Source organism: Schistocerca cancellata, chromosome 4 (genome assembly GCF_023864275.1).
Source record: "Schistocerca cancellata isolate TAMUIC-IGC-003103 chromosome 4, iqSchCanc2.1, whole genome shotgun sequence".
Classification (NCBI taxonomy): Eukaryota; Metazoa; Arthropoda; class Insecta; order Orthoptera; family Acrididae; genus Schistocerca; species Schistocerca cancellata.
This window is the reverse complement of record NC_064629.1, coordinates 542790333-542862421: the sequence shown is the minus strand read 5'-3', so window position 1 is coordinate 542862421 and position 72089 is coordinate 542790333.

Below are 72089 nucleotides of genomic sequence, written 5' to 3'. Positions count from 1 at the left end.
AACAATAGATTGGCTGGGTGAGATTAAGATATGTGAACACAAAATAAGCAGTCTTGCATATGCGGATGACTTAGTTGTGATGGCAGATTCGATTGAAAGTTTGCAAAGTAATATTTCAGAGCTAGATCAGAAATGTAAGGACTATGGTATGAAGATTAGCATCTCCAAAACGAAAGTAATGTCAGTGGGAAAGAAATATAAACGGATTGAGTGCCAAATAGGAGGAACAAAGTTAGAACAGGTGGACGATTTCAAGTACTTAGGATGCATATTCTCACAGGATGGCAACATAGTGAAAGAACTGGAAGCGAGGTGTAGCAAAGCTAATGCAGTGAGCGCTCAGCTACGATCTACTCTCTTCTGCAAGAAGGAAGTCAGTACCAAGACTAAGTTATCTGTGCACCAATCAATCTTTCGACCAACTTTGTTGTATGGGAGCGAAAGCTGAGTGGATTCAGGCTACCTTATCAACAAGGTTGGGGTTACGGATATGAAAGTAGCTAGGATGATTGCAGGTACTAGTAGATGGGAACAATGGCAGGAGAGTGTCCACAATGAGAAAATCAAAGAAAAACTGGGAATGAACTCTACAGATGTAGCAGTCAGGGCGAACAGGCTTAGATGGTGGGGTCATGTTACACGCATGGGAGAAGCAAGATTACCCAAGAGACTCATGGATTCAGCAGTAGAGGGTAGGAGGAGTCGGGGCAGACCGAGGAGAAGATACCTGGATTCGGTTAAGAATGATTTTGAAGTAATAGGTTTAACATCAGAAGAGGCACCAAAGTTAGCACTGAATAGGGGATCATGGAGGAACTGTATAAGGGGGGCTATGCTCCAGACTGAACGCTGAAAGGCATAATCAGTCTTAAATGATGATGATGATGATGATGTTCGATAATACAGTGACAACAGAGTCTTTAGTTTCATGCAGTTTTTTTAAACATTCATCTAGCTAGCCTTGTTTTATTATGTCTAACACTTTCGTTTCTTAATGTTGTAACACTTTTGAAACTAAAAATACAGGACGAGGCAGTCGAGCGGGAAGATTTGAGGACTGACTGGTTGCCGAGGTGAGGGATTATGGGATTTGGGCTCCTACAGGAGGCATATAGACAGTGTTTTCTTCTCTTCCTGCATTTGTGAGAGGAAAAGGAAAGTGAATAACTAGTAGTGCTACACGACACACTCCGGCATGTCTATTTTCATTATGTGTTGCTGTTTTCGTGAAGTCGTCTTCTGAAGCCCTAGAAGTGCTTGTGGACGACCTTGCATATCGAGAAAATCAGAGGTGCTTTTACGCTTGCTTGAGACACACAGTTGTTAGTTTCGTTTCTTGGGATATTTGGCGTCCATAACAATGTACTATTTGTATGAGTCAAATATTCATTGAGCTGTCAAATATTTGCGAAAATAAACTCTGTATGATCGGGTCTTGATAAATATTCAAGAATGTGGTAGAAAACTTCATGCTGGTTTCGGTACGTGTATGATACTTTCGTTATATGGCCTCACGAAGAAAAAGACCTCCCTAATTCTAAATCTTCTGAATAATATGAATTCTAATACACACACCAAAAAAAGTTTTGCATCACCTCGGTTCCGAGAGTTCCGGAACCTGTACAGAAAAAAGGAATAGACATCAACATAAAAATTATTTCCGTCCTTTTTATTGCTCATGAAAACCACACATCGCATGTTGTATCATCACACAGCGAGACCTTCAGAGGTGGTGGTCCAGATTGCTCTACACACCGGTACTTCTAACACCTAGTAGTACGTCCTCTTGCGTTGATCGCCTGTATTCGTAGTGGCATGCTATCCACAAGTTCATCAAGGCACTGCTGGTCCAGATTGTCCCACTCCTCAACGATGATTTGGAGTAGATCCCTCCAAGTGGTTGGTGGGTCACGTCGTCCATAAACGGTCTGTCTATCCCAGTCATGTTCGAAAGGGTTCGTGTCTGGAGAACATGCTGTTCACTCTAGTCGAGTGGTGTCGTTATCCTGAAGGAAGTCATTCACAAGATGTGTACGAGGGGAGCGGAATTGTAGTCCATGAAGACGAATGCCTCGCCAATATGCTGCCGAAATGGTTGCACTATCGGTCGGGCGATGGTATTCACATGCCGTAAAGCCGTTACGTCGCCTTCCATGACCACCAGAGGCGTACGTCGGCCCCATGTAATGCCACCCCGTAACATCAGGGAGCCTCCACCTTGCTGCACTCGCCGGACAGTGTGTCTAACGCGTTCAGCCTGACTGGTTTGCCTCCAAACACGTCTCCGACAATTGTCTGATTGAAGGCATATGTGACACTCATCGGTGAAGTGAACTTGATGCTAATCCTGAGCGCTCCATTCGGCATGTTGTTGGGCCCATCTGTACCGCGCTGCATGATGTCGTTGTTGCAAAGATGGACCTCGCCATGGACGTCGGGAGTGAAGTTGTGCATCATGCAGCCTATTGCGCAGTAATAGTAACACGACATCCTGTGGTTGCAGGAAAAGCATTATTCAACATGGTGGCGTTGCTGTTAGGGTTCCTCCGAGCCATAATCCATAGGTAGCGGTCATCCGCTGCAGTAGTAGCCCTTGGGTGGCCTGAGCGAGGCATGTCATCGACATTTCCTGTCCCTCTGTGTCTCCTCCATGTCCGAACATGGCATGTCATCAACATTTCCTGTCTCTCTGTGTCTCCTTTATGTCCGAACAACATCGCTTTGGTTCACGCCTGCACACTTCTCTTGTTGAGAGCCCTTCCCGCCACAAAGTAAAAATGTGGACGCGATCGAACCGCGGTATTGACCGTCTAGACATGGTTGAACTACAGACAATACGAGCCGAGTACGTACTTCCTGGCGGAATGACTGGAACTGATCGTCTGTCGGACCCCCTCCGTCTAAAAGGCGCTGCTCATGCATGGTTGTTTACATATTTGGGCGGGTTTAGTGACTTCTCTGAACAGTGAGAGGGACTGTTTCTGTGAGACGATATCCACAGTCAATGTCTATCTTCAGAAGTTCTGGGAATCGGGATGATGCAAAACTTTTTTTGATGTGTGTGTAAAGTTTAGAATGAAGAAAGAGTAAGAAGATCAAATTTTTGCATGTACAGGTACTCAGAAAACTTGAAGGAGTTTTAGGACGTAACTCATAGATATCCCCCTCACACGGATAGATTATCTTCACGGAAATTCCATTCATCATCCCAAGCAGAAAAGGAGGATGATCAAATGGGCTGAGCTAAAAAATTACGAACCACAGTAGTTGGAAAACGAACTCAATGCCTAAAGAACGACCTTCAGATGAAACGGCTGCTCTGACAAAGAAACAAATAGGGCACTACATCCTAAAAGATCTAGAAATTCTAATGAAGAAAGGAACAACTAAAAGGAAAGTTTTCCTTCCATTTGTACGAACCGTCACGGATCACATAAACAAAGTACTCAGAAAATACGATAAAGGTACGGTGTTTAAACCAACGGGAAAGGTGCGCCAATATTTAAATTCTACAAGGGACCTACACCCGCCGCTTGCCATAGCAGGAGTATATAAAAGTCTGCGTACTTGGGGCCAAGAGTACATTGTAATTTAACGCCTGACTGACAGAACTTAATTGCAACTGTCACCTGGGCAAAACGGATAAATCAGCAGTCACAGATCATGCACAAGCACCAGGAAGCCACCAAATTCATTTCACGGAAACTGCGGGTTTAAAAAAAAATCTTTATTCGTGACAATGTTAATGATACAATAATATCCCATCACCTAACAGATTAGTGGGTCCTACAACGTACAATATTGTTCAACATGAAGCTAATATCTGGTAGTGTTGTTACAGTTGAAACTGTAGGTTTAGAAAGATCTAATAATTACTATGCCACAATGTGCGGAGCGGACATAGAAATACGAGGGCTATTCGGAAAGTAACGTCCGATCGATCGCGAAAGAGAAACCGGTGTGAAAATCAAAAATATTTTATTTGCAACAGTTAGCTACACTCTCCAGCTGATTCTCTATACAATCGCCGCTCCGATTTAGACGTTTGTCGTATAATTGTACCAACTTTTCAATACCCTCCTCATAGGAGATAGCCACCTGTGCTTTCCGCCAATTCTCTATTCCGGTCATTAGCTCGTTGTCTATGCCAAAATATAGTCTGCACAGCCAGCGGTTCATGTCAGGAGAGATGAAACTCAGGGGGAGCCAAGTACAGGCTGTATTGCGGGTGATCAGACAGCTACAATCGTAAACGCTGCAGGAGCAACGTAGACAGTCGTGTTATGTGGGCTGCATGACAGCAGGCGAAATGTCTCACCAAGCCCTCACTCTTGGCGGGAGACACTATTTTCTAGGCATTTTTATGTGCTCACTGTGCACTGAGAACTGAAGAGAGCGACGTGATGTGATCGAAGGGCAACACCTCTCTGCAAAGCTTCATCGGATTTTCACTGTGGTTTCTATTTCACGTCCGATTGGACCTTTCCGAATAGCCCTCATGCAAAAGCGCAGAAACAATTTCAACAGAAAAGAAGGAGGATTGAAATTAGACAAGTTGTGGGCCTTAAATGAAACAAAGGACTCCAACTCTTTCCCGCTACAAACACCATAGCATATGTGTATCCGTGATCTTAGACAGCAGTCTAAATACGTCACGAACGGACTGTTGCTTGGACAAGAATGGAAAATTCGGCTTGCTGAACTTGTTTGAACCTGTAATTGCTTTCTGTGTCTTTGTCGCCTCTGATGATGTCTCCAGCACGGGAAGACTAAACATTAGGCAGAGAATTATGCTTGAACCACGGTCTGCTGTCCATAACAGAAATATCAGTAGTGTGGTGCGGTTTTGAAAGCCTTTCAGGAGTCTAGGAAAACGGAACAGCTTGTTCATCTGCATCTATTGTTTACTAGAAGTCGTGTACAAATAAAGCAAGGAGTGTTTCACAACAACGGTTTTTCCTGAATCCGTGCTGATTCTTTATGAGAAGCTTATTTTCCTCTAAGAATGTCTTGATGTTTCAGCTTAGAATATGCTAGTTAGGTAGTTAGTTAGTTAGTAACGTGTTCCATTGATCAATCTCATGGTTAACGTGATGATGTGGAACGTGTCAAGTGCATAATAAATACACACATGATTAAGTTTTATTTTAAGCTTAAAATTTTTTATTACCTATCCCATTCCCTTAAATCGCAAAAAATGCATATATTATACCTACAGATTTATTTATTCCTATTCAAGAATTCATCTGTGGTATAGAAGGAGTTGCCACGGAGATGTGATTTCAATTTATTTTTAAAACTGTTACTGCTATCTGTCAGACATTATATTTCATCTGCTAATTTATCGAAAAGTTTTACAGCAGCAAATTTTATCCCCTTCTGTGCCAAAGATAGGTTAAGTAGAGGATAGGGTAAGTCTTTCTTCATTCTGGTATTATAATCATCAATGTCACTGTTGTTTTTAAACTGGTCCATGTTGTTGAGAACAAATTTCATTACTGAGTAAATGTATTGTGAGGCTTTTGTAACAATTCCTCACCTTTTAAAGAGATGCCTACAAGATGTGCGACTAAAAGCCCCACACGTTATTCTAACCGCCTACTTTTGAGCAGTGAATACTTTTTGCCTAAGCAATTATTCTGATTGTAAAAGTAGCTGAAACTAGTCGCTTTAGGAGATCCAAAATATGAATTTTCCAATTAAGGTTCTCATCTATATGTACACCCCAAAATTTATTATCCTCCTTTTGAGCAGTGAATACTTTCTGCCTAAGTGCTGAGTTACCCCAAAACACTATTCCGTATAACATCAGAGGGTGAAAGTATGCGAACTATGTTAGCTTGCTAATTTCTATATCCTCAAAATTAGCAATTATTCTGATTGTAAAAGTAGCTGAACCTAGTCGCTTTAGGAGATCCAAAATATGAATTTTCCAATTAAGGTTCTCATCTATACGTACACACCAAAATTTATTATTCTCTACCCTGGCTACTCACTTCTGTTGATGCGTTATATTTATTGAAGGAACTGTACCCCTTGCAGTAGAAAATTGGATGTACTGTTTTTTTTTCCAAAGTCCAGAGCAAACCCATTTGCAGAAAACCAATCAATCAATTTTCCAAAGACATTACTTGTATCATTTTCTATTGGAGTTTCTTTTACTGGATTAATAATGATGCTTGTTTCATCAGCAAACACTGTCAGTTTAGCTTCTTGTATCAGATAAGAAGAGAAGTCATTCATATACATCAAGAACATAAGGGGACCCATGATCGAGCTCTGTGGAACACCTAGTGTAATTTCACCCCAGTTAGATGAAGTGGGAAACTTCCTTAAATCACTTAAACCATATAAAGAAACTTTTTGCTTCTTGGTGTGTAGGTATGACTTAAACCACTCATATGCTGTTCCATTTATACCATAGAATTGTAATTTCTGTAACACAATGTCATGGTTCACATAATCAAATGCTTTGGATAAGTCACAGGAAACTCTTATTGGTGACATTTTACTATTTAAAGACTCTAGTATGTGGTCAATGAAATTGTATATTGCTGTCTCTGTGGAACAGCTCTAGGATCTTTCAACAGACGGCGTCAGTGTTATTGGTCTATAATTATGTGCTTTCGATCATTTTCGTATAAACAGGAGAGATCTACGCTCTTTTCCAGTCACAAGGGAGTGTGTATAAATCAACAATATCAGAAGCCTTGCCCCAAAAACAAACGACGTTACTATTTTAGACAGTGTGCCATATACGATCTTGCTCGGATGTTGCGGGCACGTACTGGCTGCCTTTGTTCTGACTCGGACTGAGGACACGTGCTGGTGTATGTCGTAGTGCTGCTGCTGTTACGTGACCACCCGTTGCCCTCCCACATGTTGGGGCTGCATTCCACTCAACTGACTCCTTTAGTACTTCAGGGAAAAAGTTAACCTGGTCGTCCGGCCTCGCTAGAGCAGACGGGCAGACCGGTCGTGACAAGTTCACCAGATGCTGTACCCCCGCTTTAGCATTCAACTGCGCCTCAGACAGCACTGATTTTTCGGGACGGGCGTGATTTGGCACCTCCCATTCCGTGGAATCAGCACTTCTTTTGTATCTCGCGCTGCTGTACCGCACTCGGGAGCCGTGCACCCGTAATTCTGTATCTCCATATACCGGGAGAGCCAATCTTCGCGCACTCGGTCGCCACAGAACGATTCTTTGTATACTAACAGCACAAATATGTATTTAGCAAACTTTTTCCCCTTGAATATTTTCGGCAGAAAATGGACCTCAAAGAAAATCAATTTGGTGACACTGTAATCACATTTAGGACAACTATCTTCATCAGTGCACTGCAGCTGCGGTGTCCAGTCGTTGCAAGGGATAGAAATTTGCATTAGTTCTCTAGTTAGAGAGTTCTATTCCAGATCTAGGTGTAATTTTTATTTTTATTTTCTACTGTTGGGCAGAAGTTGTGTCTCCGACATGATGGTCCACCTGCCCACATTTTTATGTGCTACAGAACCTTTGCTGGGAAACGGATTGGTGGTGGTAGTTCTGTTTTATGGCCTCTGCATTCGCCTGGCCTGAATCTCTTGGATTTGTTCCTATCGGTACACTTGAAGGAGCAAGTTTATACCACTCCAGCAATGAATGTGGAAGAACTGGTAATGTTCATCATGGATGACACAAAGAAAATTCATCAACTGTTCATTAGCAAACGACATCTGAAGGTTTTAGTTTTTATCCCCCTTCAGAGACTACTCCCGAGTTGCCACTTGCCAAGCAAGACAGCAGCTGGTCCGTGACAAAGAGTACATCACAAGGACATAGCAGACTCTCTGTCGCTCTGGCCATCTAACCTCATAACCTCATACCAGTCTAGTGCACTGCCTCATAACTATTAGTTTGAAGTATAAGTTCGTGGCGTTTTTCTGTATCTACATCTACATCCATACTCCGCAAGGCAACTGACGGTGTGTGGCGGGGGGTACTTTGAGTACCTCTATCGGTTCTCCCTTCTATTCCAGTCTCGTATTGTTCGTGGAAAGAAAGACTGTCGGTATGCCTCTGTGTGGGCTCTAATCTCTTTGATTTTATCCTCATGGTCTGTTCGCGAAATATACGTAGGAGGGAGCAATATACTGCTTGACTCCTCGCTGAAGGTATGTTCTCGAAACTTCAACAAAAGCCCGTACCGAGCTAAGCTACTGAGCGTCTCTCTTGCAGAGCTTTCCACTGGAGTTTATCTATCATCTCCGTAACGCTTTCGCGATTACTAAATGATCCTGTAACGAAGCGCGCTGCTCTCCGTTGGATCTTCTCTATCTCTTTTATCAACCCTATCTGGTATGGATCCCGCACCGGTGAGCAATATTCAAGCAGTGGGCGAACAAGTGTACTGTAACCTGCTTCCTTTGTTTTCGGATTGCATTTCCTTAGGATTCTTCCAATGAATCTCAGTCTGGCATCTGCTTTACCGATCTTCCAGTTGCTGACCTGCTATATTGTAGCTAAATGATAAGGTATCTTTATTTCTGTGTGTTCGCAGCACATTGCACTTGTCTACATTGAGATTCAATTGCCATTCCCTGCACCATGCGTCAATTCGCTGCAGATCCTCCTGCATTTCAGTACAATTTTCCATTGTTACAATATCGATACTACCGCATCATCCGCAAAAAGCCTCAGTGAACTTCCTATGTTATCCACAAGGTCATGTATATATACTGTGAATAGCAACGGTCCTACGACACTTCCCTGCGGCACACCTGAAATCACTCTTACTTCGGAAGACTTCTTTCCATTGAGAATGACATGCTGCGTTCTGTTATCTAGGCACTCTTCAATCCCGCTTTCCCGTAAGTTCGAAACACGCAACAGATGCACATAACGGAAACTTTAGTCATCAATAATATATTCTCCTTTGCTGTTTACAACAGTCTGCCAATGCTGGGGTAATTTTTCGATTTCGCGACTGTAGAACTCTCGTGGTTTTGAGGCGAATAGCTCGTCGAGGCATATTCGAAACGCATTTTCATCCGGAAAGGAAGTTCCTTGAAGGATGTTCGATAGAGAACGGGAAAGGTGAAAATCCGAGGCAATAACATCAGGTTAATAAGGTGAGTGCGGAATAACTTCCCAACCCGACTCCTGTACAGTGTTTTTTGTGTCTGGAAGAACGCGCGCGGTCATTATCGTGGAGTAACATTACTTCACCCAGTGTTCCTGGTCTTTGTTCTTGGACTGCATCTGCAAGACTTCTCAGTTGCTAGGAATAAATGTCAGCATTGACGGCTACACCTCGGGGAAGCAGTTAGTAGTACACCACATTGCCGCTGTTCCACCAGATGCATAGTACTTCTGTGAATGAAAAATGGTTCAAATGGCTCTAAGCACTATGGGACTTAACATCTGAGGTCATCAGTCCCCTAGAACTTAGAACTACTTAAACCTAACTAACCTAAGGACATCACACACATCCATGCCCGAGGCAGGATTCGAACCTGCAAAAGTAGCAGCAGCGCGATTCCGGACTGAAGCGCCTAGAACCTCTCGGCCACAGCGGCCGGCTTGGTCGGTGTTGTTCACGAGGAGATTGATGACGAGCAAGCAGAAATGCACATAATGCCACCCGCTGATATTAGAGATTTTGACTTAGAATTTGCGGCCAGGTGGCACCAATACACCTGATATTTCACCACTGCAAGCAAATGTAGCACAATGGTGGAATGATCACAGTTCATAACATTTGACAGTCCTCGAATACATTGACGTGGATCATTGTGGATTAATGCGTTTAAACGATCCTTGTCAAAGCCCGAGCGTCTTCCTGAACGTGGAGAGTGAGTCATGTCAAAACGATTCTCCTTGAAACGAGAAAACCATTTTCTTGCCATGCTCTGTCCAATGCCATTATCCCCACACACGGCTCAAGTGTTGCCTATGGCTCCGCTGTTGTCAAGTCCTCTACTGAACTCGAACAGAAGAATATGTCGGAAATGTTCGGCACCCCATTTTCTAGCGTCCACAGCTCCACTCACTATCTCCAAATGACAAAATGACAATACTTAAACTCAAATACCAGCAGTGAACAACAAATAAAGACATGACAGTCGATAAATAAACCCATAGCAACCGGAATACCAACATGCAAAAGAAAAACGCTACGAACTTTTGTACCATTCTAATGAATTATTCGCGTTGCACACATAGTTTTGATTTCTCACACGTAATCTAGACAGTATGATTAATTCATGTTAAGACAGCATTCACGCCGACTAAGCACAAACATTTATAACAGGCAAAATCAAATTTATTATGCATCATGGATATGGAACTTTACAACTGTGATGAATAAAGGTTTTCCGTTATGGCAGCAAACAGTCGCCTTTTGTGGTGGAAGAATTTTCGTTTTCCCATTGCCGGTTTCGAGTCACCTGGTTGGCCATAATCAGATTGTACGGTTCTTGGTAGTCGTTCATAGCATTGTTGGGGACGTTGTGTTACTGTGCCAACGCAGAAAAAGATCAAAACAAGCAAGCACTGAATGTGGCGAGATATCTGGGGGTATTTACATAATACTATCTTAAGTCATACATCTATTTGATTCCGTAACATTATTCCTTCTGCACGAATCAGTTTGGAAAACACTGTTTCTATTCTCCGATTACATTAATTACACACCGCTAAGTACACAAGTAACACCCACGCACTTAGCTGGATAGAAACAAACCAAGGAGTCTTAGTTAACTGTTTCGTTATCAGTTTGTGTTTCAGAGTGCAAGCTATTATTGTATGGTTATTTTAATTGATGTCGAAGTCAGAAATAATAGTATGAAAAAATATATCCCGCCATTTCGATTTCCACTGCTGGGTGAGGTGGGACATACAGAGTTATTCATCTGTACCCCAAGGATTTCAGAAGACCACTGTGCGAAACTGCAAAACATCCAGAAAACAGACACACAACAGAGGATAGAGAACCTCTCCAAGTTCGTATCTGACATTACAGTTGCTCAACATGGGCACCGTTTGTGACGCGGCAAACGTCAATACGCGCGTACACTTCATTGACACAAACTGCCAGGGAAGGTGCGACAGCAGCCCGCTTTGCAAATCTGGTCATTGGGTTGCCCTTCTGCAGGCGCAGATTGATTCAGTGGGACACGGTGAAGCAGAGGATTAACAATACAACAATAAGGCAGCACAACGTACCGGTGAAATTTGTAATAATAAGAATTCTGCAGATAGTTAGCAGATTTCCCTTTACCAGTCGGACTCTTATACATAGCGATGACGTGCAGGAAATTCCCAATAGTTCTCTGATAACCTGTCGTGACTTCGAAGTTCAGTTCAGGTGCACACTAACTTCTAAAAGAAATAAAAAAAAAAGAAATGAAACTGTCGTTAGAAGTTTATGTCTAAAAAATAACAAAATTAGCTCAGAGTCCACAGCACTACTGAGCAGATAATCATTGAATCAATGTTCCAGCTAGTAGCACTCTACCTAGGGCCACAGTGAATGGTTGGATTCGTATATATAATTTGGCTTTGTTTCAGTCTAGTGGTCAACCAGTCACTCACCGCATTCGCCCTAAAATCCTCAACACAAAAAAGGAAGCTTTCAATTAAATTTAGGCAGGAATCTGCGAAAAGAGAGTTCTCTATACTCACAGATGAAAGTTCATAAAAAATGGATTCATTTTCTGTTTTTCTCACAGCAACAAGTTTATGAATTGCCAATACTGATCGATATTACGTCAGTGCGAGAACGTAAATAAACCTAGGAAGTATTTCTCGTTCTCCAAAATCTCGCAACAATTCTATGTCCCATTCGCTTAAAATCTGAGCTAAAGTTCATCAGTTGCGAACTGGCAAAATTACAAGTTCCAAAAACAACTCGCTAAAGTTGGTGGTGAAATTTCAAAGCTTGGAATCGTTCCCTGACGAAAAATATTCAAAGTTCACAGTTCAAAAGTATTTGTAAGTGCTTGCTAGCGACACACAAGTAAATTTTATAAGTCCAAATTTAGACAATTAAGAAAATCTCAACACTTTAACAAAGCCGCACATACAAATGGTTCAAATGGCTCTAAGCTTTATGGGACTTAACATCTGAGGTCATCAGTCCCCTAGACTTTAGAACTACTTAAACCTAAGGACATCACACACATTCATGCCCGAGGCAGGATTCGAACCGGTAACCGTAGCAGCCGCGTGGTTCCGGACTGAAGTGCCTAGAACCGCTCGGCCACAACGGCCGGCCGCCCATACAAAATTCACCACAATCACTGCCTGCGAATGCTGCCAGAATCAGACTATTCTCCTCCTAGCGCCGCCAAAATCAAACTGTCCTCGCCAAGACGGCTGCCGGGCATTTATATCCTCGCATTGTAACATGGGTCAAAACATATACTTTTTTCCTTCGGAACATATAAAAATTCTAAATATATCGTTGCACATATGTATTACACATTAATTTTTTCTCGGCTTTTCATTGCTGCCTCCAGTTTTTCATTACATTCACTATTTTTCTCGTAAATTCTAATTCTATCATATAAAAACGTTATTTGTTGTTATACTGTCGTTAATAGATATAAACAACTAACATTAAGCATACTCATACTTCGCTAAATATGTTTATTTTACATTACTGCCACTACTGTCAACATATTAATTAATGTTATGGCTAAAAGTCACTGGTTTCCCGCGCAGAATAAAAATCTTAGCCGTTATTTCGAAACTGGTAATGTTTGTAACAATTCTGTTTTGATTCTGTGGTATATCTGTACGTGACCTATTTATAGACACTTCATTTATAAAAATCGGTAAAGGCGTCGTCAAGTTATTAACTTTTAAAATTTATACTGTTCACAAAATGTTTAACATAAAATAATTTAGAAACTATACATCGTACGGAGGGCGTGTCTGAACCCTCGCACTCGTCATAATTTTCTCCATTTATTTGTGATACTGACTTTCCAGTGTCTTAATCGGTTCGCTTTTTATTGAGATATCTTATATTCAGCATTTTAGATGGTCCTTCTGGCCACTCACGGTGGCCGTTTCCTCTATTCTTTGCCCCCAACGGCCAGAGTAGGGAAAATTACGACCACGTGTTTTCAGAGCATCCTGAACGTCTGCTATTCACCAGGATTTTCATACTTCCAGAACGACCCAATAGCTGAGGTTCAAAGAGCGGCGACATCTAGTGGTGGAACTTCAAAGCTGGTGCCGCTGTTGGCTGTGGCTCCCACGTGGCTCGTTTCCACCGCTCTTTTCCAGTGAAACGCGCGCGCGCGTCTACGTCTGTCATTCAACCCACATCAAACCATGAATCATCTGAGTAAAAATGACAGCTCCGACAGTGCACTGGCCATTTATATCTTATGTACGTGATACTACCGCCATCTTTATATGTGAATGTCGCTATCCCATGACTTCCGTCAACTCAGTGAAATATGGCCTGCTGTTCTGCCTTTTACCTGTAAGCGTATCGTCTTCTTTTCATCAGCCCACATTGTGTGTGCGTGTGTTTGTTTGTTTGTTATCACGGTTCGATCCATCGATCCGACACGTCATCGGTTAGTAATTATGAGGGGAGGGGTTTGCTGGTACGTAGTTTACGCCCAGTACCTCGGCAGTCACTCCCAGAGCGCACCCTGCCAGAAGAGTCACATTTCCTACTTTGTCCGGCTCCTGTTGGTATCCTCTCCCCCGTGGGAACACATGCCCATACTACCGGCCACATCCTTCCGCACTGTCAGCCTTTCATCTTCCGCTCAAATTGACAATTGTTTGGGGCTTTTCCCCTATTCTGATTTCTGTTTAGCTTCACAGACCGCAACTATCCGATCTAAGTTAGTGACTACTACCCTTTACAAAGGTAAGCATGTACACAATTACACACAATAAACTAACAAGGAAAAACTTGCTACTCTTACACCGTACAACTAACAAATAATTCCCTCCCTCCCAGTGGCAAAAAAACACCGAACCAGGTGCTAGTCAACACCACACAACTCTTAATGACTATACGAGAACACAAGACATGAAGAAAATTGGGGAGGGCTGAATGAAGAAACGGCTTTATATTTGCTATGTTCTGTATTCCTTTCAGCCCGTTCGTTCCGAGATCCACTACTGCATAAGAGCAGTAAGGACTTTTTCACTTTGAAAGGGCCGTCATGTAGCATGTAAAACTTGAATATCTTTTTCCCGACCTGGTCTGATAGTAGGTGGTTGCGAACTAAGACTAAATCTCCTTCCTTTTTTGAGGGTTTTTTTGCAGTGCCGTGTCTTTCCTTTCTGAAAACTTCCTTTCTCCCAATCCTTCTCAGTGCAGTTGCAATTTTTCTTATAATTCCACGACAGGTGGAGGGGATAGTTTTCACCCTTGTTGTATACCAATTTATTTATTATATCCTCAAACTGCGGTGCAGTTTCTTGTGCGTTTCTACCTAACAGTGAATTCTGGCGAGTCTGTCCACCTCACGAAAGCACTGCTCAACAGGGATTGCTACACGACGAAGGGTTGTAGGATTAGTCTTCCGGCATGGTTACAGCTATCGTAACCGGTTCCGCGTGTATTTTCTCCTGCGTGTTGTGGAGGATCGCGCCACCAATGATTCCGCTTTCGCTTCCTCCCTCTCGTACTTTCGACCTGGACAAACATCACATTCCTATCTCGTGGTGCATTTTGACGGAAGTTACCTCCAATATTCCCCCTATCTGATTACTCGCTCGTTCTGAGCAGCCGTGATAAACGTTTTCAAAGGGTTGTGGCCTTTCCCCACCGCGGCTTTTACCCCCGCTGATGGCGAGGTGGCTGTTGCTCTCTTCCTAGAAATCATCTAACGGTGTTAATAATTCAAACGATTGTTCTACACTAACAACGGGTACCGTTAGAAGTTGTCGTCTCGCCCACTCGGGCAAGCGCTGATAGAGCAATTCCTCTATTTCCATGGATGGGTCTAGGTGACGTACTGCTGACATTTCACACAAGAAAAACTCGTACTAAGTTGTCCCACTGGTTCTGTACGCGGGCCTGATCAGCAGTGAACGTCTTAAGCCTCTTTTACACTATCGACGTTTTTGTCTCAATCGACTAATTGAGACAAGTGCGTCTACTGCAGCGTCCCTGGCCTTTTATTCCCGTCCTGAGCGTTGAGTGTTTTAAGTGGTCATTTTCGTTTACACGTCAGCGCAAAAATTGCCGGTGTTATGTGAACTGTCTGTTGTGCAGTTTGGCATCTGAATGGTGAAAGTGAGATAACGAGAGACTTTCCTTTTTACCGAAGAATCGAAATATAGTAACAAAATGAAGGAACAAGCAATGACAACAGAGTTTATTAATGACCGATGCAGAATTCATGGTGGAAGTTCTTGTCAAATGTCGTGTCTGAAACAATGGGAAAAGTGTCATCCAAACATTTCAGAACATATACACTTACTTTCTCGCGAAAATATATGCTTACAAACACATTAGACAATATGTAGAACACAGTAAATAGCCCCTTTTCGCTTTATCTTTCGTATGTTGTTTTCTTACGAATTGCTAAATAATGCGATTTTATTTTTTCTCGTCAAATAATTACGAATTTTCCAATGTTAAAATAATTTTCATTGAACACTTTTATACATTTAAATTCTTAATTATACGTAGTTAGGCCTTATTATCTGTAAAACGTAAATATCTTTTGCTTTCAGATATTTCGTTTCTCTTGCGGACTAGTAGAATACTTGTAGTAAAAAGTAACAGGATCTTGTGTAACTTTTCGGTTGCCACGAAAACAAAGCAAACAACATGATAGAGATCAAAAAGGCCGAAAGCACAAAATCCATTTCTGTTATAGGAGTGAAGTCGCCCAGTATAGATTATAACTTCCAATGTTAACAGACAGCACTATAGTTCCTTGTCTCTGCGTATGTGCAGTGTGCAGCGTAGTCAGAAATTTAGAATTCCACACTCGACACAATATATAGATCATTGACGTCATAGACACACTCGTGACGTGGTTGGTTGCAGATTTACACGTAGACACGAAAGGTGCTCACACTTCGAGTAGTCGATTTTGACCAGGAAGTCGGTCGTGAGAACCGGCTTTGCTCTCTGCTGTCTGGCCAGGTTCCAGTACTGGGCGAGGAAGTCGCGGCTTAATTATGCGAAATCAGACCAGAGCCACTCAGTGATTTACTACCACAGGCCCGCTTCGAAAGTCAAATGTTGACCGAAAAAGATTATTCGCTGCTCGTGGCTAACCCGTATTGTGTAGTACCAAAGTTTTGCAAAAAATCGACTGGATGGATACGGGAGGTCATTCAACTAAATTTTTTCCTAATTAGAAAGGGATATCTGGTTGGATGCGAAACACAAACGAAGATCATTGCTCTCTCTTACGGGTGGCAGGTCACCGCGCTCCAGGAGTTGTGTGTTCGGATCTGCAGGGAGCGTAGAGGCTCTTTTTGTCAGTGTGAATGAATCTGCGCGCAAAGTTGTTTCATTCACAGGGATTATTACCACCGTAGAGGGGCGTCTCTATCAGGTAGAACGACTGCAGCTGGCGGCGCCGGCCCAGTGTCCGACGCAGAGGCAGATCGGGAACCATGGGGAGGGATGGGAAAAACCGACCTATTAAAACCGATACAAGTGTTTTAGTTCAGGATAACCGATATTTTTCGGTATTTGTTTCGTCTCGGATCCAACAGGTGTTTTTTTTTATTTTTTACTAATAAGCGAGTTAAAACTAGAAATACACTACTGCCATTAAAATTGCTACACCACGAAGGTGACGTGCTACAGACGCCAAATTTAACCGACAGGAAGAAGATGCTGTGATATGCAAATGATAAGCTTTTCAGAGCATTCACACAAGGTTGGCACCGGTGGCGACACCTACATCCTGCTGACATGAGGAAAGTTTCCAACCGATTTCTCATACACAAACAGCAGTTGACCGGCGTTGCCTGGTGAAAAGTTGTTGTGATGCCTCGTGTAAGGAGGAGAAATGCGTACCACCACGTTTCCGACTTTGATAAAGGTCAGATTGTAGCCTAGCGCGATCGCGGTTTATCGTATCGCGACATTGCTGATCGCGTTGGTCGAGATCCAATGACTGTTAGCAGAATATGGAATCGGTAGGCTCAGGAAGGTAATACGGAACGCCGTGCTGGATCCCAACGGCCTCGTATCACTAGCAGTCGAGATGACAGGCATCTTTTCCGCATGGCTGTAACGGATCGTACAGCCATTTCTCGATCCCTGAGTCAACAGATGGGGTCGTTTGCAAGACAAAAACCATCTGCATGAACAGTTCGACGACGTTCTCAGCAGCATCGGCTATCAGCTCGGCGACCATAGCTGCTGTTACTCTTGGCGCTGCACGAATGGCAAAACGTCATTTTTTCGGATGAATCGAGGTTCTGTTTACAGCATCATGATGGTCGCATCCCTGTTTGGCGACATCGCGATGAACGCACATTGGCAGCGTGTATTCGTCATCGCCATACTGGCGTATCACCCGCCGTGATAGTGTGGGGTGCCATTGGTTACACGTCTCGGTCACCTCTTGTTCGCAATGACGGCACTTTGAACAGTGGACGTTACATTTCAGATGTATTACCACCCGTGGCTCTACCCTTCATTACCGGCCACGGTGGTCATGCGGTTCTAGGCGCTTCAGTTCGGAACCGCGTGACTGCTACGGTCGCAGTTTCGAATCCTGCCTCGGGCATGGACGTGTGTGATGTCCTTAGGTTAGTTAGGTTTAAGTAGTTCTAAGTTCTAGGGGACTGATGACCTCAGACGTTAAGTCCCATAGTACTCAGAGCCATTTGAACCATTTTTTTGAAAACGTCTGGTGAATGGTGGACGAGGAACTGGCTCGTCCCAATACGCCAGTCACTACTCTTGATGAACTGTGGTATCGTGTTGAAGCTGCATGTGCAGCGATACCTGTACACGCCATCTAAGCTCTGTTTGACTCAATGCCCAGGCGTATCAGGGCCGTTATTACGGCCAGAGGTGGTTGTTCTGGGTACTTACTTCTCAGGATCTATGCACTCAAATTGCGTGAAAATGTAATCACATGTTAGTTCTAGTATAATATATTTGACCAATGAATACCCATTTATCATCTGCGTTTCTTCTTGGTGTAGCAATTTTAATGGCCAGTAGTGTATCAATTACCCATAGTAACAGTGCTATGATTTTATGTTTTGAATAAACCTTTTATTAAAAAAAGTAGTAATTTGTATTCGTAAAATCTGCGTCGGTTTGAAATATTGTCAGAAACAGACAAACACAAAGATACGTCTGCCATTTCTACGAGGAAGGAAACAGCAGTAAATTAAAAACTTTTTGACAGTTCGTTCATAGTACACAATAAACATAGAAAATTGTTGATCTGTTGCCTATATATATATATAATATGACTTTATCTACTTGTAGTCCTTGAAACCGAACAAATTAACACGAAATATAGAGTTCTTCAGCCTCAGTTTTCATTCTTCAGCCGGCTGCTGTGGCCGGGATGTTAGTTAGGTTTAAGTAGTTCTAAGTTCGGGGGGGGACTGATGACCTCAGATGGTAAGCCCCATAGTGCTTAGAGCCAATTGGACCATTTTTCGTCATTTAACACTGACTATTCGAAACGCCCGAACAATGACTTTATCGTCGATTATAACACGATTTTTGAGGAGGGTTTGAAAAAATTAGAATCAATAGGAGAATACTGGTGACTTATTTATTAGTAGTCACCCACTTATCACTTTTCGAAAAAAGAGCGAGCCGTGGACGGTACAAGTTTTCTTTTATTTGCCTATTTAAAAAATGGTTCCAATGGCGCTGAACACTATGGGACTTAACATCTGATGTCATCAGTCCCCTAGAACTTAGAACTACTTAAATCCAACTAACCGAAGGACATCACACACATCCATGCCCGAGGCAGGATTCGAATCTGCGAGCGTAGCGGTCGCGAGGTTCCAGACTGGAGCGCCTAGAACCGCAGGGTCACATCGGCCTGCTTGCCTATTTAATTTAATATTTTGATTCTATGTAGCTTGAAACTCAACGAGTCAAAATTGTACAACTCTCGTTTATTACAGGGAATAATATGAATAAAAAAACCGAAAATTTGTTATTTTAGAAAGTTATTTTGAGCAGCTTTAACAGTCAGGTTAAACTGGCGTGGGGAAAAACCGATACAACCGAAAACCAGCTGTTTCAGCGGTAACCGCAATCCCTACTATGGGGAGGGGCTGCTATCGCTAATCCACTGCTAATCCCACTTGGCAGCAAGCGGCGGTCTCTCCCACTGGCAGAGGACAAAGTTCTCCGATGTGTACATGTTGGCTCTATCACTTCTATCATCAAATGTAAAGAGCTTGCTTGGAATGGAAAAAATCTCCGTTCTCTGTTATTTTCATTAGAAATCTCTTCTTAAAAGTAGCTGATAGTTTTGTTTGACAAGCAAGCTGTCACGCATACCCATTCAAAGAATACCAAAATTCATGAGGCGTTATGGAGTAGAAATAATATTATTGGGAAAAGTGGTGGCAGATGAAGGCTCAAGAAAATCAACAAGAAACTACTAACTATATACTTGAGTGTGCCTTAGTGCATGTGGTTCTCATGTAAAAACTCAATAGCAAAGTTTGAGGACAACGTTCACACAATAGATTTTACATAACCTAATTTACATTTTTTTTTTTTTGGGTCAATGAAGATGAACATACTAACTGGCTATGCAACAAATCTAAAAATGTAATGCAGGAATTATTCTTCAAGAATGAAGGAAATTCTTTAAAAGAAGTGTATGCAATCTGCGGCTACGCTATATGAATAAGTTTTAGTTATTTATTTTTTCCTGAATGGAATTTATTGTCTGCTTTCTAGATACTATGGTAGGCTGTACATTCCACAAGTGAGACACAATCATACATTCAGTAAGAACATTATAAGCAATCATGACAAGCAGTCAGAATCGGAATATACAATGTAGTTTGAATGTAAGATAACAACATGAATACCAACAACTCTGCTTCTGTATTAAGTAGCATATTACTATTTAACATAAGGAATATGCTGATTAGACGACCGTTGTGACCACCTTGGTCCGTCTGTGGATCGCAATACGGCAGCGATTCTGCGTGGCATGGATTTGACAAGGTCGTGGTATGTTTCCAGAGGTATGTGGCACCACATGTCTGTGCAGAAGTCGTACCTGTAAATTATGGGCCGACAGTTTATGGGCGCTGGGATGGGGCCCGATAGCGTCCCATATGTGTGTTTCCGGGTTCAGAAATGGCGAATATGGTGGCCACGACATCAACGTGAGTTCAGTATCAAGTTCATCAGACTATTCTAGCACGATCCGGGCCATGTGACGCGGACAGTTATCCTGATTCAAGCTGGCATCGCCGTCGGGGAAGGCATCAAGCATTGAGGGGTACAGGTGATTCGCAGTAATGATCACGTAGGCATTAGCGATCATGATGCCTACGATTATTATCATAGGTCCCATGGAAGCCGAAGTGAATGGAGCAAATACTGCCCTCACAGGGCTGCGTCCGTGGAGCGGCATTGTTTCGAGAAGCCGTTCGTCTGGATGATGGCGTATTCGGACACGGCCATCGACCTGCTGTAATAAGCAACCTCATTCATCCGATCAGACGACATGTTTCCATTACAACTGCACTGTCAAAGAGGACATTTACTGCATGTGCGTACCTCACTCTTCACGTGTAACATTTACTATGTGCACGTACGCTCTGTAATCAAAAGTATCCGAATACCCCCAAAAACATACGTTTTGCATATTAGGTGCATTGTGCTGTCACCTACTGCCAGGTACTCCACATCAGCGACCTCAGTAGTCATTAGATATCGTGAGAGAGCAGAATGGGGGCGCCCATCGGAACTCGCGGACTTCGAACGTGGTCAGGTGATTGGGTGTCACTTGTGTCATACGTCTGTACGCGATGTTTCCACGCTCCTAAACATCCCTACATACACTGTTTCCCATGTGACAGTGAAGTGGAAACGTGAAGGGTCACGTACAGCACCAAAGCGTACAGGCCAAACTCGCCTGTTGACTGACAGAGATCGCCGACAGTTGGAGAGGGTCGTAATGTGTAATAGGCAGACATCTATAAAAACCATCACACCGCAATTCCAAACTGCATCAGAATCCACTGCAAGTACTATGACAGTTAGGTGGGAGGTGAAGAAACTTGGATTTCATGGTCGAGCGGCTGCTCGTAAGCCACACATCACACCGGTAAGTGCCAAACGACAACTCGCTTGGTGTAAGGAGCATAAACATTGGACGACTGAACAGTGAAAAAACGTTGTGTCGAGTGCCGAATCACGGTACACAATGTGGCGATCCGATGGCAGGGTACGGGTATGGCGAATGCCCGGTGAACGTCATCTGCCAGCGTGTGTAGGCCAACAGTAAAATTCGGTATGGTGTGGTCGTGGTTTTCATGGAGGGGGCTTGCACCCCTTGTTGTTTTGCGTGGCACTATCACAGCACATGCCTAAATTGACGTTCTAAGCACCTTCTGGCTTCCCACAGTTGAAGAGTAATTCGGGGATGGCGATTGCATCTTTCACCACGCTCGAGCACCTGTTCGTAATGCACGGCCTGTGGCGATATGGTTACACGACAATAACATCCATGTAATGGACTGTCCTGCATAGAATCCTGGCCTGAATCCTATAGAACACCTTTGCGATGTTTTGGAACGCCGACTTCGTGCCAGGCCTCACCGACCGACATCGATACCTCTCCTCAGTGCAGCACTCCGTGAAGAATGGTCTTCCATTCCCCAAGAAACCTTCCAGCACCTGATGAACGTATGCCTGCGAGATTGGAATCTGTCGTCAAGACTAAGGGTGGACCAAAACCATATTGAATTCCAGAATTACCGATCGAAGGGACCACGAACTTTTAGGTCATCTTCAGCCAGGTGTCCGGATGCTTTTGATCACATAGTATACTTCAATCTTCATGTGTTTGGTTTGCGGGGCGCTCAACTGTGCGGTCATCAGTGCCCGTAGGATGTCCCAGTTTCTTTCACACTCCAATTTTTTAAATAGTCCAATCTAGCCACTGTCACGAATGATGATGACGGTGATGATGAAATGATGAGAACAACACAAACACCCAGTTCCCGGGCGGAGAAAATCCCCAACCCGGCCGGGAATCGAACCCGGGACCCCGTGATCCAGCGGCAGCAACGCTATCCACTTTTTTTTTTAAATTGAACAACTGAAATTAAAAAAAAACATCGTTCGAGAGTTGAACCAGTGAACAGCGAACTGTAGTTAGCTATCACTCTACTACACTACCGATACAGCCATTTTTTCTCCTTAAAAAGCACTTATTTAAAGCAATCAATTAAAAATAAAACAAACGAAGACATTTCGACAAAAACAAAAGGGTTAAATCAGAAAAATGTATATGAAGGAATATGGCATTAATTTTAACGTGCCCACACCTTTTTTCCTCCGTCACTTCTACATCGTGTAACATTTAAATCCAAACCATAGTGTGCACAAAAAAGGGGGATTTCAACTCATCCAACACCTTGTCGATGAAAAACAAGATACAGCATATTTGAAAAAAGCTCTCGATAACGTGGCATCCTGAGCCACGTCCATGGGTTGTGGCCATATATTGGGAAAAGGCACTCGGATCTGCTTCATATTCACTCACCATCATGTAGTGGACATAATGTCGAACAAGCCACATGATGGCATTTTTCTTCGATAGGGGAAAGAAAGTTGAAGCGGGACGCACGAGATCTCTTCCGAGATCAACCGGTGATATAATGTATCAGTTTCATGGCAACGATTGCAGCGATCCGTCACACTGAGGCCAATACGAAAGAGTCGCACGTTGGCAGGTACAGTATTTACATCTACGTCGATACTGTGCAAATCATATTTAATTGCCTGGTAGAGGGTTCATCGAACCACCTTCACAATTCTCTATTATTCTAATTTTGTATAGCGCGCAGAAAGAACGAACACCTACATCTTTCAGTACGAGCTCTGATTTCCCTTATTTTATCGTGGTGGTCGTTTCTCCCTACGTAGGTCGGTGTCAACAAAATACTTTCGCCTTCAGAGGAGAAAGTTGGTGATTGTATTTCGTGAGAAGATTTCGTAGCAACGAAAAAGCCTTTCTTTTAATGATGTCCAGCCCAAATCCTGTATCATTTCTGTTATACTCTTTCCCATATTTCGAGATAATAGAAAGCGTGCTGGCCTTCTTTGAACTTTTTCGATGTACTCCGTCAGTCCCATCTGGTAAGGATCCCACACAGAGCAGCAGTATTCTAAAAGAGGACGGACAAGAGATAGTGTAGGCAGTCTCCTTAGAAGATCTGTTACATTTTCTAAGTGTCCTGCCAATAAAAGGCAAACTTTGGTTAGCCTTCTCCACAACATTTTCTATGTGTTCCTTCCAATTTAAGCTGTTCGTAATTGAAATACCTAGGTATTTAGTTGAATTTATGGCTTCTAGATTAGACTGATTTATCGTGTAACCGAAGTTAACGAATTCCTTTTAGTAATCATGTGGATGACCTCACTTTTCGTTATTTATGGTCAACTGCCAATTTTCGCACCATTCATATATCTCTTCTAAATCTTTTTGCAATTTGTTTTGATCTTCTGATGACTTTATTAGTCGAAACACGACAGCACCATCTGCAAACAACATAAGACGCCTGCTCATATTGTCTCCCAAATAGTTTATATAGATAAGGGACAGCAAAGGGCCTATAACACTACCTTGGGGAACGCCAGAAATCACTTCTGTTTTACTCGATGACTTTCCGTCAATTACTACGAAGTGTGACCTCTCTGACAGTCACATAACTGAGACGATATTCCATAAGCACGCAATTTCACTACAAGCCGCTTGTGTGGTACAGTGTCAAAAAGCATTCCGAAAATCCAACAATACGAAATCGATCTGAAATCCCTTGTCAATAGCACTCAACACTTCATGTGAATAAAGAGCTAGCTGTGCTTCACAGGAACGATGTTTTCTAAGCCCATGTTGACTGTGTGTCAGTAGACAGTTTTCTTCGAGGTAATTCATAATGTTTGAGCACAATATACGAGGGCTGTTCAGAAAGTAAGCTCCGATTGATCGCGAAATGGAAACAACTATGATAATCCGATAAAGCTTTGCACAGATGTGTTGGGCAGTGTCTCTAGTATGACCCTAGATAGCATCACGTCACTCCTCTCATTTCTGAGCTCACAGTGATCGCGTAAAGTTGTCTAGAGAATAGTGTCTCCCGCCAAGTACGAGGACCTGGTGAGAAATTTCGCCTGAAGCTATGCAGCCAACATTACATAACTGTCGTGCAGTTTCTTCTACAAGGCAATATTCTCAGCCGCATTCTGAAGGGGCAATGAAGATGCTCCTGCATCGTTTTCAATTGGAAATGTTTGACTACCCACAATACAGCCCGTAATTGACTCCCCCTGCGTTTCATTTCTGCTCACATGAACCGCTGGCTATGAATACAACATTTTGGCACAGAAAACGAGCTGTAGGCCAGCGTAGAGAATTGGCGGAAAGCACTGGCGGCTGTCTTTTATGATGAGGGTATTGGAAAGTTGGTACAACGCTACGACAAATGTGTTAGTCAGAACGGCAACTACGTAGAGAAGTAGCTGGATGGTGTAGCTAACTGTTAAAAATAAAACATTTCTAATTTTCACTGTGGTTCCCATTTCGCGATCAATCGGAGCTTACTTTCTGAACAGCCCTCGTATGTTCCAAAATCCTGCTGCATATCGACGTTAACGATATGGGCCTGTGATTTAGTGGATTACTCCTACTACCTGATTTAAGTTGCTTCACTACCCCGAGGATATTTACTTCTAAGTTACTCATGTTGGCAACTGTTCTCGATTAGAATTCTGGAATATTTGCTTCGTCTTCTTTTGTAAAGGCATTTCGGAAGGCTGTGTTTAGTAAATCTGCTTTGGCAGCACTGTCTTCGATAGTATCTCCATTGCTATCGCGCAGAGAAGACATTGATTGTTTCTTGCCGCTAACATCACATACGACCAGAATCTCTTTGGATCTTCTGCCAGGTTTCGAGACAAAGTTTCGTTGTGGAAACTGTTATAAGTATCTCGCATTGAAGTCCACGCTAAATTTAGAGATTCTGCAAAAGATCGCCAATCTTGAAGATTTTGCATGTTTAAATTTGGCATGTTTGTTTCGTTGTTTCTGCAACAGTGTTCTAACCCGTTTTGAGTACTAAGGAGGATCAGCTCCTTCGTTTGTTAATGTATTTGGTATAAATCTTTCAATTGCTGTCGGTAATATTTCTTTGAATTCAAGCCACATCTGGTCTACACTTATATTATCAATTTGGAATGAGTGGAGATTGTCTCTCAGGAAGGCGTCAAGTGAATTTGTATCTGCTTTTTCGAATAGGTATATTTTTCGCTTATTTTTGGAGGATTTGGGGATTACAATAGTCAATCTCGCTACGACAACCCTGTGTTCACTAATCCCTGTATCGGTTTTGATGCTCGTTATTAACTCAGGATTATTTGCTGCTAAGAGGTAAAGTGTGTTTTCACAACCGTTTGTTATACGCGTGGACTCATGAACTAACTGCTCGAAATTATTTTCAGGGTATACGTTTAGCACAATTTCGGATGATATTTTATGCGTACCTCCGGAATTAAACATGTATTTTCGCCAACATATCGAGGGTAAATTAAAGTCACCACCAACTATTATGAGTCGGGTACGTGTTTGAAATCGAACGCAAGTTTTCTTTGAACGGCTCTGAGCAATATGGGACTTAACATCTATGGTCATCAGTGCCCTAGAACTTAGAACTACTTAAACCTAACTAACCTAAGGACAGCACACAACACCCAGCCATCACGAGGCAGAGAAATTCCCTGACCCCGCCGGGAATCGAACCCGGGAACCCGAGCGTGGGAAGAGAGAACGCTACCGCACGACCACGAGATGCGGGCTTTCTTTGAACCTTTCAGCAACTGTATCATCTAAATTGGGAGGTTGGTAAAAGGATCCAATTATTATTTAATTCCGGTTACTAGCAATGACCTCTGCCCATACTGACTCACAGGAAGTATCTACTTCAATTTCGCGACAAGTTAAACAATTTATGACAGCAACAAACACGCCACCGCCAACCGTGTTTAGCCTATCCTTTCGGAACACCGTTAGGTTCTTCGCAAAAATTTCGGCTGAGCTTATATCCGGCCTTAGCCAGCTTTCAGTGCCTATAACGATTTGAGCATCAGTGCTTTCTATTAGCGCTTGGAGCTCTGGTACTTTCCTAACACAGCTACGACAATTTACAACTGTTATACCAATGGTTCCTGTATCTTCGTTCTTCCTGTGTTCAGCCTGCATCCTTTGTGTCTGAAACCCTTCTTGTGTTTTCCCGAGACCCTCTAACCTAAAGAAACCGCCCAGTCCACGCCACACAGCCCCTGCTACCCGTGTAGCCGCCTGCTGCGTATAGTGGACACCTGTCCTATTCAGCGGAACCCGGAACCCAACAACCCTTGGGCTCAAGTCGAGGAATCTGCAGCCTACACGCTCGCAGAACCGTCTGAGCCACTGATTTAGACCCTCCACTCGGCTCTGTACCTGAGGTCCGCAATCAGTCCTGTCGACTATGCTGCAAATGGTCAGCTCTGCTTTCATCTTGCAAGCAAGACTGACAGCCTTTACCACTTCTGTTAGCCGCTCTAACACACATCATTGGTACCGACGTGAGCAACCACCTACAGTTAGCTGCACCCTGTGCTCTTCATGGTATCCGGGAGGACCCTTTATCTGGAATGACTCCACCCGTTAGGCACACGGAGTGCACATTGGTTTTCTTTCCCTTCTTCTCAGCCAAGTCCCTAAGGGCGTCCAGAACGTGCCTAACTTTGGAGCTCCCAACTACCAATAATCGCACCCTCTGTGATTGCCCGGATCTTGCAGGGTGAGTGGTTTCCTCTGAAACAGGACAGGCGACAGCATCTGACTCAGCGACAGTGTCAGCCACAGACAGCACCTGGAACTTGTTTGTAAGACAAACCGGGGAGGCCCTACGTGCGGCCGCCAGGGAAGTCTTTCGCCGCCTGCTTCGCCCCAGGGCGACCTCCCACTCGACCACAGTTGAGGGTTCAACCTCAGTGCGAGCAGTAACTGAGTTGGCCACCGGTGAGGACAGATCGGAGGACTCTGACGTGCTGGACGTCTTCTGGATCCCCACGGCCGGCCCACAACAGTGGTGCCCATACACTGCAGCCTCAAGCTGTGTAACTGAAGCCATCACAGCCTGAAGCTGAGAGCGAAGTGTCACCAACTCGGCTCGCATCTGCACACAACAATCTCAGTCCCTATCCATACTAAAGACCGTGGAAAACTAAACTATGCAGATAAACGGACTATCGGCATGTGCTGCGCAACTCTACTGTAGACCCTAACGAAAACGCACGAACTGTGTCTAGTAATACGCCGCTATTCAAAAACCTAACTACCAAAGCACTCAGGTGAAACTAAATAATTTGCCCTTGATTAGGAACTTGTAATATGACACAAAATCGGTTTACTTTCCGACGCAAACGAAAACGCGAGAAGTGTGGCTATTAGGTATTAAATTTATACGCAGGAGCTCAAGAAACTAAACTATTAAAGCATACAGATGATATAATACATACCGCTGCTGGTTAGGAACTCGTAAATGTCACAAAAGCGGTTAATTCCCTGTTGCTGCGTCTGTCTGGGTCGGCTTACTACTGCCTGACAACATGGTACCACGAGGACGCCACTTCCATCGGGAAAATCGTGAGGCTAACGTTAGACCAAATAATCTTCCAATTCGTTCCTGGCGACAAGGTTTTCGCAAAGTCAATGCTATGAGGAATTGGCTAGCGGCATGACAGCATTTTTAGAGAGAGATTCGCTTGGGAAAAGATATTTACTCCTAAATAACTAACTGAAGAAAAACTTCCTTAACGTGCCTTAGTTTATAACAAACTATTGGAGGTGTTAAACTTGCCGGTCGGATACAGTCATGAAGGCGAGCTGTAAGTGACTGGTGGGCGTGTAGACATGTTAAAACGGAGCGACGGATGAATAAGGCAGAAGCCTTAATTCGAATGTCAAGGAGGCCCAAACCTCCCAGCAGACCGGGGTGCTCCATTATCCCATAACGCAAGCGAAATATAGAGTTGCGCCAGATAGACCTGCCAGTTAAACTTTGCAACTTGACGTACATCATAGCAGGATGTGGAAAGATTTGTGCAATAAAATAAGCCTTACTTGACACATACGTTTCCATGGACCGGTCCTTATGAAGAAGTGAGAGAGAGCGACGCTCGTGTTCAATGATTGCTCCCTGAATCTTATCCGTGACAGACTTCCAGTTTATCGCAGCCATCTGTAGCGGACAACTGTCAACTATAACACCTAACGATCGATATCGGGTGACCTTCAAAGCCCATGGAATTTCAACAGCGTCAATTCCTCGCAAACTGAGTAAGCGACATTTCTGGTCATTAACCCAAGCTCCCGTAAGACGACAAAAAGCATCCAAACGTCCTTCAGCAGCGGTATATCATCACGTGTACGGAGAAGAACCATAACGTCATGAGAATATGCACGAACGGTAAACCTTTCTCACAACAGCGACCAGCCACCCAAACGAGCAGCTATAGATTGCAATAAGGGTTCCAGAAACAGAACGTGGAGCGACATAGATAAGACGCCCAGACGCACCGCGATGGGGGTAGTAAGACGGCCATTTACGTCAGTGGACGCCCGAATACCAGTAATTAGAGAGCTAAACAACCGTCGTGCAGAACCGTTAAAACCAACAGTCGTCAATACCCGCATGAGAAATCCATGATTAACGCGGTCGAACGCATGGTGAAAATTAATGAAAAGCAAAGCGCTTGGCACGGGAATGGTGGAAGCAATCGAAATTAGATCACGACATTCAGCAACGGGAGTCAGGAGAGCACGACCCGGAAGACAACTTTGATGGCTCGCGATGATGGTAGCCAGCAACACCGACAGTCTGCTATTTACCGCTCGCGCCACTATTTTATAATCACAGTTGACGAGGGTTATCGGGCGGACCTGATCCACACGCAAACGTCCCGGCTTCTTGGGGATCAGGACAATTTTAGCAACCTTAAAGCTGGGCGGGATAAGGCCTCCGTGGAATACTTCATTCACCATAGAAGTTATCGTATCTCCTATCAGGGGCAAAAATCGAATATAAAATCTTCTGGGAAGGCCATCGAAGCCAGGCGATTTGTGGGAGGGAGAACGAGCTACAGTATCAAGTCTATCATCGCGATGGAATACAGAAAAAAACTCTTCCTGGAGAGCTGGCGTAACAACACTATCAACGAGGGAGGTAAAATCAACAGTCGGTAGACCGTCTGAATCCACTTCAGTATAAAGTTCGGAAAATTACTGTAAAAGTTCACGCATGATATCAGATTGGGAGGACCACTCACGCCCATCTAGAGAACGAATAGTAGTAAGACACGTCCTTTGAGGTCGTTTGTGAAGCCGAAGAATATGATAGAGAGAGGCCAACCCATCCTGTACGACTGAACGACGCTGGGAACGCAAGCGGACACCATCCATTTGCCTACGTTCGAGTTGGAGAAGTTTTGCCTTCACACTGTGGACGTCTGCGACTCTCAAGGGGGCATCATGAGCATTATCGTAAAGATCGCGAAGGACGCATAATAAAATTCCCTACTTCGCCTTATTTCAGCCGCTTTTTCAGCCCTAAAATGCTTTAGTGTGTTTCGAATCCGAGGTTTAGCAAAGGTAACCCACCATTTTAGAATTGGGGGATAACGCGTCTGGGACTGGATTGTCCGCCGCCATACATCTACGATGATACCTTCGAGGGGTCCGTGAGATGTAGAGCGTTTAGCTTCCATAAAGGGCGCGAAAGATGGACCCGATGCGGGACGTGGTTAAAATTCATTGAAACAACACAGTGATCAGTGAAACTGGCAGGAATTACATCAATCGATAGAAGCTGACTACATATGGGGGCAGATAAATAAAAGCGGTCCAGTCGGCTACTTGAAGTAGCTGTAAAAAACGTAAACCGCACCAATGTAGGATATCTGCAAACCCAAGCATCTTGGAAATGCAAAGACGTCACCGTATCATTAAGTTCACGGCAATATGTATAATTGGGGGTCTGGTCTACACGACGTAAGACGCAGTTAAAATCCCCCACCAAGAAAACCTTGCGCGGGTTCCGGCGGAGTACATAAACAACTTCTTTCTTATAAAACCGCGCGCGGTCGGATGAACGACCGCATCCAGACGGAGCGTAAAGGAAAATTAAGGTGAGGTCATAAAAACTACAGCCTATACCGTGACCATCATCTAGCGTTTCTAAGTCCGTCAGCGGGATTTTCCATCTCGATAAAGCAAAGCCGTACAGGTAGAATTTTCAGGCATGACATTGAAAAACAGAGTATCCAGGAAGACGAAACACATCAAATAATACCTCTTGTAAACACACGATATGAGCTTGGGAATCGTAAATAAACTGGCGTAACGCAGCAAGCCGTAATTGGGAACATATGCTGTTAACATTGAGGGTTGGAAATGTATATGCCTGCATCCGTCAGCACATGTAAGGTCAATGAAACAACATGATGGAAAATGCACTCATCACGTCCTTCGCTCCTAAACGTCCAGAGGCCGTGGAAAGAAAGTATAATTCTAATCCTCCCCACCGGAAGCCGAGGAATCCTCGTTTTTCTTTCTACGACGTGCCGCTGCACGTGCAGGTTGAAAACGCTGTTTCCCACCACTCCGTGAAAACATACACTCTTGATGTGGAAGGGTTGGAGGCACGTCAAGCTCCGATTTGATAGAGGAGCCATCTCCACTGCACTCATCGGAAATCGGGGAGCACAACTCAGAACGACTTACAGCAACATCAGGTACAGAAGAGACAGGTAATGCAGTGCCGGTGTCGGATTGCATCACCATACCTGATCATCAGGATGTGAACCCGTAGAATCCCGTTGTCCCACTGTCTCAGAGTGGACGAGGGGTGGTATTTCACTGGAACACTGTAAGGATTGGCCAGCAGGCAACGTCTCTGCAGGAACATCTGAACTACCGTAGCGGTCGCGGGGTTCCAGACTGTAGCGCCTAGAACCGCTCGGCCACCCTGACCGGCGATACAACACACATTTCAACATGAACAGGAGCAACTACATCATCTCTGGTAATACTGGAATCACAATTAATGTCAGTAGACAACTCAGTACCGCCAGAAGGTGCACCCTCTGTCAACGTCGTATCAGAATTACGAGACTGGAGAGGGACGCTCTCGAAATCTGTACCGTCCTCAATCCGCCAGCGTTTGACTTGCGCTGCACGAACCGTCGTCCCCTCATGGACAGAGGCCGCACCTGGATGCGCCGGTAACGGCGGAAATTCGCGAGGAGTAGGGGGTAATGTTGCCCCAACATTCGTTACACAGCAAACAGGTTCCTTCTTGCCGTGCATGCGTAACATGAATCCGGTAACAACAAACAGTTAAGTGGGAAGGACTATTCTTTTTAACGCACATGTCCACAGTTCGGATACCATTATAACACTGGAAGCGATGTTGTGCTGACCAGCGTTCCCATTGGATATGCCGTATTACTCCAAACGGAAGCAACGCTGATTTAAGATATGAATCGCCCACTTCAGGAGGAAGGTTATAAACTCTAACCGGAGTATACTCGAAAGCCGTATTTTCAAGGACTTGACTAACAGAACCATCTCGATGTGTAAACAACACTTTAGAACTGATCCGATAGAGAAGCCGTTCTACTTGAATGGGATCATAAAACTTCACAAAGAATGCATACAAATCAGAATCAAAGTAAGCAGTATCTACCTGATCAGGTGTAACACTGATAACATCAGCCAACCAATCGTGAATTTCTAAAGAGCCGGTTGAACACGACGCGTGCTCTTGTCAAAACTGAAAGTAGCTCGACGAGGAACAGACTTAAGAGACTCGACAGACACCATGGCGCGGGCAGAAAACAACGCCGCCAAGAGAAAAACGACAACAAACTCCGCTACGAAACTACGATGTGACTGCAGCCGATACACCAACAAGACTGAGTAGCTTCGACACAAGCGGCGCTGCGGCAAAGGCGTAAGTTAACTATGACCTGCTCGCTCGACGCGCAAGGCGACTAGAGGCCGTCAACAGTCGCCGCATTCCCGCTCGTTCTCGTAAGCGAGACTGAGCAGCGAGAATGCTGCCTGCGAGATTATCGTGTTCCGAGAGCGCGGTCTCGATGACGAGGCGACCCGACACTCTCGGCTGGCCACCCCGCAGCGCCGCCGATCGCATGGGACCGTTCCGAACGCGGATAGTGCTGTGTGCGGCTACCCGAGTTACAAGTATACTAGTAATGAACATGCACGTGTGACATGTCACAGTTGTGCTGGTATGTATGAATGCATTTTGGTAGATTTAAGACACATTTCGGTCGAACGAATCAAAACTGAGACATTCGAACAAATCCAGTCCACGTAATTACAGAAATAGAGCTGCCAAAGCTGACTGAAAATATACAAACCACAGCAACAGACATAAGAAAAACTACAAAAAGCCGGATCCACCTATTGCTAAAGCTGAAAGAACCTTAAGATTACGATGTTTGAACTCAACAAAGAGAAATGCGTTACGGAATGATGTAACTCATCACTTAGAAAGAAAATACTGATTGCACAATAGAGAGCAGTAAAAATAATATGCGATGTTCACTCACGGAAATCATGTCGGCACAATAATCTTCAAGGAGGTTGACATTTTAACTGCGCCGTCAAAATACATATATTTGCTACTGACATTCGTTATAAACAGCCCATCACAGTTTGAGAAGAACAGTGTTGGCCATAGGGACAACACTAGAGGGAAAAAAGATCTTACGCATTGTTAAAGCTGTCAGTGGCTCAGAAAGGAGTTCAATATGCAATAACAAATATCTCTGATTACTTGCCCAATAACATAAAATGTCTGGCAGGTAGCAAAGTAAGTTCAAATCTAACTTAAAAATTAAAATATCTGGCAGGTATCAAAGTGAGTTTTAAATCGAACTTAAAAATTACTTCTCCTGGGCAACTCCTTCTGTTCCATTGAAGAATGCCTATTAAAAAGGTGGTAGCCAGAGAAAAAAAGACGCTCTTTCCACATCATTTTCATAAAACAATCATTCAAATGATCTATCGAAAATTTAACTAACTGACCAACCAAAGACTGTTGTACCGGCAGTCGTACGATAGCACCCAAAAGAAAAACGATTTAAAGCAGCAGCTGAGGAACCGATCCACCTGCTAAACAGTACGTTGGAATAAATCTGTTATTTAGTGAGGAAGTAGCGTCTTATACACAACCAATTTTCTTCTACTCAAGCGATGTAAACGACCGTAGTACACAATAATAAATTCATTTTATTAAAAGAAAATGCACATATTCAAAACGAATAATGTAGAATATAGTTTCGCAAATTAATCTGAAACCTTAATTCAGCAGTCCCATTTCTGAAGATATTGCACTGCAGTTGAGTCTGTTCTCCTGTTAGTACCAAAGTTATTCAACAATTTACTTTACTTAGTATGAAGTATGTAATATTCACTGCGTAATTGTGCAGTCATTACTTATCACTTCTCAATATTATATTTGATTACGTACACATCTCAGAAGACCAGTTGTTAGTTGCCTTTGCTTCTGTGATTCAAATTTAGGTTATTTGGTTCTCTTATTGTTATGGATGATGAGAATATCATTAACGCGATCGGAATCTAGACAACTTCTTTTCTGAGTCAGTACCAACCCTGCCTTACTAAAATTTCTTTCACTTGAGGCACTACTGGCAGGTATACAGAAATCCTCTTTGCTGAGTTTGCTGAGTTTCGACAGGGTACACGAATTTGTTTTCCACCATGAAAGAAGGTCTGTGAACTCATCGTTTGGACTCTCCATGTTCATATATTTCTCAATCTCATCTTTCGATTTTGAGGTGAATGTTCGCCAATTTTGAAATTTTTTTGTGGGAGAAGGCATGACTTCTTTGGTTACGTTCGTATCAACAACGTTATTTAATATTTTTCGCACATCTTGATGAATTTTTTCTCTTCTTTCTTCGGGAAAAACTAATAGTTCCTTGAAACAGGGATGCAAGAACGTTGCCACGTAATGAATGTCATGTAGTTCATTTAGAACTTTCTGTTTTATAAATAGTTCTGCCCTTTTCTTTAGCTTACACATTGTCACATCGTCGGTTCCAGTTTCGCAGAGACCTACCAGTTTGAAAACCCACGGCACTTCAAATGGTAGTATTGGCTCGTTGTCTCCTTCCAAATCGTCCGTGGCCTCTTTGAAAACCTTCAGAAATTAAATAACGCTTTCCACAGTCGCATTCTGATACGACGTCATCATCTCGTGTTTGTTTGAATCACGCAAAACCGTCTCTATTTGGTCTCTCTGTGAATGGAATGAGTCTAACATCGTGTACACACTGTTCCACCTGGTTTCTACATCATGGTGTAAGGTTTTATCTAATCTCGTGACTAAGCCAGATCGCTTCATAAAGCCTACTAGTTTACGTACAGTCCGGATGGAGTCATACACTGCAGGAATCTCATCCATTAAGAAACCTTCATTGAATGTGTGCCTCAGTGCTGTATTAATACAGCGCATCACACATGGGAGTCGTTTGTGTGCTTCTAGTGCTTTCATGACGTTAGCTCCTTGATCTGTAACGAAAGTAACCTGTCTTAGTTCCGAGGACGTTAACTGTAACTCTGCCATTTGTTCATATATTTCCGTAATGATATGTTCACCAGTCTTGGCAACATCTGGAAACCTCGTAGTTAAGAGTACACTGTTTTTTAGTATCCATTTGTCCGTTGACTCATCAATATAGCTGGATGTGACAGTCAGGTAATGGGTCTTACGATAACTGTCTGTCCACGTCATTGAACACTGGTTTTTACCAATTGCGTCTTTTACTACTGGAATAAGTTCACTCTTGACTTCATCAGCCAATTCCTTAATAAGCCGTGCTACAGTCCTTGGGGAAGGTAGCACGTCTTGGGCGGTTATTTGTCCATATTTTGCTCCCGTATTTATCAGTTCTTGAGCTAAGCTTATGAATCCTTCACCACTTACCATATTAAATGGTCGGAGGTCTGTTGCACACATTAAAACACATTTGTCCCTTATAGATATTTTATCAGCACTGGCAGCTGCAACGCTTGACAAGTGTCGATTATCCTTACATTTATGTCTGTTCATTCCAGTTGTGCTTCCTATGTAAGCAAGCAATGCTCCACAATTTCCATTGTGGCACTGAACGTAACCAACTGGAAGGTGTGTATCTCTTTCAACAACTACCTGAAACAGTCGTAATAAACACCTTCATGTATGTTTCGCGAAGACAATTTTTCTTTTCGTTTACGGACACAAGAAACGTATCAATTCATTAAAAATGCTAGACAAACGAAGCGATTCGATTAATCAAATACTATCACGTATCGAATTCGGAAGCTCTATTCTGCAATTATTTAGTAATAATTGAAGGGCTTGCCTTAAATTTTTCCCAACTGGAACTGCCATTCCTTACTCCCACTTTATTTATCAAAATGTACGTCCCATCAGCAAGTTTCTTCAACACGACATCTTTTGTGATGCTAGTCATTGCACTGGTCCCGGCTCCGGAAGCACTCATGCTGAGTTTAGTCCCGTGACAGTTCACAGCCTACCCCTACGTTACCATAATGCGAGTCTCTCGGCCAGCTCGCGCTCTCGCAGTCTTGGGCCGGCACGTGTCCTATTCGACAACCCTCGTCTCAGCTCAGTTTCGTAGCGTGACGTCAGTCATCCCCACCTCAGCGCCTGTGCCAGCGATAATGAGCCGCGTACTCAGAGAGAAGCGAGCGAGACTGAGCAGCGTTTTGACGTGCTCTAAAGGTGACACTGCAAGACATCTGCCACTGCGGACATCCTCACGTGTGACATGTTTTTCAGTGTTGTTCGCGAATATTTTACCTTCTTTGACAACAGTCAGTCAAAGTCTGATGATGGCCTTGTAAGTCGAAAAGCGGTTAATAAAAGTAAGTTAACGCTGTAGAACAGGGCTTCCCAACATTTTCAGCTGGCGGACCCCTCCTTCAGTCGAAAATCCATGGCGGACCCCTAGTCAGTCAAGATCACAGTAACTTTAAATTTCAGAGCTAAACCCATGGGAACTGAAAGCTTCTTAATGCAAGTGCCATGTTCCCAATGACCCCTCCCCCCCCCCCCCCGAAGTAGCAATAGTCTTTGTTTTAGAGATGAATGAAAACAACTTGAAATTAACGATCTAATTTGAATTCCCACTGTCTCCAGACACTTACTAGTAGATTTACTCCCTTTGTTCAACACACTATAGCCTGATTAAAATTACTTGGTAATTTCACACGTTGGAGCTGCCTCATCATGTCCAAACTGTTCACTGCTGCCGCTTGTGGTCTGTTCGCTTCCACTGTTAGGCTACTGTTGTGTAAGGAGCATGCATATTTCGTAGCAGTCGTGAGTGTGTGTGTGTGTGTGTGTGTGTGTGTGTGTGTGTGTGTGCGGTTTTTCGTGAAATCCGAAGAAAAATGTTCAAATGTATGTAAAGTCTATGGTACTTAACTGCTGAGGCATCAGTCCCTAGTCTTACACACTATTAACCTATAATGACAACACACACACACACACACACACACACACACACACTCCCGAGGAGGACTCGAACCTCCGGCGGGAGCGGCCACGCAATCCACGGCGACACAGCCCCTTTGACTGCGCGGCGCAGCTGTGAAGGAAAGAGGCAAACCCATGATTCGGGATACAAACACATCATGAAAGAAAAGAGGCCAAGGAATAGCCTTTATAGGACTATTTTGACATCTGTTGTGCAATGTGTGGGAATACATTCACCCAGTTTACATGCGTTTCCAAAACCGGATTTCGTAGGCCGATGTCCCAGTTCCGCTTTTGATTGGTCAGGTAAACATTTCAAAATCGATTCTTGAAATCTGCTTTTATAAAGCCATTTTCCAGTTCCACAATCGATTTTCGTGCCCATCTAAACAGCTCGGAAAGTCTAGTTATTTTTACGTCTTTGCGTATCTACTGAAGGGCAGCTGTCAGTCCATAGCCGGCAGCTAGCAGGTGGCGTTGCAACAGTGTACTGTCAGTTGGTAGCTGGCAACTGGCAGGTGGCGTGGCAACAGTTTAGTCACAGCTGACAACTTCAATTACTACTTTGACACTATATCGTGGCAGTCAGCCTCGACTGTAAACAAATTAGGAAAACAAACAAACAGACTCTCTTACTTCTACATCAGAAGACAAAGCATTTCACAGAACGTAAGACTTCTTTTCTCAAAGGAAACAATTCTGGCAGAGGAGGCTTACCTTTTACAAGGTGGCACGTGAAAAGCCCTCATTTGTTTACGCTCGCAGCCAGTTGCCATAATATAGTGTCAGAGTAATAGCAAGTAACTGTAATTGAAGCACAGGCGGGCCATATTTTTAACTGAGAGGACGGAATATATTCGTAACAAAAATATCAATGCCAACAGAATTCAATTAATAATTATTTTGTAAATGATTCCTACAAAGCTATAGTTCAGGTACGTTCACTGAGCATCTACCAAGAAAAGTGCTTTCTTCCTTACTATAGATGAATCTGTAGGAATAATAATGGAATCCTTATGTGATGGTTGAGGGTGCTGCTGCTGACACAATTTTGAAAAGTTGAGTTCATTTCTTGACAACTGGAGACGAATGTCTGGTTCCGCATCTAGACAGCCTCGGTACTTAGTTTTGTCGGCAGCATAGATCGAGAATCCAGACTCACACATGTATGTTGTGGCAAACGGAAGAAGTACATGTTTAGCCTTTTCAACAAGGGGGTAGTATTTCTTGTTATCCAAACGGATCCAAAAGTATGAGTAACAGTCAATGTCAAAACTTGATTTCAAGGTAGGGTCTGTGGCAATTTCTATCAACAACTCATATTCGTTTGATGATAGAATGTTCGGCTTTTTGGGTTGACCACCCATTCATATTTCTGCAGCTTCTCATCTTCAGCTGTTGGGAAATAATGCTCCAACAATGACATCAAGCTTCGGAGATGTTCCAGGATTTGATGAAACAAATTCTTCCCAAGCTCCAATGTTTTGTTTTTCAAAAACTCCTTGAGAAGAGGAAAACCCTTGACCTCCCCCTCCTCGACACTCTCTGCCCAAAAATTGATTTTCCTCTTGAATGCTCGAACTTTGTCGATAGCAATGACCTTTGTTTCACTTTGCCCTTGGAGTGAAATATTCATTTCGTTCATTTTGGAGAAAATATCTGACAAATGGGCAAGTATACACTGCCAATTTTCGTCATTAATAAGGTCTGCTAATTTGGTGTCATGCTGCAAAAGGAAAGCTAAGACTTCCAATCTTAATTCGTACAACCGAGAGAGTGCATTCCCAAGTGAGAGCCACCTCACTTCTGTGTGGAGAAGCAGGGAACGATGAAGGCTTCCCATATCTTCACACAGAATTGTGGAAAGTCTTGACTTCAACGGCCTTGATTTTATGTAGTTAATATTTTGAATGAATTCGTCTAAAACTTTCTTGAACGAAACAGGCATTTGTTTCGTAGCTAAAGCGTATCTGTGGAGAGCACAATGACTACTGCTGCAGTTCTTGGCGTTTTCTTTTATTTTCGTTATTGCTCCGACTGTAGAACCCGTCATAGCTTTTGCACCATCTGTGCACACATCTATGAAATTACACCATGAAACTTCGTTAGTCCTTAAAAAATCATCCAATTGACGGAATATTTCAGCACCTGTTGTGTTGGCAGGTAGTGGTCTGCACAATAAGAGGTCCTCCTCAAAACATCCAGAATATTCATAATGGACAAAAGCCAATAAAATCAGTAATCCTGCAACATCAGTGGATTCATCTATCTGCAGAGAAAATGAATTGTGTTGGATGCTAGAAACAAGAGTGTCTTTCACATAATTAGACATGTCAACAATGCGTCTCTTGACAGTATTGTTTGATAATAGCACCGAAGATACAAGCTTTACTGCCTTTTCGTCTAGCATGCAAGAAAAGTATCATTAACACATGGCTTTACGAGATTTTCTACAATGGTATGAGCTTTGCCTGTTTTTGTCACTCGATAACTAACCAAGAAAGAAGCTTTTAATGAATTTTCATTAATTGTTTTTGCATCAGTTTTCATGCAATGCTGAGAAGTAGCTAGTTCAGCACTCTTCCTTTTGAAAAAATCGATGTCTTTAGCCTGGAAATCCAGGTGAGTACCTTCAAAATGACGGCGCAATTTAACTGGAACCATTGAACTGTTTGGAAGGACTCGCGCACAAATTAAACATTGAGTTTTACCCTCCTTTGTCTCTATAAAGCCCATTTCTAAATAGCTTTCGTTGTACTTACGCTTCTTGGTTATTCCACTTCTACAGGATATTGCAACCAATGGAGTATTTGCAGCGTTTTCACATAATAAATCCGGCTGTGGAGCTTTTTGTGATTGTCCTTCCTTTGGTCATCCTCCCTCCTCATTCATTTCAACTGGAAACTTTCCTTGTTGTGAAGGCAATGGAGGAAATGCACCCTTGTTCAATGATCCTGACTTCAGCCACCGCTCCATGTTAGAAGTAATAAACTGGTCAAAAATCGACTTATGAAATAGGTAGTGCACTGACAAAGCAAGTTTAACATTTAATGATGCCTGGGGACGCATACGTGCCAGCGTGCGCTGTGATTGGTCAACAAAGCTCGCTCCGTGCATGCGTAAAAGGTTTCAGCGCATCTAGCGCCGTGAGCCGGCACACAAACAACCCCCGTATTGTTGCGAAACAGTCGATCAGAGAAGCCGCCTTCTCCGGCACTAAACTGTGTAGGCGTTCTCACTTAGGAACCTCAAAGGCTGCTTGGGAATACGACCTAAAGTAAAAGTACATATGTTTTTCACACGAAAAGAAAAATAGTGATGAATTCGATTTTCACATTTTGATTCAATAATGTTACTCATTATTTTACACGATTTGGTGAAAGGTGGCCGCGGACCCCCTAGAAAGAGCCGGCGGACCCCTAAGGGGTCCGCGGACCACACGTTGGGAAGTCCTGCTGTAGAACATACACAGTATTGTGGATTTCATTTATAATTACGAAGCTATTCTACCAATAAATGCCGGAGCAAGCAGTTAACTCTGAACATTTGCTTAACACTTTGTTGACAGTGTGACGGTGACAGTGTGATTCAATGGAAAGGTCTCCTACGTGAATTTGGCGGCACGACGAGAATTAACATATTTTGAACGCGAAATGGTAGTTGGAGCTAGACACATGGGACATTCTACTTCGGAAGTCCTTAGAGATTTCAATATTCTGAGATCTACAGTGTCAAGAGTGTGCCGAGAATACCAAATTTCAAGCATTCCTCTCACCACGGACACCGCAGTAGCCGACCGCCTTCACTTAACGAGCGCGAGTACAGCGGCATTCGTATAGAGTTCTCAGTGCTAACAGAAAGGCAACATTGCGTGTAATAATCGCAGAAATCAACGTGTAACTTACGATGGACGTATCCCTTAGGACAGTGCGGCGAAATATTGTGTCAATGGGCTGTGGCAGCAGACGACCAACGCGGGTGTCTTCGCTGACAGCACGACTTACTCTGCAGCGCCTCTCCAGGGCTCGTGGCCATACTGCATGCGACTGGAAAACCATGGTCTGGTCAGATGAGTTTCGATTTCAGTTCATAACAGCTGATGGTAGGGTTCGAGTGTGGTGCAGACCCCACGATGTCATGGACCCATGTTGTCAACAGCCGACCGATGTGGCCGAGCGGTTCTAGGCGCTTCAGTCAGGAACCGCGCGACCGCTACGGTCGCAGGTTTGAATCCAGCCTCGGGCATGGATGTGTGTGATGTCCTTAGGTTAGTTAGTAGTTCTAAGTTCTATGGGACTGATGATCTCAGATGTTAAGTCCCATAGTGCTCAGAGCCATTTGAACCATTTTTTGTTGTCAACAAGGCACCGTGTAAACTGCTGCTGGCTCCTTAATGATGTGGGTTGTGTTTACATGGAATGGAGTGTGTCATGGTTACATCGGCTACTTGGAGACCATTTTCAGCCACTCATGGACTTCATATTCCTAAACAAAGATGGAATTTTTATGGGTGACAATGCGCCATGTCAACGGACCACAATTGTTCGTGATTGTTTCGAAAAACATTCTGAATAATTCGAGCGAATGATTTTGCCACCCAGATCGCCAGGCGTGAATCCCATCGAATATTTATGGGACATAATCGAGAGGTCAGTTCGTGGATAAAATTCTGCACCTGCACACAACACCTTCGCAATTATGGAGAGTTATAAAGGCAGCATGGCTCAGTATTTCTACAGGAGACTTCCAACCACTTGTTGAGTCCATTCCACGTAGATTTACTGCACTACTCAGGGCAAAAGGAGGTCCGAAACGATATTGGGAGGTACCCCTTGTCTTTTGTCACCTCAGTGTACAATGTGTCCATAATTAAAGTTTCAGTTTCAAAACGCTGTAGAAAATGAACCTCGGCTCAGAACGAAGTCAAATTTGGACAGCATATTATTGGCGAAGCGGACACATAATGGAATTAAAAAAAAAGGAACGAACATCAGACCGATACATATCGCTGTAAGCGTCAAAATATGCTCAAGAACAGACGCATGGTACATAGCTGTTCCTGTTTGCGTACGAGACGCCCAAAATGACTGTCTCCATAATGGATCGCACTCTGCTGTTAAAGCTCTTTTGCAAGAACGTTGACTAGGTGCCAGTAGCCCTGCAGAAGTTCCAGACGCACAAGGGTATGAAAAAAGGAATTGGTCCGATATCTGCTATGGGCCTGGAGAAAATGATTAGGAAATTCTGAAAGAGAGGTTCCTTTTAAGTCCTATGAGGCAGAGCGAGGAAAGCACTTGTTCCAACGTCTGTCTATAATGTGGCCACAGCATTCCAGGATGGGCTGAGTGGTGGTGTTCAAACATGCAGTGCATGTGGAATTGCCCGAACGCTGGACATGCCTGCATGCATGGTCCATAATATCTTACTAAACATCCTGCATTTCTTCCCATACAAAATTATCCATGTTCAGGACTTGCTTCCTGCGGACCTACCAGCAAGACAAACGTACGTTCTGAAATTTCTCGCCGGCAGCTGTGGCCGAGCGGTTCAGGCGCTTCAGTCCAGAACCGCGCTGCTGCTACGGTCGCAGGTTCGAATCCTGCCTCGGGCATGTGGATGTGTGTGATGTCCTTCGGTTAGTTAGGTTCAAGTAGTTCTAAGTCTAGGGGACTGATGACCTCACATGATAAATCCCATAGATCTTGGAGCCATTTGAACCTTTATTTTTTTATTTTATTTATATATATATATTTATTTATTTTAATATCTCGCTCGCATGAAAGTTGGCAATGAATGACCATGGAACATTCTGTGGACCGGCGACGAACACTTCCATCTCCAAGGCCATGTCAATACGCAGAACTCTAGAACACTGGCAACGGAAAATCCGCATGCACTTCAACCATTACCACATCATTCTGCGAACGCAACTTTGTGGTGTAGCTTGAGGATATCGTTTAGCGTATGGCCGTAGTGTTTCGAGGAGATGAGCCCTGCGACTCCTGTTACCTGTACCGTCACTGGCAAACGCTATGAGAGCCTTCTGTGCACCAACATCATTCCAGCCTTTCAACAACGTGGATGTGTGGACAGTATAATTTTTATGCAAGATTGCTCTCCTCCGGACACTGCAAGCCAGTGGAACGGTTGCTCCAGTGGTATTTTGGAAATGCCAGAATTATCACCCGTCATTTTCCACGGCCTGGACGTCCAGATCACCTGATCTTAGTCCGTGTGACTTCCGGCGGTGGGTTCAAATGGCTCTGAGCACTATGAGACTTAACATCGGAGGTCATCAGACCCCTAGAACTTAGAACTATTCAAACCTAACTAACCTAAGGACATCACACACATCCATGCCCGAGGCAGGATTCGAACCTGTGACCGTAGCAGTCGCGCGGTTCCGGATTGAAGCGCCTAGAACCGCTCGGCCACCATGGCCGGCCCGGCTGCGGGGTTATCTGAAATATGTGTTCAGTTGCACAAACTGCGACATTGTCGCGAATGGAACAGTGATCCGAAAATGTAGAATAAATTCCTTTTATTTCACCTCTATGGTTCTCAGACTACCGGTTTCGGTCACCAATGACCATCTTCAGATCTATTTTATAAAAAAACAGCACCTGTTTTTCCAAGACAGATCTGAAGATGATCATTGCTGACGGAAACTGGTAGTCTGAGGACCTAAAAGTTTGTGACCCTAGACGTGAAAAAAAAAAGAAGTTTATTCTACATGTGTTCAGTGTTCCAATTACGAACCTAGCTTAATTGAAGGCATGCATTGCACAACGCATGCTGAACGTAAGCCCCGAGGCGCTCCTATCTGTTTTGGAACGCGCTGTTTCTCTATTGCAACTTGTGGCAGAAAAAAGTGGACAGCATATTGAACATGTCTTGTGCCAGTGTCATGACAGTTAGAAAACGATGTCATTTTGCTTTTTATGTGATTTTTGGCCCCAGGACAGTTAAAAATCGCTGTCATTTTGCTTCTTATGCGGTTTTTGGCCGGATGACAAGTAAAAGGCGATGTCGTTTTGCTTTCTATGCAGTTTTTTGTCTCAAGACTATTGAAAATCGATTTTTCCCATCAGATGTGGGGCAACGTTACCGTGGTGGATGGACTTAACTAACAGTGCCACAACTTTTGAGTGCCGAACTTTTGCAGTCATCCATGAACTCTAGGGATGGTGTAACGTGTAACGAAAATCATAGCCGTCGTATTGCGATTCATCTGTCATTTGTAGCCAACTGTGTTTAATTTAAGACGCTTACAGCGCCGTCTATTGGTAAAACTATCTGTGGTGTCACCGCCAGACAACACACTTGCTAGGTGGTAGCCTTTAAATCGGCCGCGGTCCGTTGGTATACGTCGCACCCGCGTGTCGCCACTATCAGTGATTGTAGACCGAGCGCCGCCACACGGCAGCTCTAGAGAGACTTCCTAGCACTCGCCCCAGTTGTACAGCCGACTTTGCTAGCGATGGTTCACTGACAAATTACGCTCTCATTTGCCGAGACGATAGTTAGCATAGCCTTCAGCTACGTCATTTGTTACGACATAGTAAGGCGCCATTACCAGTTACTATTGATGCTGTAAAACATGTACCGTCAAGAGCGATGTTCACCATTTATGGATTAAAGTTAAGTATTCCACAGCTACGTCCTTTTTTGCTAGTCTAATTTTCTTGACCTGTTCCAGACCTCAAGCCAGCCTGCGTGAGCTAAAGCGCGTGCCTTTCGGCTTCCTCTCAAAATCGGGTTGGCTCTCTTGCCAATCCACAACACTATCTTTAATTTTTTTTATTATATGACTTCTCCCTCTGCGTCAATAATATGCTGTTCAGATTTGACGTCATTCTGAGTAATCGTTCTCTTCGTATAGCGCTTTGAAACCAGAACTTTAATTATGGACACCTTGCATGTCAGTGATCTAAGGTGATGTTTAAAAGAAGAAATTTAAGTAAGGATATGAAAACAGTAACACGACTACAAAAGCCGAGTGTCATTAGTGTCAGTCGCTGTTTTCTACTCATTCAGCGATTCTCAAGGTGGAGTGTTGGAAAACGACTAAGTATATCAAGGAAAGACTACTTGTTCACCCTGAGACCTATTTCTTTGCATAACCTCGAATCATCTGGAAGTTAAGAAAATTAAATTCCGCAGCAAAACTGTCGCAGAAAGGAAAGGGAGAAATGGTTCAAATGGCTCTGAGCACTATGGGACTCAACATCTTAGGTCATAAGTCCCCTAGAACTTAGAACTACTTAAACCTAACTAACCTAAGGCCATCACACACACCCATGCCCGAGGCAGGATTCGAACCTGCGACCGTAGCAGTCCCGCGGTTCCGGACTGCAGCGCCTGAACCGCTAGACCACCGCGGCCGGCGGAAAGGGAGAAGCGGAAGAGATAATAGGGTATATAATTGATTTTTTGCGTTTGAGCATAAAGGGTAATGGTGAAGGAGAAAGAGATACTATATGTGTGGTTGAAATTCTAAAAAGAAGTCGCTATAGCACGGTTCATATTCCGGCTGCAAAGAACTGTTTATCTTGATGTTTGAACCAATTTCCCACAAACTTTTCCACGTCCTCGTTGTCCTGGAACCTATTTCCACGTAATGCCTCCTTCATTGCACCAAACGAATGGAAATCAGTAGCTGCTAAATCAGGATTGTAGCCTATTTTGTCGATGGTTTCATTGCTTAGTTGAGCTTTGAGGACGATCACACCTCTCCTCTGAGATCCACGACGTCTGTCTCTCATGACTGGCTTCAACTTGTTTAAAAGCAAACCCGAGTAGTATTGGCTGCTCTTCGAGATAATCACAAAAAACTCGACCTTCAGCATCCCAAAACACCGTCAATATGACTTTTCCTGCTGATGCTTCGGTTCTGAATTTTTTCTTCGCAGGTAAGTTGGTGTGCTTCCACTCCATGCTTTGTCTGCTTGATTCTGGCTCATAATAGTGAACCCAAGTTTCATCACAAGTTAAAATGTGTTGATGAAGTGCTCACCTTCTCTTTCATAACGTTCCTTTAGCTCTGTGCACACTCTCAACTTTGTTCCCTTGTGTAGCCGCGTCAACTGCTTTGGGACCCATTTTGCACATGTTTTGCGGTACTTCAGCTTGTTACAGATAATGTTATGAACGGTACCAGTACTAACTTGAAACTTTTCAGCTATCATTTCCACAGTCACACGGCGGTCGGCACGAATAATGTCATCAATACAACTTTCAAGTGATGGAGTTGAAACTGCAACTGGTCGGCCAGAACGGTGTTCGTCAGTCACTAAGTCGCGACCATTTTTGAACTGCTCAACCCACTTGTAAAAATTTGCACGATTCATACAACTTGCGCCATAAACTTTAGACATTCTACAGTACATATTGACTGGTTTCTCGCCTTCGGCAAGTAAAAAACGAATAATAGAACGTTGTTCAACTATTGTGGAAGTTTCAAGCGGACTCGTTTGTCACCAGCATATCATACTGACAGGGCGACCGAACTGTGTCACCTCAAAGTAGTGAATTAACAGCTTTGCTAATCCAATACTCGAGCGACAGCAGCCGGCTGTTAAGCGGTACCCCCTCAAGGTCTCAGGCCAATATGGAATTGTACGCTCAGACACTTGGAACCTGTTTCAGCGCACGCAGATACTCCGAGGCAAAGGACGCAGCTGACATCACGACGCTTGCCCCACGGCCCTGCTCGCAAGCAACGCTCTCTGCAAGACACAATTCGCAGCCTCTCCGACGTAAGTGAAAATGCCAGAGCTAGTGTTTGAAATGAGAGAAGTAGGAACAGTGTCAGAGTACTGCATCGCTATCAAATGGTTCAAATGGCTCTGAGCACTATGGGACTTAACATCTGAGGTCATCAGTCCCCTAGAACTTAGAGCTAATTAAACCTAACTAACCTAAGGACATAACACACTTCCATGCCCGAGGCAGGATTCGAACCTGCGACCGGTGCGGTCGCGCGGCTCCAGACTGAAGCGCCTAGAACCGCTCGGTCACACTGGCCGGCTGCATCGCTATCAATGACAGCCAAAAAGGGCTTCGTGAATCAAAGATTAGCGAAGTTAGAGGATTAAGAGTCTTCAACTCCAGTGAAAAGTGTTGCAAAACAAGTTAATTGTATTAGATAATTTTTAAAAGGGATCTTCAAAATGGGACAGACTTCTCAAGAGTCGAAATTACGACAAAATATTTACTCACCAGGAGCCCAGTTCTAATTTTGTGGCCGGCAGCTGTGGCCCAGCGGTTTTGGCGTTTCAGTCTGGAACCGCGCTACGCTACGATCGCAGGTTCGAATCCTGCCTCGGGCATGGATGTGTGTGATGTCCTTATGTTGGTTAGGTTTAAGTAGTTCTAAGTTCTAGCGGACTGATGACCTGAGATGTTAAGTCCCATAGTGCCCAGAGCCATTTGAACCATTTTTTCTAATTTTGTAAATAGGTCAGTTAGATTAAAGTTGTTGTTGTATCGAGGCAATCCTAGAGGATAGAACTTCTGTAAGGTTTTGTTTCTTGTATTGTAAATAATTTCATTGTTGATATATATTTTAACAAAGGTATTTGCAACTTCTTTATTGTTTATGTTCGTTTCTTTTGAATATTTTGCTGCCAATATTGTTGGTAGCTCGAAGGATATGCTCTTAATTACGTCTGTCAGGTCAGATCACTTCTATGAGGGGGGGGGGGGAGGGAAGGGGGAGGGGCGTTGTAGAGCATAGACTTTTTTCTAGCCTACCACAAAGTGTGCAGTAGGAACGGCTGCCACCTTGCCCAGCCTTTGTGACAAAGAGAGAGTGTCATTACAAAATACGTTTTAGTTTTCGGATGGTAGATTCAAACTATACCCCAATTTAAGAATCATTTGATACATGACATATCACAAAGGGTGATCCGATTAATATTCGGAAATTCGATGAAATTTAACGTCAGTTGAAGCATATCAAACTAACAAAGTCAGGCATCATCGTAGGCTTTCCTGACCAGAGGACTGTTGTCTCGTGTGGAAGGTCTGATTTTCCGAGCCTTGATTTAAATATTCCTAGTAATTTGCAATATGGCGAACACCCACAAAGGCTGTTCGAGCTGCTATTTTGAATTTCAGACGACGGCTCCTTCATTACAGAGGGACGCTAGTACACTGAAGAGCGAAAGAAACTGGTACATCTGCCTAATATAGTGTAGGGCCACCGCGAGCACGCAGAAGTGCCGCAACACGACGTAGAACCGATTCCCTTAATGTCTGAAGTAGTGTTGTAGGGAACTGACACCATGAATCCTGCAGGGCTGTCCATAAATCCGTAAGAGTACAAAGGAGTGGGGATCTCTTCTCAACAGCACGTTGCAAGGCATCCCATACATGCTGAATAATGTTCATGTCAGGGGATTTTACTGGACAACGGAAGTGCTAAAACTCAGAAGAGTGTTGCTGGAGCCACTCTGCAGAAATTCTGCACGTGTGGGGTTTCGTATTGTCTCCGTCGGAATGCACAATGGACATGAATGGATGCAGATGACCCGACAGGATGCTTACGCATGTGTCACCTGTTAGAGTCGTGTCTAGACGTATCAGGGGCCCCATATCACTCCAACCGCACACGCCGGACACCATTACAGAGCCTCCACCAGCTTGAAAGTCCCCTGCTGACATGCAGGGTCCATGAATTCATGAGGTTTCCAACCATGCAGCATGTTTCCAGTCATCTACAGTCCAATGTCTGTGCTGACGAGCCCCGGCGAGGTGTAAAGCTTTGTGTTGTGCAGTCATTAAGGGTAAACGAGTGGGCCTTCTGCTCCGAAAACCCATATCGATTATGTTTTTTTGAATAGTTCGCATGCTGACACTTGTTGATGACCCAGCATTGAAATCTGCAGCAATTCCTGGAAGGTTTGCACTTCTGTCACGTTGAACGATTCTCTTCAGTCACCTTTGGTCCTGTTCTTGCAGGATTTTGTTATGGCATCAGCGATGGCGGCGATTTTATGTGTTACCGGATTCCTGATACTCACCTAAACTCGTGGAATGGTCGTACAAGGTTCAAATGGCTCTGAGCACTGTGGGACTTAACGTCTGAGGTCATCAGTCCCCTAGAACTTAGAACTACTTAAACCTAACTAACCTAAGGACATCACACACATCCATGCCCAAGGCGGGAATTGAACCTGCGACCGTAGCGGTCACGCGGTTCCAGACTGTAGCGCCTAGAACCGCTCGGCCACCCCGGCCGGCGGTCGTACAAGGAAATCCCCACTTCATCGCTACGTCGGAAATTCTGTGTCCCATCGTTTGTGCGACGACTATAGCACCACGTTCAAACTCACTTAAATTTTGATAACATCCCATTGTAGTAGAAGTCACCGATCTAACAACTGCGCCAAACACTTGTCTTCTATAGGCGTTGCCGACCGCAGCCGCTGTATTTTGCCAGTTTACATCTCTCTGTATTTGAATAAGCATGCTTGTACCAGTTTCTTTGCCGCTTCAGTGCGTGTTCCTCCCCTTTCTACGAATTGCCGCCACTCCTGGAAACCCAACTTTGGGACGTGGGACCAGACCAGAACAAAACTTAACCGTCGCTCTGGTTAGGTTGGCTACGGGCTCCTCTTCCTGTCGGCGGATGCTTACGGGGTTGCGATACTCTCCGAAACAAAACTGATAGGAGAGGCCGTCTCGTCGTCAGTTCATTGCTGCTGATAGTTGGAATGGTTCCAGGAGTTCAGTAGCCTCCGTTTGTATGTCGTTGTGCTTGCTTACTGTTCTCAGTAGTAGCCACAGACCTTACAACTCCTGTTAGTATTGTTTCGCATTAAATGTCATGCAACCGCAACGATTTCATCGTGAACCGTGAGAAATGCAACGGTCTGCATATCTATCATAGACGCGGCAAAGTTAGTGCTTTGTATTGCCCCTCCATGGACTTCAGTTTATTCTTTCTCGTGAATAATAATTATTACTATTTATTTCTTAGTGTACACTCTTTTTCTCCGATCAAGGGATGGACGAGTTAACACAACGTTCGTTTATGTTGCAAATTGTTGCCTTGGTCATCCCCTGCAGCAAGACGTTGTCCGTACCGTGTTTGCACTATTCCCATGTGGTTGACTCCTGATCTGTAGAATTGCCCTGTTGCCTCCAACAATCATTTTAATAATTAACCAGAAACCCCTTGACAGAAGAGATAGACCCGATGCTGGCAACAGTCAACACAGCTGAAGATTGTCAGGTAAGGTAAAATGTAGCTATTAATTGGGAATCGGAAGTCAGACAGCCATTTTAATTTCTACAATCCCTGTCGCCACGTTCGCTCTTTTAAAGAGAACCGACTGAAGCCCCAACATCTACAATACGTCCAGGCAGGTGAGTTGTGGCCGAACAAGTTACGTGATTACCATACCCTATGTCACCTCAGTGCGCATGTAGACCAGTACCTCGCATTAGAACCTTTATTGTTCACGACATACAGTGTGAACCTGAAATTTTCGGACGTTCTTCAGAAATATTGTCTGAGTATTTTCGTATAAGAGGTCCCTGGTTCCCATAGCTGGTTACGAAGGGATAATGTGTTTATGATTTATTGTGTTTGTTAACATGTTCACTTCTATTTCTGTGGAAATACCTTCAAAACTGTGCAAAAATTTGTAAAATACAATCACTAAAACATAGAGCAAGAAAAAGAGTAATGCAGCAACTAGCTGGCTACATTGATTCGGTTACCATCACTGCGGCAACAGCTGAGACAGAATCGTTGTGCCGCTCTTCCATGTATTCAGTGAATCCAAATCTTCATCACTAAAACTATTTATTCTACTTGTACCACTGTTCTCGTACAAGTAACACTGCCTAAAAACAAACTCGAGACACAACCGAGCAATAGTAAAGGCAAAGTTGAGAATAAAGTGAGAATTAGTGTTGTCAACAGAACATTCCATTAATGCAAGGAACAAGTTTCCCATTTTTGTGCAGATATTTCCAGTACACCTTATTTAGAAAGGAAAACTAGTGTAAGAGATCAAACGAAATGCAGTTACTCCGTAAAGGGTGCCTTATACCAAAATTCGATGGAAGCTTCACAAAATGCTAATCCCTGCATCAAGTGTCGATCCTCTGCAGGTTTTCCTACATTTTACTACAAATTGATAAAGTTGCAACTTCTCTGTATACAACATCAACCGTGAAAAGCCTCGTGGAATTTTGGAAATTTGTGGTGAGTTCCTATGGGACCAAACGGCTGAGGTCATCGGTCCCTAGGCTTGCACCCTATTTAATCTAACTTACACTAACTAACCTAAGGACAACACACACACCAATGCCCGAGGGAGGACTCGAACCTCCGACGGGGTGAGCCGCGCGAATCGTGGCAAGGTGCCTGAGACCAAGCGGCTACCCCGCGCGGCCGACGTGGAACTTCCGACGCTATCCACTAAGTTATTTACGTATGTTGTGAAAAGTAATGGTTCTATACTTTTACGTACGAAGACTTCTCTCCGTTAAGAGTGACATACTGTGTTCTGTTTCCTAGAAATTGTCTAATCCCATCACATACCTGGTCTTATACTGTGTGTGCTTGTTTTTTGTTCATAATGTGACAGTGTGGAACGGTACCGAACGTCTTCCAGAAGTCAAGGGACACGGCATCTGTCTGGGCGCCAGTGTCTGGACCTAGTGGACGAACAGAGAGAACTTTGTATCACACGATCATTGTGTTCGGAATACATATTGACAGCTACAGAGGAGAATTTTGGCTTCTAGAAATGCCACATTTCTTTCAGTTCTGGTCCTCAGCCCTAGACTGCTTTGATGTCGCTCTCCACACTAGCCAATATTGTGCAAGCCTCTTCATTTCTGAACAACCACTGCAACCATACCCGTTTGAATTTGCTTACTGTATTCACGCAAAGGCCTGGTTCTACAATTTTTACTCCGGACACTTCACTCCATCACCAAACTGACTATTTCTTGATGCCTTAGGAAGTATCGTATCAACCGATCCATTCTTTTAGTCAAGTTGTGCCATTAACCTCTTTTTCCCCAATTTGACTCAGTACCTTCCGTTAGAAATTCGATCTACCCATCTAATCTTCAAAATTTCTCTATAGTACCACATTTCGTCGTTTCTATTCTCTTCTAGTATGAATTGATAATGGTGCACATTTCACATCCTTCCAAGGCTATATTACAACCAAATAACTTCAGAAAAAACTTCCGAACATTTCAATTTATGTTAAATGTCTAGTATTTTCTCTTTATCAGACATGTTTTCCTTTTTATTAAGAGTCTGCATTTTATATCCTCCGTACTTTGTTCATCATCAGTTATTTTGCTGCCCAAACAGCGAAACTCATCTGCTAATTTTAGTGCCGCCTTTCCTAATCCATTTCATCATCGCCTGATTTAATTCGACTACATTCCATTGCCCGCATTTTGCTTTTGTTGATTTCATTTTAAAACCTCTTTCCAAGACACTATCCATTTCGTTAAACGGCTCCTCCAAGTTCTTTGTCGTCTCAAACGGAATAATAAAGTTGTCGGGAAAACAAAACATTCTTTTCTTTCTTCTCCTTGAACTTTACGCTGAAACGATGAAAGTCGTGGGATACCTCCTACTGTCGTGTCGGATCTCTTTTTCCCCCGTTTAGTGCAGCAACTCGACGTAGCATCGACTCCACAAGTCGTTGGAAGTCTCCTGCAGAAATATTGATCCATGCTGCCTCTACAGCCGTCCATAACAGCAGAAGTGTTGCTGGTGTAGGATTTTCTGCACGAACTGACCTCTCGATTATGTCCCATGTCGGGAGGTCTCTATGGCCAAATCATTCACTCTAATTGTCCATAATGTTCTTCATACCAATCGCGAACAACTGTGGCCCAGCGACACGGTGCTTCGTCATCCATTAAAATTCCATCGTTGTTTGGGAATATGAAGTCCATGAATGGTTGAAAATGGTCTCCAAGTAGCGAACATAACCATTCCCAATCAACGATAGGTTCAGTTGGAACAGAGAATCCAGTCTGTTCCATGTACACAAAGCCCACACCATTACGTAGCCACCACAAGCTTGCACAGTGCCTTGTTGATAACTTGGGTCCATGGATGTGGGGGGGGGGGGGGGGGGGCGGGCTGCTCCACACTCGATCACTACCATTTACTCTTCAGACCTGAAATCGGGACTCAGATAGGGGCTCTGCAGGCGATACCGTGCTGTTATCAAAAGCCCTCGTGTCGGTCATCTACTGCCCAAACGGATACGTTCGTCGTGCGTGCCACGTTTATTTCTGAGGTTATTTCACGCAATGTTGCTTGTCTGTTAGCACTGAAATGTCTACGCAAACGCCGTTGCTCTCGGTCACTACGTTGTATTTGGCGAGAGGTAATACCTGAAATTTGGTGTTCTCTTGACACTGTGGCTCTCGGAATATTGAAATCCCTAACGATTTCCGCAATGGAATGTCCCAGGTATATAGCTCCAAGTACCATTCCGCGTTCAAAGTCTGTTAATTCCCGTCATACCGCCATAATCACGTCGGAGACCTTTTCACATGAATCACCTGAGTACAAATGACAGCTTCGCCCATTTATACCTTGCGAACGTGATACATACCGTCTGTATGTATGTATATCGTTAAACCATGAATTTTGTCACCTCAATGTAATTCCTTTAGCAAATTTCAGCACGATTTACTTAACTGCTTGCTTATTTTACAGACTAATACTGGGGCTAGACTACAAACCTGTCTCGCTCGCTTCTCAACTACTGCTTCGCTTTCATGACCTGCGACTCTTATACACACATCAAAAATAGTTTTGCATCACCCCGGTTTCCAGAACTCCTGAAGATAGACGTAGACTGTGGATATTGTATCACAGACACAGTCCCTTTGACTGTTCAGAGATGTCACTAAACCCGCCCAAAGATGTAAGCAACCATGCATTTGCGGCTCTCTATTAGACGGAGGGGGTCCGACAGCCGATCGAATCCAGTCATTCTACCAGGAAGAAGGTACACGGCTAGTGTTGTCTGTAGTTCAACCATGCCTATGCGGTCAATACCGCGGTTCGATCGCGTGCGCATTGTTACTTTGTGCCAGGAAGGGCTCTCAACAAGGAGGTGTCCAGGCGTCTCGAATTGAACCAAAGCAATGTCGTTCGGACATGGAGGAGATACAGAGAGACACGAATGTCTATGACATTCCTCACTGAGGCCGCCCAAGGGCTACTACTGCACTGGATGACCGCTACCTATGGATTATGCCTCGGAGGAACCCTGACAGCAACGCCACCATGTGGAATAATGCTTTTCGTGCAGCCAAGGACGTCGTGTTACGACTCAAACAGTGCGCAATAGACTGCATGATGCGCAACTTCTTTCCCGATGTCGATGGCGAGGCCTGTCTTTGCAGCCACGACACCATACAGCGCGGTACAGATGGGCCCAACAACATTTGAAATGGACACGTCAGGATTGGCATCACGTTCTCTTCACCGAAGAGTGTCGCATATGCCTTCAACCAGACAATCGTCGGAGACGTGTTTGGAGGCAACCCGGTCAGGCTGAGCACGTTAGACACACTGTTCTGCGAGTGCAGCAAGGTGGAGGTTCCCTGCTGTTTTGGGGTGGCATTGTGTGGGGCCGACGTACGCCGCTGGTTGTAATGGAAGGCGCCGTATCGGCTGTACGATACGTGAATGCCATCCTCCGACAAATAGTGCAACGATATCGGCAGCATATTGGCGAGGCATTCGTTTTCATGTACGACCCTTCGCGCCCCCATAGTGTACATCTTTTTAATGACTCCTACCGTTGAGGACTGAGACAATCTGGACGAACAGTGACTTGATGAACGTGTGGGTACTATGCCACTACGTATACAGGCATGCATCAGTGCAAGAGCACGTGCTACTGGGTATTAGAGGTACCGATGTGTACAGCAATCTGAACCACCACCTCTGAAGGTCTCGCTGTCTGGTGGTACAACATGCAATGTGTGGTTTTCATGAGCAATAAAAAGGACGGAAATGATGTTTATGTTTACCTCTATTCGAATTTTCTGTACAGGTTCCGGAACTCTCGGAACCGAGGTGATGCAAAACTTTTTTTGATGTGTGTAGCTGCAATCTGCTTCCTGTACAAGATGTAATATCCTTTCACTCTCTGTGTTTTATTCCTGCTATCTTGAAAATTTCAAAGAGCCTTGTCCAGTCAATATTGTCCAAAGCTTTCTGTAATTGTAAGTATATTATAAATGTTGTTTTGCCTTTCTACAACCTGTCTTCTAAGATAAGCCGTGGGGTCGGTATTGCATTACGTGTTCCCACATTTCCCCGGAACCAATACCGTTCTTCTCCGAGGTCGGCTTCCACCATTTTCTTCATTCTTGTGTAGATAATTCATATCGATGTTTTGCAACCATGACTTATTAAACTGATGGTTCGGTAGTATTCGCATTTTAGTAGCGATCTGTTTCTCCAGCGATCTACAGTACTCGGCTGATAGAAGAGGAGGAAGTTCCTCGGCATACTCTAAGTAGGATGGCATAGGTATCCCGTTGGATCCAGTGAACTTTCACCTTCTAGCAATTACATTTGTTTTTCTGTCCCGTGGTCTCTTATTTCGATATCTATCATTTTGACAATCGTGCGCCAAGCTAATTTTACAATTCATGCTTACTGCTGAAGGGGAATTTCGTAATCGATGGAAGTGGGAGGGGTAAAATTCTAGAGGGAGACAAAGGCTTGAATACAGCAAGCAGGTTCAAACGATTGTAGGTTGAAGTAGCTACGCAGTGATTATGAGACTTGCGTTTAGAGAACAACCATGGGCTGCTTGTAATGGAACTGGTCAATAACTCATCTTCCGCTACGTATATTACGTGTCAGTACAGTAAAAGGAATAGATTAGTCGATACACTCCATCAATACAGAATAAGATTCAGACAATTTCGACACTGTAATTTCGCACTCCGTATAAATTTAATTACATTGATAAAATAGCTTTCTATACTTATATACAGAATACGTGTTCAAACATGAATCTAACATAGGTAATTTTAATTTTATTACTTTTCAAAAAACAATTTTTTCGCATATTGTATTTATTTCAAAATATAGTTGGTAAATATTAATTCCATCTGAAGTCAATGAAATTGAAATTCTGTATTATAAGCTTTCAAGACATCTTGAAAAAATGTTATCAGTAAGAATTCCGTTCATATGTGTGTTATTTTTGTTCTTCTAGGTTAAAAGTTGGAAGCTACTGTTGGATGAAGTTGGCTGTAAGTTGTCATACTGCGTGTGTCATGTTGTATTCTGGGTTTCAAATATATTTGGATGTTGAAACTGTTATGTTTCATAACGAAAGAAATTGAATATTCTATGTAAAAGATAAAGTGCCTACAATAAGTTACTGAACGTATATATTTGCCTTAAAATTTGATGCAGTTTTCTTGGTTATTTTTTTTATATTGCGATTGTAAAACGTCTCTGCCTCTGGCAACGATTGCCAACTGCAATGGACACGCCCCTGGGACGCAGTTCCTAACACAAAACGTCTTCTTTGTGCGACTAGATGCATAACATTATATTTTGTGGACTTCTTCTGGCCTTTGCTGTAGATATCTTTTGTTAGAGCTCATTATTTCCTGTTAAGAAATTAACATACGGCACCTCAAATTTCTGTTTGAGCATTCTGAATCAGATTTTCTGTAATTTTCTTAAATTGATTATGGCAAATGCAGTGCTATTTCCTTATAAGAGCACAGTCGATTTCTTTCCTCAGCTTTCCCAGTCTTATCTTCTGCTTCGTCTCTAATGAGCTCATCATCGATAGGACGTTTAGCCGTAATGTTTCTTCCTTTCTTTTTTCTCAACATTTCCCATTGAATGCAAGAGTCTCACGGAAGTTAAATGGTCACAGTTCACTACATTTATCCAATAATCGAGTACTCTGATATGGATCATAGTGGAAAGCTATAAAAACGTCATCCATGAACGCGATTGGTCTTCTTGTATATGGTGAATGAATACAATATTTTTCTAAAACATTTCCTATTCTTACAGGGGTTTTTTCTTAACAAACTTCTATATAAAAGTGTAGATTTTTTTTTAACTTCACAAAAATTTTAGTCACTCTGCAATGAAAAAAAGGTTTAAGAGTGGTGGCATAAAAATTTCGAAGGTATTTCTTTTCATAACGTCCTTGTATTAATCGTTAATCTTGGGAAGGATGAAGAAATCAGCCGACCCAATGAGTAGCACTGGTTTATTAGAACCATTGACCTAAGTTTCGAAAACTATAAAATAATATTCCGCAGAAAGAGATTATAATGCTAGAACTTTCGCGTTGGTTAAAAAAGGTTCAATTACAACACAAATATCGAATGTGGATACAATATAATAAACCAAGACTACACACTTACTCGTTACATGTTATATGGAAAAGATACGTTAGAATAAAACCATTTCACCTAAAAAAACAAACAAAATAAAACAACAAGTCATGGCAATCAGATAACATCAATCTGAACTTCACAGATAAAACTAGTCGACTGACTAACGTTGCCGGCCGGTGTGGCCATGCGGTTGTAGGCGCTACAGTTTGGAACCGCGCGACCGCTACGGTCGCCTCGGGAATGGATGTGTGTGACGTCCTTAGGTTAGTTAGGTTTAAGTAGTTCTAAGTTCTAGGGGACTGATGACCTCAGATGTTGGGTTCCATAGTGCTCAGAGCCATTTGAACCATTTGACTAACGTTCTAGCCTCTTCAGTTAAAGTAATTTACGTGTGTGCTCATAAAAAATGCCCAAATATACATTCTGAGTGAGTTACATAAAACTACTTGGCAAATAAAAGCAGCGCGTGGTTAGGTGCAAATAATCACGCTGAGTAGCTTATGCCTAATAATTGACAAATAAAAATAGTGCATGATTATCGAACACTATAGGCGTACCTTTAACAGTGTAACATATTACATACAATATTTTACTATAATCTAATAATGCTAATAAAAATTATACAAAACCCCTTGTCTTAAAACTCATTATAAGAGAAAAGTTCTATGAAAATATAACTTCGTTAGAACAATTACAGGCACAATGGATAAATATTTCTTCTCAATTAATTATTAACATGCCCTTTTAACATAATAAATGCATGGTACAGTTGAGGAGTCGTTAGTGTTTCTTTACTATAGTTTCACCATACGGTAAACTAATTGTAATAAGGAAAAATGATGGTTAACATGCCATTGCCAACAGACAAATTCTTCTAACGTCGTGCAAAGTTCTGCTACCGGTTTATGTTGCATGCCAAGCTGTTCAATTTTGACACGATATACTCCAGATCTAATTTCTGTGTAGCCAATGTTCTCGATTTTCGTTAATCTTTGAAACTAATTGTATCAATCTGAGTGACCATGAATTACTAGTGTTTTATGGTGTTTGTCAATAAATACACAGCAGTGGCATCGTCGAATATTACTGTAAGTAGATTAACTACCCACAAGTCTAATTACGGTCACATAGATTCCTTACAGCTGCGAAAGGCTCTTGCACACCACAAGACCTGCTATGAGGGACTGCATGAGCGGCAAGTAAGAGGAAGTGCTACCCGCCAATTCAAAAAGTTGACACAGCATAGGCTTATCTTTAACCTTGCAGTCATGAGTAAACAGGATCGACCATTTTTGGTGTACTATGCCTATGACACATTCTAAACAATTGTGGCTATACTGAGAAAGCTTAATGGAAATTTGGTATACGAGGGGATCTTGCAACAGCTCTTAAATTCAAAGAGAACAAAACGTCACAAATGTTAGCCAGTTTTTTGTTTCACTCCGCTTTCTAACTGCATTCCATAATTTATCTGTTTAATATAAAGGTGTTTTGATTTTTGTATGCATGTAAAAAGTGTGATTTTATGTGCGGCTTTTACTCTTAGACGAGTTACCACTTAGAGTGCTTAAAGTACGCGTCTACAGTTCGCTGACCTATGCGGTGAATTTCATTTAGTGATTTTGAGCCGAATACAGACAAATCCAGTTTCTTTTAGACTTTACGTGAGGTAGACACATTACATTATTACAAAAAGTCGTTTAGCCCATCTGGGAAAATCGAAACCGGCTCGCTCGATTTGAAACACGTTACACGCTAGCGCGAAATTGAGCTTTCCATTAAATCGCGTATAATAATTGCAAACGTGCTCTGACTTAATGCACGAAGTTTGAAATTACTTTTCGAGACAAAGACTGATTTTTGATAAAAACGAACCGAAAATTTATTCAAAATATCGAGGTTTTGTTTTAATTAGGACACATATCACCTTGTTGATCACGTTGTTTAGCAACACTTTAATGCAAATCAATTACTTCATTAGAACGATTTGCGACGTAGTAAGTCCCATTACACATAAAAACTGTTACACGTAATTTATTGATCGAATGAGAGTATAAGAGTGTTCTTTTCCAGAAATGCCAATAAATCAGCGGTTTCAAAAGTTAAATTACCAAATGTTGTGTAATTTCATTGACATTGCATTTCAGTGACGAACACTATTCTTATTGATAAATGAACATTAACTGCAAGGAGATTTTGAATACTCACAAACACTGCCAAGCAGCAGTTCACGTCACAACCACTAATAAATGCTAATATAACTGTATGGGCATTACTTCATTAAAACAGAGCAATCAGCTTCCATTTCTAGGATAAACTGTACCAGGTGGACTTATTAAAATCTTGTGGAAGCGTAATAAGGTTTATCTGAACACTTCTATCATACATCATTATTTCACATTAGCTGGACAGATTATTAGTCGGAAACGAATTCACCCACAACAGATTGTCCCACTCCACTACTAAACTTTAATCGTGACTCTTCACAAGAGATCTCAAGAAGCCGGGATCAAGAAACAAGAAAAGAAGAGACATCGGTATAATGAGCAGCACTGTTGTCTTTGCTATTATACTGGGGCTATTCGGAAAGTAAGTTCCGATTGATCGCGAAATGGAAACCACTGTGATAATCAGAAATATTTAATCTGCAACAGTTAGCTACAGCTTCCAGCTCACTGCTCTACACTCCGACTTAAAGACATTTGTCGTAGCGTTGTACCAGCTTTCCAATACCCTCGTCATAGAAGGCAGCCGCCTGTGCTTCCTGCCAATTCTCTAGGCTCGTCTATAGCCCGTTGTATGTGCGAAAATATTGTCTTGATAGCCAGTAGTTAATGTAAGCAGAGATGAAACACAGAGGGAGCCAATTACGGACCGTAGTGCGGATGATCAAACACTTCCTATCGAAAATGCTGCAGGAGCATTTTCATTGCCCCTGCAGATTGCGACCGAGAATTGTCACGAAGTAGGCACCGTATGACAATTCCTTAATGTGGGCTGCATAACATCAGGCGAGATCTCTCACCAGGACCTCATACTTGGTGAGATACACTATTTTCTACACGTCTTTATGTGCTCACCATCGAACACAAAAGTGCAAAGCTTTATTAGATTTTCACAGTGATTTCCATTTCTTGACCGATCGGAACTTACTTTCCGAATATCCTTCGTATCAGAAGAAATGTGGCTAAAAAAACTAAAAAGTGAAGCACAGACCTTAGGAAAACAACTTCTGCATCCTTCGGTGTTGCCAGTTTGTGCAGACGGTCATTACGTGATTTTATTTCAGTGATTGCCGAATGAAGTCGAAAGTAAGCATTTGTAGCTGAGGCAACTAATGAATGACGATGTGGTTGGACAAGAAAATGACGATACAGTTCTATCATTTCATTGTTTCCCCAAGATCCCGAACACCCCAATGTCTCCACGGCCCCTCCCGCAGGAGGTTCGAGTCCTCCCTCGGGCATGGATGTGTATGTTGTTCTTAGCATAAGTCAGTTTAAGTAGTGTGTAAGTCTAGGGACCGAAGACCTAATCAGTTTGGTCCCTTAGGAATTCACACACACAATGTCTCCACGAAAGACAAATTTCTGGGTTCTCATCCTGTTCCTGTATGGAAATTTTCATTATGACATTTCAAGCTCTGGGATGCGCACTTAACTGCTGGTGAAAAATAATTTTTAACTGATGGTGTACGAAGTTTGATAACTATTGTCTCTTCGTTTGTAGTCAACGTGCAGGGTTCGTCTCCCAGTCAGCACAGCACTTTACGTCACGTTACTTCTAGTTCAAACTTGCGTTTACCTCGTCATTGGTGAAAGAAATCGGTTTTAAAGTTTGTTCGTGACTATAAAACAACGGTGATGGATGCTAGCTTAGGATCTCAGCAATGCAAAAAATTTTTCGTCTCGTCATTTCAGTTTCCAACATCTCGCTACTGGTGAAAAAATTCGATATCTGACATTTGATTGTGCTTGGTTAGCAATCCTGTTAGGTGCTGATTTCGAACCTTCGTCCGACACGAAACCTTACGTTATGTAATTTCACGTTTAAACATGCACACACTTTTCTACTTGCGTATGGATCCATATTTAAGATCTTTCGTGGTTACTTAGCAGTGACGCTACTTTCGTCATGCAATTTCAGGTAGGCAATTCCTAACTGATTTGCACCAAAAATAATGTTTCACGTCTCTTTATGCTTAGTCATCAATGAAGATTGTCACTGTGTTCGGATGTAGGTCAAGTACGAAAACTTTGCTTAAATTAACATTGGCTGCGTTGTATCGTATCCAAAACAAAACAAATCGCCATGTTACTTAAAGCTCAAACGTATCAACAACCAGCTGCTCGTTGATAGCGTAGATATTTTATGTAACTTTATGCTTCATAGCAAGGTTGACAATTGACTTTCGAAATGCACGTAGATCCAAATACTATCATGATACAGTGAAATTCTCCGTGATACGCTATAGATGTTGAGGTTCCCTTAGAGCGTTTGACACTGTTAATTACAGTTTTTGTAACTGTTCAGTTTATTAACCTGGTTACGCAAAACCACCCTCCCGCTGGAAAACCAATTTAGAGAGGAAGATTACATGGAATTATCATAGAAGTCTGGAAGTGCTTATATTCTTGAAATATCTCATACTCACAAAAAAATCTACTTTTGACTAAGAATTCTGAATTATTTATTTGATACAGATGCTAATGAGAATGGTAATATTTTTAATTGTCTCATTTTATAATAATTTTGGGGTTACAAATGTTAAGAATTGTATCATCTCTAATAAAGGTTTTCTGATTTTTGTAATATCGTGGTATTAATTCAAATAGATTGTTCAAATAACTTACGTGTCTGCATTTAGGTGATGTTTTCTACGATGGCCAGTATTTCGACATGTGAACACCCTGTCGTTTTCAGGACACAACTCCAATGAGACATCGTAATGCAAAGAAATGTTCCGTATGTAGGGCATAAACAGAAAGACAACACACACAGCTGAGCGGAGAGGCCGCGCGGTTTGAGACGCCATGTCACGGATCGCACGGCCGCTCCCGCCGGAGGTATGAGTGCTCCCTCGGGCAGGGGGATGTGTGTTGTTCTTAGCATAAGTTAAAGTAGCGTGTAAGTCTACGGGACCGATGAACTCAGCAGTTCGGTCCCTTAGGAATTCACACACACATATAACACACACACACCACAAACAGCTAGTGTCACCACACAACCAAAGATGAGCAATGTTAGAAATTATCGACAGTTACTGTTAATCACCAACGGGTGAGGTAGTTCCATTAATTTAGACTCTCTCCCGTTTGACCAGGGAGAAAACAGAATTCCAAGCAGAATTTAAGCAAAAACTCCCGTCTCTATTTATAAGGCCACTTGCTAATTTAATCTCAACTGCTTCCTCAACAACACTGTCCCAATAGCTGGAAGTGGATGCCAGAATCTCTGTGTTGTTGTATTCCATACGATTATCGGTGCCAAGGCAATGTTCTACAGTAGCAGATTTGCTCGATTGTTATAAGCGTTTGTGGCACTTATGCCCTATACACCAATCCTCCACGGGACTGATGTTCTGACCAATGTATCACGTGTCACAACTGCAAGAGATACGGTAGACACTTGCCGTAAGGAAACTAAGACAATCCTTTACAGGCCCTAAACAGACACTTAAGTTATATGGTGGTCGAACATCACACTTCATACCGTGATTACGCAGAATACGACCATTTTTGTTGGAAATACTACCTGCGTGAAGTAAAAACGCCGTAGGCTAAGGCGCTACCTTGTTATTTTCATCATTCACCCTGCAGCGTATCCCTTACTAATTTTCATTGCCAGGGAAGTTTCTACCGTGACGCATTACTGCGTCAACCATGATAACACCATAAGTTGTTTCTATATGAAGTTGCGTGTGGGGAGTTATGCCGGATGAACTGCAAGAGCAAATCCTAAGAGGTCTGCCTACCTTGCGTCTTCTATACATTTCCCGATGTCCCATTGGTCACCTTCTCCATTGGTACCAGGTTATCATCTGACAAATAAACAGTGAAAAACAGAATAGTAATGAGAATCGCCACTTTACGATGAACTGCAAGTTTTTGATTCAAAGGAAAAGATGTCACCTCATTTTTATTTGTATATTGAGAAAACACAATTTACGCTTCAACATATTACCGATCGAGAGCCAATAAGATCAAGAGCGCGGTGATTGTCACCCAGTTCCCAGCACCGCATCAAATTAAATATTAATCGCAGTCTTTCCTCGTATTAAATCTTTCTGTGTCACTCTAATCAATGTCCGAGGCACTTCAAGACTAAAATATACACTCCAGCAATAAAATTAAAAGCAACAAACATTGTCGGCTACGGCAGACTCCTTCCAAATGAAGAATATAGCAGACTCCTACGCCCGCGCAAACTATAATTTGTCAGAACTCGTCTATTACCGCCTCTGTTTGTTACATTACTCTTACCCACCACACTTCCTGCTTAAGACGATTATTTTATCACAGTTACTAGAAAGATGAATTGTTAGTACGGCTGTTAAATAGTCATTACTAATTTTTAACTATATCCAAAAAGTCACCTGTTTCGATACAGTGTTTTGTAATATACGTTTCATCACAGGGTCTTAGTTACAGACTAATTCGTTCTCGTGGCTTCGGTGCCTGTCCATGTTTCGTGTTGGAGAACGTTACATGTCTGTCTCCCCTTGAGAAGTGTATCTACACTATCTGACAAAAAGTGTCTGGATTGCCGTTTGTAAGGAACTGACGAATACATGTCACGAGAGGTGGACTCTAGTGTAAAAGGAGGCAGGGAGTATAGAAGCAGTAGTAGAATGGTTTGGTCAATAGAGCTCAGTGACTTCGAACGTGAACTCATTGGCTCATTGGCTACATACAGGGTGAGTCACCTAACATTACCGTTGGATATATTTCGTAAACCACATCAAATACTGACGAATCGATTCCACAGACCGAACGTGAGGAGAGGGACTAGTGTAATTGGTTAATACAAACCATAAAAAAATGCACGGAAGTATGTTTTTTAACACAAACTTATGTTTTTTTTAAATGGAACCCCGTTAGTTTTGTTAGCATATCTGAACATATAAACAAATACGTAATCAGTGCCGTTTGTTGCATTGTAAAATGTTAATTACATCCGGAGATATTGTAATCTAAAGTTGACGCTTGAGTACCATTCCTCCGCTGTTCTATTGTGTGTAGCGGAGAGCACCGAATTACGTAGGGATTCAAAGGGAACGGTGATGGACCTTAGGTACAGAAGAGACTGGAACAGCACATTACGTCCACATGCTAACACCTTTTTATTGGTCTTTTTCACAGACGCACATGTACACTCTTTGACATAAAACTCGACAGGCGGCCGGCCGCTTCAGAGGCCAAGTACGCGCCGATCGCGACATGGGACAAAAAAACTGGCCAACTCGCTAATTCTCTAAGTCCGGTTATCTGCACAATCTGGCAACACTGTAGACTGCGGCACTTCCTGGAGGAAAACTTGTCCCAAGATAGAGAAACTCTAGGCTGATTACGCCTGTGGTCTAGCGGTAGCGTGCGTTGTTTCTGTTCATAGTGTCAGTGGATCGAGAGCAGCTGGCATAAAATATTTTTATAGCCTCTTCTGTCTGAATGCTGAAGACGTGAATGTAATGGTAGCGCAGATTCAATCTATTTCGCTTTGGGACACACCGATATCAAAATTTTATCTAGTAACGATTTTGCGGCAGATTTCCTGCAGACTGTCCTCCTCTGGACGCCGTATGCGGCAAAGCTCCGGGATCCATTTGCTGGCTACTGGCAGCGGCCGTGGCGACAGCAGCGGCGCTGCACTCCCCCGTTCTTTATCGAAAGCGCCTGCTACCGCTCATCGCTTTTGATGATTTAAAACGCTTTATTATTAAATGTTGCTCAACAGAAAATTTCTACAATTTCCATTCACGCTCAAAAGCAACGGAGACAGACGCCCTGATTAGTAGGCGGGTAATCGGCAAGAGCTGAGTATGGCCCGAAATTAATTTTATAGACTGGGACGAAATTAAACCACCTCACTACATTCGATGAATTTATAAATGCTTCATACCTCGTTTCTTTTCCTTTCAAACTTAATTATTTGTGCAACTTTTGGTCAATGTTTGGATGTTTTCGTCAAGCCAGAGTGAGCGCCTGTGGTGTAAAGTGTATTACAGTTCTTGTTTCATTCCTTATGGTAAGTCTATGCGATAAACTGTGTGAATACCTTGCAATGCATGCTCTGTAGCAGTGCGGGCACACTGCACATTTGGAGTTCCATGTATGGGTTCATGAAGTATTTATTGTTGATCGGAAGTGATAGTTACAGTCATCAGATTTAAACCAGAAAAATTTGTCGTTTTGAAGGTTTCAGAGAACGGAAAGGAATTGCTAACGCCGGTGTTAGAAAACGTCTACAGTTAAATGCTATTGCAAAAATTTAGAAGATGGGAACTATATTAATGAACATGTGCACATCATAAACAACCTTCTGACATGTTAGACCTATATGACGAACAAAGCTCAAATTTATATCGTTGACAGTCGGTTTGAATCTTTTCAGGACCTATTTTACAGTGAAGCACCTTGGAATTTGCAAAGCAGAAATCCATGATATTAACTTAATTTACTAAGTCGAAATCGGACGAAGATTGATGTTTAAAGGCATTCTTCAGATTTCGCATAAGAAATTTTTACTAGCAGTTTGCAACTCCATTAATTAAAATGGAAAATAAAAGGTTGTAGTCAGCGGCTTCTACCGTGATTCGAACTTATAGTACAAGCACTGCAACGCACAAGGGAACCTCTGAGCTAACGACACACTGGCGGCCAGAGGCGGACTATAGTCACTGCGATGTTGCCTGAGCCTCAAAACGCAACCTTAAACACACAAACAGAGGAGGTGGAGATTACTGTTTTAACGTCCCGTCGACAACGATGTCATTAGAGACGGAGCACAAGCTCGGATTAGGGAAGGATGGGGAAGGAAATCGGCCGTGCCCTTCCTAAGGAACCATCCCGGCATTTGCCTGAAGCGATATAGGGAAATCATTGAAAACCTAAATCAGGATGGCCGGGCGCGGGATTGCACCGTCGTCCTCCCGAATGCACACACAAACAGGTGTTACTTATGTGAAGAACGCCGTTCTTGGAGTCCAGAAATTAAATATACTTTCTAATTGTGTCATCTTGCAGTGGATTATATCGTACGAGTCTTCGATGTGGAAAACGAATGTCAAGTGAATTTAGCGAGGTAACGCCGACCTACACCCGGAAGTAAATGCACTATCAGGGTGTTGACAAATACTTGCTACGACGCTGCCATTTCTCGGCTCTCTGACGAGGCAGCTCTTCAGCGAAATGCTTGCCGTGATTCTCCGATACGGTTCTTCAGAGTGGAGACGCGCGCGCACGTTTGGTTTTTATGCGGCGTTCTCCCCTGATAGTTTCTGACGTCGCCTTGTGGGCTATGTATACATATAAGACATTCAATTGTCATTAATCCAGAATGATACAAGTTTCAGCTTCCGGCGTGGAAGAAGGCTGTTGACGCCGACATTATATCATTTCAACGTAGGGAAAGCAAAACGGATCATTCAATGTTTCTCATTCAACATAAAGCATGTGAGATAAATTTCGGTAACGTTCATAATCATCTAAAAATACAAACGAAGTAAAAATACACCGGAAGCTTATACGAATTCAATATAATGTAAGATACCAAACGCTTTGCACCTCGATGTCGAATTTGTCCACTTGCAATCGTTTGCAGCATGCACATAGAATGTCATGATTACCACGAGAATGAAGAAATGTGTTGGTAAGGATGGAAGCAAGAAGAGACGTAGTCAACAAATATTGTATTCCTCATGGCATTCATTTCATTTGACACGTAAGAAGAGGTAAAGCGGGAATTTACTTTCGTTAACACGAAAGATATGCCGCACATATTGATAACGAGGAAGTCTGCGTCTTCATGCGTTTCCTCCTTGAAATCTGTATGCTCTATTATATACTAAGTAGCCCGATCATTGTTTCAGTAATGTTACCCTCTTGTTTGACCCCGTAACGATGAACAGATTCCAAATGCATGTCTCTGCGTGAAAGTAGCTGTTCGAACCCTTCCTGCGTTGTTTTTTGTGTTTTATTGCTTGGAATTCCTGAAGCAGACCACTGTGCCTTCCCCCCTCGTGGGTTAGGTCTCAAAACTAAACCGCTTTGTATCCAATGGCAAAATTTATTCATACAGCATCAGCATAAGACTCTTGCGAGTGAGAGAATGACAATAACAATCGTAACAAGAACAAGCAAATAATGAATGATGTTTATTCCAACGCAGAACGAGAATGGCTTTAAATATAAAAATCTATATCTATATCCATATCTATTGATCTTTGAGTTGGCACAATGCAAATATATTCTTAGCATTTAGTTACTGAATTTAGTTCTGGATGTTTGCAGAGAAAAGGAAAAGTCGGTACTTCTCGCTAGTGTAATATAATGTGAACCACCAACTACCCTTTCCTTAGAACACGACTCAAGCAGGTCCTCAAGTAGGCACTGCTGCATTCTGTTCCCTGACATTGCTCTGATGACGGTTAATGCAGATAGTTCCGATTATGAAATACAAAACGTATTGCAGGTTAGTTCCTAGGATAGTAACATTAAATTTGCGTTGTAGACGGCACATGAACGTGACGACTATCCATATTACTCATCAATATAAAAAGACAATATTTTGGGAATTTAGCAGGATTTCTCAAAATGAATTCTGAAATTGGGTGACTGACCGCACAGGTGCTAAACGTCGTCAAGAGTATACGATGTCCTAATCGCATTAGGAATATGAAGATCGTCTTCGACAGCTCGCAACTTTCACATTGCTATCTCCACCCTACTCCAGACAGCTCTCGGTGGAGTTGCACTACGTTGCCGATGTTATGGAAGGCCTTCAAACCGACAACAGACCACATATTGAAAAATACAAGCGAATTCTCTTGCAGCGTAAGCTTATTGTAACTAATCTAAAAATTAGTGGAGAGGAACATTGTCCTATTCAAAAAAAGTAAAATGTTACACACTGTTGACGTCAAACGGACATTATCTATGTCCTGTCTTGTGTCCTACTCATCTATAATATCAAGTGTACTATGAAAATGATTATATATAATGGATTATAAGGTAATGCATTGATACCAGATGGTGGGGGCCGGCCGATGTGGCCGTGCGGTTCTAGGCGCTTCAGTCTGGAACCGCGTGACCGCTACGGTCGCAGGTTCGAATCCTGCCTCGGGCATGGATGTGTGTGATGTCCTTAGGTTAGTTAGGTTTAAGTAGTTCTAAGTTCTAGGGGACTGATGACCTTAGAAGTTAAGTCCCATAGTGCTCAGAGCCATTTGAAGCATTTGAACTATTTAACACAAAATGACATTAAAAATTTAAGTTATTCACGAGCAGCTAGTTGAGAATATGTATGAACATTAAATGACACGACGAACCGTCTTGTTCTGCATATGGATTCAAACCCAGCTCATGCAGACTAAGCAAAGATTTCGTGACTGACGGAAACTAACAGTTATTCCTGATTAGGCATACAGAGAGTGATATACCTCGATTTTAGACAGTATCAGTTAGCAAATATCAACTTTAAATTGCATAACGCAAACATTTTTAACAGACGCGAATTCCTACCCAGCATCTATTGTCCCTGTTAACGAACTACGAGAGATGTTAAATATTGCTTCTTCACAAGTAACTTACTTGAAATGCCGTGAGGTAAAGCTGTGTGTTGGACACGGATTCGAACCCGGAACCTAATCGGATTGCTATCGAAGCACAGTCAAATGTGACATATCGGAATTTCGCGGCAGTAACTAGATGTTTTAACTGAAATGACGAAACGAAACATTAATTTTTTCCTTCCCAGGACTCCAACCCGGCACCTATCGCTGTTATATTCTAGAGAAAACTAACGTTAAATATGGGTTTGTTGCACCAGCAGTGACATGTGAGCATGTTTGAACTGAAATAATATGACGAAGAGTTCAGCGCTCACTGGGAATAGAGCCCCACACATATCGTTGTTGACTACACACAAAGAGACGTCAGCTACCGAAGTTTTCTCCACCAGCTGCTCAGAATAGCATCTTGAACTTACAGTCATCTCGCAAATAGTTCTGTGTCTCACTGGGAGTTAAAAACGTCGGATATCGTTAGTGTTGACAGCGAATGAAAATACATTAAAAATCAAAATTATTATCCACCAGCAGATAGGTGTTCTCATGCTAGAGCTTGATAATACATAATTAAATCTTTAGTGCCGGGCCAGGATTCGATCCCATTCACGCATAATATGTGAAGGTATTGAGGAATCTGCAGTTTTGAACAAACAACAAATTGTAGCCAAGCTGTATTGCCACGAAGGGATCAAATTCCGCGTTAAGGGCGGTCTGAGTTGCATTCCCAGTTCAGAACCAATTTTATCGACATACAGAAGCTCAAATAAAAGATGGAATAAGTGTCCTGTGACCATACATAGCGTTTGTGTCGTCACTTGAAATAAATAACTAGTATAAGAAAGGTGATAGAGTTTCTACATGTCGCCACTCCAGACTTTATTGTGGTTCAACCTACCGTCTACTTGGTAAAGAAGGAATATCATCTTTAATGTGAATTTTCAGACCACGCAGCCATTATATCTCCTTCACTTGGTGTAGCCAGGAGAGAATGGAATCTGTCTCTCCCTATCTAAAATCATTGACGGAAGTGGGAATCGAACCCAGACCATAGGTATAACAACCTACCATCCGTCCAACAGACCACGAAATCCTCTTCTCTGCGAGTCATTTTTCTATCGTAACGCAGTTGCGCCACACTGGATGAGAATTCTGACACAGAGGCTCCCTGTAGTAATTTGCAGCATGTTCAGTAAATTCATTTACTTGGTTGACCGAATCACCATGAACTAGCTGCCTCGGCTACCCAGTGCATACATTCGACTATTTTGTAACCACAGAAATAAAATCACGTTACTGCCACCTACACACAACTGCCAACATTGTAGGATGCAGAAGTTTAAATAGGAAGTGTTCCTTTCCACTTGAGCTATTCTATTGCGCTATCTGTTACTAGAAAACGTCGTTCAGTCCAAAAGAAAAGCTGTAACTGTTTGTCTCTCAGAAGTCAAGACCTGGCCATATGCATAATCTCACAGTGCTGTGGAATCCAAAAGTTCTGGAGGAATAGTTGCCGAGCTCTGGAGCTGTTGTAGCTACGTGTCAGCTTGTAGCATAGATAAGAAGTTTGAATACATTCAGTGCTACATTTTTTAGAACGCAATTCTGCTCTCTGCTGAAGTTATCAATCTAATGGAACTTTGAACATAATTCCCTTCACTTCTCAACCCAAAGTAGTCGCATGTGGAAAAAGGACTAACTACTGTGACATTTTGTTCTATTCAGGTTTAATAGACAGCAGGCAGCAGATGCATCTCGAAGATGTGCAGGGAGAGCGCATCGTGCCATAATATGTCAGAAAAGTATTTTCTACATTAGCCGTCGTGTGGTAGTGATATTTTATTCTTCTTCAAACTTTGATTGACAGCTTTAACTCAGAACAAATTTTCTACATGCATGTAATCAATAAACTGCATGTGCATTGTCAGACTGTCATAGGTAACATCAGAGAATTCGCATATATCGTTGATGATTAATTTCTCTCTCATGTTTACTGTTGTTTTAACAACACTAAAGGAAACCTTACGAAAATTGTGCACTGTATTATAAGAAATGAAATAAAACTAACCATGATAACCTTACGACGAAAGTATCTGTACACAAGCATGCCTCTATCGACACGAATTAGTAAAATACTACTCACTTAGATTTTGATTGGGTCTGTGTTTAATTGGTATGCTGTGTCATACTCAAGAGGTATGCAAATGTGGCATTTCATAAATATAGTTACGTATTCCTAGAAACCCAAAATTCGCTTGTCAGCAGCGGAAACAGGCATTACCTGTTGTGCAGCATTGTAAGTTTTTCAACATTGCACTATGAGCTGAAAGCATTTTCTTGCGATTTCCTTATTGATGTTTGATCTGACTGCTTGTAGCTCTTTCACAGAAGGGATAAAAACGTTTCACTCAGTGAGACTGGAACTGCGAACCGTAACAGACGCTGTTTCACAGGTCAGCACGTTACCACAGAGCTGGCAAGGAGGTATGGGTCTCAGCTTCCTATTACGACGGCAATAGTAACTAGAACTCGTAAACCGCTATTTAAAGGTCGAGATTAGTTGCGATTTCCACCTGCAACGACTTTCCTGGGCTGAAAACCGTAAATTTTCAAACTTTTGTTACCCTTCAAGCTATAATAACTCAGATTATTCAATGGAAATGACAGGTACAATCAAGTGAACTTTGAGGCTTAATTCCGTGCACACCAGGAAGTAACTCGTCGATCACAGAGTTGCCAAACATACGTTGCCTTGTTGCCAAATCTCAGTTACAGTACCAGCAGGAAGAAGACGAACCGATGTGATCCTACAGCGGTCTGGGAAGTGACCGTAGCTGGTGTCTCCAAGTCGCGGCTGCTACGGCCTGGAATACGCAATGCGTCTGATTCGCTTTCTGTAACTAGGTTTAGGGACTGGAGCGTAGTTACTAATAATACTCAGAACTGACTGCAAACTGAGCATCATAAATAAGTAACTCTCATTGTTGTTTTTATATTTCTTTCGTAAGTGCACTCAAAACTAAGAAAGTCATTCACAGGCGTTTTCGTGCCACGCCGATAGTCGAGCACAACATACAAATAAAAATAAAAAGAATG